The sequence below is a fragment of the Acipenser ruthenus genome, chromosome 55, assembly GCF_902713425.1.
Source record: "Acipenser ruthenus chromosome 55, fAciRut3.2 maternal haplotype, whole genome shotgun sequence".
NCBI lineage: Eukaryota > Metazoa > Chordata > Actinopteri > Acipenseriformes > Acipenseridae > Acipenser > Acipenser ruthenus.
In genome coordinates, this window is record NC_081243.1 from 5,240,580 (window position 1) to 5,312,668 (window position 72,089).

General features: G+C 41.4%; 1 protein-coding gene across 1 annotated transcript; it reads left to right on the forward strand.

The window, feature by feature from the left end:
• The first annotated feature begins 29,489 nt into the window (after positions 1–29,489).
• Positions 29,490–40,042, forward strand: LOC117401742 (uncharacterized). Its single transcript, XM_059017114.1, has 6 exons — positions 29,490–29,784; positions 32,009–32,201; positions 32,932–33,088; positions 34,627–34,735; positions 38,165–38,212; positions 39,981–40,042. Exons 1-6 carry the CDS (start codon positions 29,751–29,753, stop codon positions 40,040–40,042), a joined length of 603 nt encoding a protein of 200 aa, XP_058873097.1. The 5' UTR covers positions 29,490–29,750.
• Positions 40,043–72,089: the final 32,047 nt, after the last annotated feature.

The window sequence follows — 72,089 nt, forward strand, 5'->3', positions numbered from 1 at the left end:
GCACTTTAGTAGCCCCATTATAACAGGCAAGTATAGCACAGCACCATTGTCTTTTTAGACCAAGACACTGTACTAGCACTTGGCGTCTCTGCTCTGCGTGTCAGCTGACGCTTCTGCGTCTAGTGCATAGTGCGTCTAGTGGGACCAGAGCACGCCACGTCTGCCTTGGCAGACAGATCGTTTTGCGCATTGTGCGCTAATTTTCAGCCGCGCACTCTTCGCCAGAGGGTGAGGAAAGCAGTTGGGAGCCACTCCCTCTCCTCGGGCCGTCTTACATCCTGTCTGTCCTGCCGTCATCTACAACGACTCCGCCCGTCAAACTGCGGAAATCCAGGAGCCCCTCCCAGCTTACAGCTGGCCAGAGATCCCCAGACCATAGACGTGCCCGGGAACGCTCTCGTAGCCCGTCTATCTGACCCCGAGGCCCCTCCCCTCGCAGGGAACGCCCTCGCTGGTCATGGTCTCGCTCTGTGTCATGGGACGCTCCCGTTCCCCTCGTCGGGACAGGCGTTATAGGGACAAGTCAGACATGGCTGAGCTCATGTCAAAGATGTCCCAGTTTATGGACGTGATGATGGGTCAGCAATCGCTGCTCATGTCTCTGACAAACATGGCACCACGAGTTACTGACGCACAGGTCGGGCCGACTGCCAATCAGCCGGCGTTTCCGCCACAGCCTCTGGCTGCCCCGGTCGTCCAACAACCCCAAGGGTTGTGGGACGTAGATGCCATCTCAAGGGATGCTTCAGAAGGGGAGCCTCTCCTTGAGGAGGACAGTGTGGAAGCTGAACTGACCTCCCAGCACTCAGAGCAGCAGCTACAGAGGCAGTTAGGTTGTCCAACGTAGCCAGCCTCCTTTCGGTTTACCAGGCGTCGCTGGTGAAGGATCTCCCGGAGCACCCATCAGTGTCTCTGAGGGCGGAATTGGCATTGGTCGCTCAACTCCTAGTCAAGATTGCCCAGCTGAATGCATGGGCTCAAGGCAGGAGTATTGCATCCCTGGTAGTCGCCAGAAGGCAGATCTGGCTCTTGCAGGCGAGAGTTCAAGAGCCTGACAAGGCCTCATTATTAGATGCTCCATTATACCGGGGCACATGTTTGGCCCAGCGGTTGACTAGATGCTACAACGCTCTGCTAAAGCCCGGGAGGCATCTCAGCAGATGGCGAAGATGTGGCCGCATAAGCCCTTCCAGCCTAAGCACCAACAGGAGCACCAGTGGCGTAGAACACTTCTGCAGCACCAGCCGCGGCCAGGGGGTACTAAGACCTCTACCTCAAGTACAGCAGCGCGCGGTCAACCTCCATTACAAGACCGCAGCGCGGAGGCTGAATGTGGAAATACAGGCATTGCTCAGTAAGCGTGCCATTCAACTAGTAGACCCTGCTCTGACCGACTACGGGTTCTACTCCAAGTACTTCCTAGTGCCCAAAAAGGTACTAAACAAATACCTACGGGTGTTGTCGTTCAAGATGCTTACGCACAGGCACATTGTCCAGTCTGTCCGGCAAGGCGACTGGTTTACCACTGTGGACCTGACAGATGCGTACTTTCACGTTCCCATCTGCCCAGGTCACAGGAAGTATCTACGATTCGCATTTCAGAGCAGGGTCTACGAGCTTTGTGTCCTGCAATTCGGCCTGTCTCTAGCTCCTCGAACCTTTTTGAAGTGTATGAATGCCATTTTAGCTCCCTTGCGGGCTCAAGGCGTCCGACTGTTGAACTATCTGGATGACTGGCTCGTCTGCGTGCAGTCAAAGGAGCAGTTGGCACAGCACACAGTGATGGTTACAGACCATCTTCAGCGGCTAGGTCTGAAGGTCAATTCAGAGAAGAGCCGACTCGTGCCGAGCCAACAGACCGAGTTCCTGGGTCTGCATCTAGACTCAGTGTCTATGGAGGCGACCTTATCGACACAAAGAGTTGCCTCGTTGGAGCGATGTCTCTCCCTATTTAGGTTGAGAGAAACAGTCAGCATGGAGCTGTGTCAGCGCATGATGGGGTTGATGGCTGCCGTCTCGCAAGCCCTTCCTTTGGGCTTACTACACCAGAGACCTCTGCAGGCCTGGTTCAATGCCTTCACGTTGCACCCGCGGAGAGACAAACACCACAGGTTGAGGGTATCCCGAACCTGCTGGGAAGCACTGCGCTGGTGGAAAGTTCAGTCGAACATCCGCCAGGGCGTACGCTTGGGTCCCATCTTCCGAAGGGAAGTCCTCATATCCAACGCTTCCAACCAGGGTTGGGGAGCAGTCTGGAACGGGACAGGGACACGTGGAGTGTGGTCAGGACCCTGGAGGTCAGCCCACATCAATGCTCTGGAACTCAGAGCGGTGGACCTCACCCTTCGGCGCTTCTTGCCAGTGTTGTCTGACCGCACGTGTTAGTGCGGTCAGACAACACCATAGTTGTGGCGTATATCAACCGCCAGGGTGGCTTGTGGTCCCCCGGTCTTCACCAGATGGTAACACGGTTGTTGCTTTGGGCACAACCACATTTAGCCTCTCTGCGCGCGGTTCACCTACCGGGCAGAGTCAATTACGCAGCGGATCTCCTGTCCAGAGGAGGTCCTCTTGCAGGCGGATGGCGTCTTCACCCTTGGGTGATAGAGCGCATTTGGGAATGGTTCGGCACAGCGCAAGTAGATCTATTCGCTTCGCGAGAGACCACGCACTGTCCCCTATGGTTCTCGGTGAAGGACCTCGACAGCCCCCTAGGAGTCAATGCACTGGCTCACGAATGGCAGCCAGGGCTCCTATATGCATTTCCTCCGATTCCAATGCTTCCCGCCTTCTTGGAGAAGGTCAGGGTAGAGCAAGCGACAGTGATTCTGATCGCTCCTCGGTGGCCTCAGAGAATATGGTTCCCGAGTCTGGTGCAGTTGTTGCACGGTCGCCCGAGAGAGCTCCCTCTGCGAGCGGACCTGTTGTTCCAAGCCCAAGGAGGGCTATGGTACCCGAACCCCAAGCTCATGCAGCTATGGGCCTGGCCCCTGATCAGGAGCGACTGTCAGCCTTAGGGCTTTTGACGGCGGTTATGTCGACCATTCAGAGTGCGAGAGCGCCCTCTACTAGGTCACAGTATAAGTATAAGTGGCAATTGTTTCAAAGTTGGTGTCTGGCTGAGGGCCATGACCCAATATCCTGCCCTCAATTACTTCATTGAACCCTTATTTGAACTAATCATTTGCTTAATTTGACTTTTTAAATTGTTTAGCTTAGAAAAAGTTGGGGAATTCCAGTCCCTTATATAATTTTGTATTTAATTTGAAATCTGTTTAAAATAATTAAAAAGCTCTGATAAGGCATATGAGTTCCATTAAGGCTGCAATAAAGTAATCGAGAGCTCGGTTGGAATAAAAACCAGCAGGACAGTGGGTCCCCAGGACCAGGGTTGAGAACAGCATAAAGTGGCTAATTAGGAAAATTATTTGTTCAATTAAGAGTTATATTAAGTAATTGAGAGCAGCATAAAGAAAGAATGGCTAATTCCTGGACCTCATGGTCGAGCCCCATTAGTGCAATCAGCTGTGCTGCGCTTGCTGATTGGCTGGGGTGGGGCAGCGTCCTGATTGCTGGGATGGGGCTCAGCGCTATTTAGGCTGCAGGGTTCTGTCATTCAGTCTCCCTATTCTTGACTAATACGGTCGTGAGACGTACTGCATATCCATTGTGTGTTTGTTTGCTGATCTCTTTGTTTGTAAACCAGACTGAGGACCTCCAGGCCGACGGCCTACAAGCCCAGACTAAAGGCTGGTTAATACTCCACCGCCCAACGGTCACTCGACTGAAAACACAGCGACAGCAGGCATCTTGATTATCACCCGATCTATCCCTTTTAAATCCTGTTATCGTCCATCGCCGAACTGTACATGCACAGCGACACTGTGTAGTTCAGGGGGATTGAAGTCTTTTGAAGCAGCCCGTCATCTGTTTCAGCGTTCTATTTTCATAGCAAAGAGGTCAACGATGGGATCAAAGTTCAGTTGATTTGAACTCTCAGCAAAGCTGCCAGCAACTGTAGTTTAAACCTAATATTGCCGGTCGTTTTGTTCTTCAACGACGGTCAAGCGACAGAGTATAAACCAGCCTTTATTCTGTGAGCCTCTGCAACTCCAGGAACCTTTGAAACCTGCTTGGGAAGGGAGTTCTGAGTGGAGTACCATGTGGACAGTGTTTTTGTCTACAGTTTGGTGGACAGTGTTCTGTTTTGTTTATATTAAGCCTCTGCTTACCCTTGATGGTAACAGGGGCGGTTGTTCTTGGACACGGCTGCTGTACCCTTGAGCGAGCGAGCAACCATGCACTTTACTGAGATCGCTCCAGTACAGTAATTTCAAACATGAATCATTTAAAATTTACTTTCAAACATTCATTTTATTGGCTCTGAAATGTTTTAATAATTTTATATTTACTTTGAAATGTTGTTAATTGTATATATACTTTGAAACAATGTTCAGCTTCATATTGCCTCTGATATGTTTTAAAGGCCACCTTTGTATTTTGATGCAATCTGAGTGTCTTTCCTTGAACTTCTCTAGAGTGACTAATCAGAAATGTTTAAATGAGGGAGATATTCCAGGCAAACAAGGCAATTTGCAATAATTCAGGCCCTGGATAATGGTGTTTGCAAAGATAATACTACAATAAAAAAAACATGGCACAAAGTAACCACATTCTTCTGTTGTTGGATTCCAGGGAATCGGATTTTGCAATTGGAATTGGAGTTCACATGGCAAAAGATAAGCTTGTTTTGTAATTGTATTGTATTTTTTTATATTATTGCCTTGTTTGACAGCTACTTCTACAATGGTTGCAGGTATCCATTTAGGGCTAGCCACATAATTGTGCATGTACTGAGTCTTCAGGGCTAAACGTGCGAGTCGTGCTCTGGCTCTCCTGAGCAGTTCTCTCTTGCTTCTGGTGCATGTCAGCCTGGAAGTCAGGATGTAGCCGATCCAGGGCTGTCCTTAATCTCTGGTTCAGCAGGGCTTTTCCCCGTTGTCGAGTTTGGCGTTGTGTGTTGAGCAAGCAAGAATCTGGCCAAGCGAGTAGGCCAATCTCCCATTGTAATCCTCTTCAGCGATGCCTTGGTTGTCTGCACCATACGTTCAGCCAATCCATTGGGGGAGGGGTGATATGGGGCAACAGTCACATGCCTGATGGAATTACGCTGTACGAATAGTTGGAATTGATGTGAATGCAGTTCCGTTGTCTGACACAATTTCATCTGGTAATCCATGTGTTGCCAAGAGTTGTCATAAGCTGGAGACCACGACATGGAACTCATGATAGATGCTTCAAGCGAATTTAGAGTAAGTCAACCACAATAAGAGAGATCTTTCCTTGAAAAGGTGCAGTCATGACCACGGCTTGGTGGTCCACTCCCAGGGATGCACTGGGGCTTTTGGTGGAGAATGACATGTCCCTTGACAGGATGAACAACTCTTGACAACCTGTTCCACCTGTGCATCCATCTCTGGCCACCACATGTACCTTCATATGCACAATTCCAGGGTATGCAGCGTGCAGCATAGCGAGGACCTCCTCCCTTGCCAGTTCAGGGATAACTACACGGCTACCACACAGAACACAATTTTTGTGCGCTGATAGTTCACCTTGAGGACTGATGAAAGGTGTGAAACAACTGTCCTGGCTGTCTTTGGGCCAACCATGCAAAATCCAGCGCAGGACATGTGACAAGACAGGGTCTTTTAAAGGTAACGCTGCTATTTCTTCCAACATAGGACTTCGAGAGGCAGTGATGCTTCTGAGACAGGGACTTGCAATGGCAGCTGGCTCAGTGCATCAGCATTTGCTAACTGTTTTCCCAACCTGTTAGGGGTGGGAGCGGTCGGAATAAAAGGGGATGGTTTTCCCCTTGTTGGGAGGTAGCTGAGGAAGCAAGTGTGTTTTTGTATTGCTTGCTGGTATTTTTGTTTGATTTTGTCACCAGTGAAGGCATGGCCCAGCCTGAAAGCTTTATTTGTAAAAAAATTTATTTGTGTTTGTAAACCTTTTGTTTGGCCCTTGTGCCGTTTCTTTTATTCCGACTGCCTCACCCCTAATTACCCGCAAAGGTCTCTGGGGCTTGTAGTCTTTGCAGCCCTTCGGCCATTCCTTAAAGGGCCAGCACCTTTTTCTTTCACAGTATATATTCTAATAATGTTGGAAAATAATTGTTGGGAAACGCAGGGAGAGGCTGTTTGTTGTGTAAATAAACTGTTAGGCATTATGACAAAGCACTGTGACTTAATAGCCTACTGTAGTCTACTTAGCAAATGTAGGCTAAATGTATATATTTCTTATGTGGTACAAAGACACAGCATTTTTGTGTGTAGTAGGATATCAGCGAGCATCAGAACGTGACTCAGCTTTTTTTTTGTTTTGTACATTTTAACGGTTTTTCTTTTTACGTTTGTGTCACTGTGTCTGTATAGCCTACCAGCTAAATGTTTTTAGGTCTGATTGTACTGCAGACTTTTTCATTTTAATTTTAATTTTTAAAGAAGGAGTTATAGTTGTGTGTTTGTGTGTAACAACAGTGTATTAATGCATTAAAGAAAATAAAACAAACGGTTATATAAATAAAAAACCTTTTGTTGAAAAACATGTGTGTGCCTCTATATAGCCTTTATATACACCGCTGTAAAATTCCATGCACTCTAAACGATGTTGAGCTTGAGGGGTATAATGCCCAATATATGCACGTTGTCGTGTTATTGCTTACATTTACCAGGCTATATATAAATTCTAATAATGAAGAGTTTCATAAATGTAATTAGTGTTTATTTACAAGTTATCTAAATAATAATAATAATAATAATAATAATATTAATAATAATAATAATAATAAACTTTATTTTATATACTGTCTTTAAAGCAACATCTCCACCTTCTTATAAAAATAAGTCTTTAAGCTAGATTTAACAGTATTTAAATTGGCTGAATCCCTGATTGTGAATTTGGGAATAGTGTTCCAGAGTTTTGGGTCATAGCAAGAAAAATCTCTGTCGCCCATAGAGCACAGTCGAGCAGAGGGAGCACACGGCAATCCAGAATCAACTGAACGAAGGTTGCATGGAGGGGTATTGAATCAGACAGATACTGAGCCAAACCATGTAGAGCCTTAAAAGTAAGTAATAATATTTTAACATCAACACAAAACCTGACAGGCAACTAGTGCAGGGAACTCAAGAATCAGTGTTATATGATCCCTTGCAGTGACCTAGCCAGGATACATGCTGCTGAGTTCTGAAGATCTTGTAATCTGGATAGTGTGCCTTTGGAGACGCCTGCAAGCAGAGCGTTACAATAGTCAGTCCTCGAAAAAACAAATGCATGAACCAACTTTTTAGCAACGGAAACAGAGAGCATAGGTTGCACCTTTGTGATGCTTCTTAGGTGGAAAAATGATGCTTTAACAGTGTTCTGCACATGAGGTTCAAAAGTTAATCCAGGATCAAAAACAACTCCCAAATTCCTTATTTGGATCTAAACTCAAGCACAGTACCATCGACTGACAAGTTTACAGCATTAGTTTTACATAGCTGGTGGGCAGTACCTAGTAACATAACCTTGGTCTTATCACAGTTGAGATGCAAAAAAGTTTGTGACATCCAATCCAAGTTAAAGAGGGATACTTTTATAACTGGATCAGCTACTTAAAAAAACAGACTATAAATTAAATATTTTTGTTGGAAAACCAGGATCTGTCAAGCTGTAAAACATAAGACACTATTTGACATGTATCCAGCTCTGTGTTTCAAATGGAACAGGATGCCAGAGACACCCGCCCAAGGAAAACATACCCCTAGAGCAGTGGTCCTCAAAGTAATTTGAGCACGGGCATAAATTGATCTTACTTGGCTGTTTGCGGGCACGCTGACTATTGCATAGGTGCTTATCTTAAACACTGTCTTCCCACGACATATACAGTATAGTGTAGCGTGCACGGGGGAAGGCTGCAGCAGTAGGGCTGGTAGGTGACGTAATCACACACAGAGACATAAGCCTGATATACACTCCTTGTAATGGAGCTGGCTCTTTTGTGCAGCGGTATCGGCGCCATGCTTTAGTGTGAGAGGTCCCGGGTTCGCACCCACCCTCCGCCTGTGTGTGGATTGCCTCGCCCTGTGTGATGCGCCTACCTGCGGCAACCCGAGATCGCTACAATATATATGTGGGTATATATATATATATATATATATATATATATATATATATATATATATATATATTCAAATCACAGAGAGTATAACATTATATATAGGGTTTTAGTGGGAGTTATTCTTGGTTCACTCTGATAAGGCCAAGTCTCAGGCAGTAATTGTGAGTGCTGCGCTTATTCTTTAAATAATTTATATAAAATACGCAATGGAAACATTTTTAAATAGCATGTTTACACAGATAACCGTGAATAAAATAAAATAAAAGAGGATAGATAGCGTCTCGCTTTGTGTCAATTTGGCAAATTTAGCAACACTACTCTGTTTTAAAGATTGCTTATCTCCAGTACAATTATTCAGAGAAAGTGGATTTGTAACTAAATCTACTATGGTGTTTCCCTTGTCTGGTGAAATTAAAACATACATATAGAGAAAATTCAATTCTAAATACTGAAATGTATTATTTTTCTCAATAACAGTCGCGAAATTCAGTGCTTACCCGGCATATTAACACCCCGCCTCTGCTCACGAATGATTGGACAGCTGTCAGATCTTTCACTTTCCCATTGGCTACTCACTCCCCTTCAATTTTCATGCAGAATACCGTGAACGGCCTCTGTTTACTTATGATTGGAAACTGAGTAAAAGTTGGCAGATATTTGACTCTCCCATTGGTTAAACTTACTGTCAGTACCTGCAACTGAAACAGACACAGTTTATGTCCCACCCAGCTAACTTATGATTGGGCTACCACAGAGAAAATGCAGATATTCAGTTGATTGATCATATCACAGAGGCCCTTCCAGAAAACAAAACATGTCAAGTATGTACAAGCACAGCATAAGCGAGCAGCGCTGTCAACAGACTGCTGTGATGCTTTTGTTGGAAAACGTGTTTAAAGCTTTATTTATTTTCCCACGCTATGATCCACCAGAAATGTGTTCACGACCCATCATTTAAGAACAGCTGCCACGGGCACGATGCCCTGGCTTCGCGGCCACGAATTTGCCCATGGGCACCACTTTGAGGACCACTGCCCTAGAGTCTGTGAGAGCATGGGCGGAAGATGACTCAATGGTAGATAACACGGTTAATGACTTAGGAAAGGAAATGGATATGAGAATGGAGATTACTTCACAAAGGACTAGCTCAAGATCTGCAGTTAACAAGGACATGGAACTCCAGGTTTGTGTCTGCAGCTGGAGCAAAATGACAACGGTCAAGGGGTGGAAGATTCATCAAGGGAGAAAGAAATACTTGAGGGAGAAGGGACAAGGGTCTGCATTGACCAGTACTTCTTACGAAGTCAATCAAGTCAGTCGAATGAAATCCAGCGACGGGAAGCAAACCACAGTTCGCAGGATATCAGCACCCCTGTCATAGACGAGAGGAGCACTCGCATGGATACAACTAGTGATGAACCTAACTATCCAGAGAAATCGGTGTAAAAGAGAAAAGAACCTCAACGGGCACAAGCCTGGAGTTAAATGGTCAAGAGCTAGGGAGAAAACTGCATGGGACACATTAAACACAGATCTCTGTTAAGCACAGGAAAAGTTAAGTGTAACAGTTGAAAAGAAGTTGGATAAATTTGGGGATGCTATCAGCATTGGATAGGTTTGGAGTTGAGAAAAAGAAGGAAAAAGTACAAACTATTCCTGGAAAGTCTAGACGGCAGCAGGAGATTGAACGCTTAGTTCGAGAAAGGAGACAGCTGAGGAAGCAATGGAGAAGAGCAGAACAAAGTCAGAAGGAGGGACTCAATCTGTTACAAAAGGATAGCAACATCTGAGAACTAACTTTTATAAATACCCATTTACATTTGTAAAGAAGCTGTTCACCAGCAAGAAAAATAGCACACTAAAGGCATCAAAGTGTGAGCTGGAGAGATATTTGGAGGAAACACACACTGATTCAAAAAGGCAGGAGCCTATGGTTATTCCTTCAGACATCCCACCTATCAATCCACCAGAAGTTGTGCAAGAGTGAAATAAAACAAGGGCGTCATCATCTCCATTCTGTACAGAGCGCTTCTGCTTCTACGACTCTTGTGGAAATTGATGAAAGTAGCATGGGGAAAAACAGGTTGTACCAAGAGCATGGTGCAGAGCAGGTGGAGTCAGGTGGAGTGAAAGAAAAAGATTCATCAAGCATCAGTCAGTTTTGCCCTATTTCCCTATTAAATATGGAAGTCAAAATTCCTTCAGCATTATTTCTCAGAGTTTGTCAAGTTACTTATTAAAGATGTGCTTCATTGACACTTCAGTAAAGAAAGCTGGGATCCCAGGTTTTCCAGGATGTTTGGAACATATCACTGTTATTTGGCAACAAATTCAAGCAGCTAAAATGGAGAGGAAGGAGCTCCATGTGACATTCCTGGATTTGGCTAATGCATATGGTTCAGTGTCACATGAACTTCTTTGGGCAGCATTTAATTTTTTCAGTGTCCCGTTGACAATAACAAATCTAGTTAAAGCCTACTTTGGAGACTTGCCATTCTGTTTTTTAACTTCAGAATTCAGCACTACATGGCAGTGCCTAGAAGTTGGAATAATGGCAGGATGCACCATTTCTCCACTGGCTTTTACCATGGCAATGGAAGTAATCATTAGGGCATCAAAGTGGGTAGTGGGAGGAGAACTCTTGGCTTCTGAAATGCGACTACCACCAATTCAAGCATATATGGATGACATGACAACCATGACTACAACAGTAGCCTGCACTAATCGATTATTGGGAAAATTAACCAAGAACATAGAATGGTCATGAATGAAATTCAAGCCTGTTAAATCAAGGAGTATCTCTATAGTCAAAGGTAAAATAGTGGATAAAAGGTTCTACATTAATGACGAGGCAATACCAACTGTGTCTGAGAAGCCAGTGAAAAGTCTTGGGAGATGGTACAACGGGGACCTAAAGGACACAGTTTGTGTGGGAGAAGTGAGACAACAAGCAGTGGAAGGGCTGAAGAGCATAGACAGCAGTGCTTTACCAAACTAAAACTCTGGTGCTTTCAGTTTGGTCTACTACCGAGGTTGCTGTGGCCACTGACTGTGTACGAGGTTCCCTTGACAACAGTAGAGAAGCTGGAAGCTTTAATCAGTTCATAAGTCGGAAAATGGTTGGGAGTTCAACACTGTCTCTAAGAGTGGGGATTTATGGTAAAGAAATTCTACAGCTACCAATTTCCTCTCTAACCGAGGAGTTTAAGTGCGCCAAGGTCTGTCTGGAAATGACATTAGTAGAGTCACGAGACAAATATGTAAGGGAGACAGCACCCATGTTGAAAACTGGAAGAAAATGGGCAGCAAAGGAAGCTGTGGAGGATGCAAAAGCTGCCCTCTGAACCGGTGATATCATGGGGCAAGTTCAGCATATAAGAAGAGGTCTTGGTCTCAGTTCAGCTCCTCCTACATGGCACAAGGCAGCCCCAGCTCAACGGAGGAAACTGGTAGTCAACGAAGTGCAAAAGCAGGAGGAAATAATGAGGTGTGTAAAGGCAGTGTCCCAGGCCAAGCAGGGACAATGGATGACATGGGACAGTGTGGAACAATGCAAGATTGGCTGACAAGACCTATGGTCAATGGAACAGAGAAACAGTATTAGTTTCCTCATAAGGTCAACATATGATATGCTCACATCACCACAGAACCTAAACTTCTGGGTAGGAGAGGATCCCTCGAGTCCTCTGTGTTCATCACCAGCACATTCTGACAGGATGTAAGGTGGGTCTTAGCCAAGGATGGGTTACTTGGCGTCATGACCAAGTACTGCGATGCATGGCTTTAGCATTGGAAGACAAGCGGAACTTGATCAATAAGTTGCCACCAGTTCCATCAAAGCATTACACACAAAAGACAACATTCCTCCGACCAGGGGAGCAACCACCAAGGAAAGATATTAAAACCAAGCCTCGTCTAGGAAAACTGGAAGTTGCTAGAGACTGGAAAATGCTGGCAGATGTTGGTCAATGGCTTATTTTTCCAGCTAAAATTACCACCACTAAATTTCAACCAGATATTGTCTTGTGGTCTGGATCAGCACATCTCTTTCACCTGGTAGAATTAACAGTGCACATGGGAAGATGCTGTTGATGTGTACGAGAGGAAGAGACTTCGGTATGCTCAACTAGCTACTGAAGCGGAACAACGAGGATGGAGAGTCCGGGTTTACCCAATGGAAGTGGGCTGTCGAGGATTTGTGGCACACTCTACAAACCGGTTTCAGAGACGAGCAGCAACTGGCTGTGGTTGAGACGAAAAGATTCTCATTGGGGTCCTCAAGCACAATAGAAAAAACATAAAGCTGATGCACAGGTAAATAGGGCTTAGCTGAGCAGGGGACGGAGGGGGGGTGGTTTTGGGATGGCAGAATCATAGTGGAGCCCTCTTGAGGTGTCGGGCTAGTAGACAAAACACTGAGGATGGAAGATGCCCACTTGAAGACCCAAGAGATGTACCCTACTTAGCTCAATCCAGACGGTTGTCATGCTGAGGCGCAGGGGAGACCACACTGTGGTTGATCCCCGGAGCCAGTATCGCAGCTGTTGTGTGTGCTGATGCGCCAGGGAGGCAAAATAAGCTGATCCCTGGAGCCAGCATTACACTTCTGTCATCAGCACCAGACAGAAGGATATCTACATCTTCATACGGAAGGAAACGTAAATGGATGGAGACACATATGGATCACATTAGTTTACTGTAAAGCTACGTCTCAGTTGGTGCTTACCTTGGCAAGAGCCCAGTTCAAGTCAGCATGAAGTTTTACCATCTACTCACGTCAGTGGTGTCATGCCCATAGGGCAGGGGGGGGGGGGGGGGCACGTGCCCCCCCCCCCAAATATATTCTCAAGCAATGTTTTAATAATCCAAAAATCATGTATAAACTTTGTAATAAACATGTTAACTGACAGGAGAGTCAAATATCAGCCAGTTAAGTGAGCAGAGTTGGGACATGAACCAGTCAACGGTAAAAATTGACCAATAGGAAAGTCACAGATCTTATAACTGTCCAATCATTACCGAGTTGAGGCGGGGAATGACAAATACAGGATGATGATGCAGGATCATTTTATTTCCTAACACGTTGTCACAGGGTGGCTTTGTGATGACGTCAGACCAGAAAGAGTACAATACGCCAACATTTACACGCTACATACAACATAATACAACAGAACTGCACACAGGGGCAAGGGAACTTTGCCACATATCCCATCCCTTGTGCGCAGCACACATGGCCTCAATGGCCACCTCCCCCCTTAAAAGCCCAAAAGTCCAGCACAAAGTCCTGAGCCAGAACCGGAGGCTTCAAGGGGCCCACAGGTCGTAAGGCTGTCAACAGCAGTGCTGACAGCGGGGTGGTATACTCCTGCCACTCTTCTGCTGCTGGTGGCAATGCTGTCAGCAGAGCCATGAATAGCTCTCAGTCTGGCTCCTCCAGCTGGAGTAGTACTGGCAGTGGAAAGGCTGCTTGTGGGGTGGTCTCCTGACCTCCCCCACGATCTCCGGCAGCGAAAGTGCTGCAGTGGGAGCAGGTCTCCGGACCTCCTCCCCCTTCTTCGTGGCCAGAAGCTCCCCTTGGTGGGGTTCCTGCCGCAGTACTTCCTGCTGCCCTGCAGGGCTGGCAGTGACCACAGGCGATGAGGAGCAACAGGCAGCCCCAGGCGATGCGGAGCAACAGGCAGCCCCAGGTGATGCGGAACCACAGGCAGCCCCAGGCGATGCGGAGCAACAGGCAACCCCAGGCGATGCGAAGCAGGCATCCTTGGGCGAAGCAAGACATGCATCCTTGGGCGAAGCGAGGCAGGCATCCGCGGACGGTGACGAGAAGGCATACCCGAGCAGTGGCAAACTCAGCTGCAGCTCTTCTTGTGGTGGAGGTGGGAGCGGCAAGCAGTCCTCCCATGTTGGGGAAAGTGGAACCAGCAGGTATTTACCCTCTGGTGGTGAAGGTGGTAGAAGCAGAGGCAGCTCCTAATGCTCTGCTCCTGCTGGTGGAGGTGGTGGAGGCAGAGGCAGCTCCTGCTGCTCTGCTGTGGCGGAAGCGGTGGAGGTGGGAGCAGCGTATAGTCACCTGGCGACGGAGGTGGGAGCAGCGTGTAGTCTCCCTCTCTTGCAGGGGACTGGTGCGGCTCTGCCTCACTTGCAGGGGACTGGTGCGGCTCTCCCCCTCTTGCAGGGGACTGGTGCGGCTCTGCCTCACTTGCAGGGGACTGGTGCAGCTCTGCCTCACTTGCAGGGGACTGGTGCGGCTTTACCTCACTTGCAGGGGACTGGTGCAACTCTCCCTCTCTTGCAGGGGACTGGTGTGACTTTCCCTCACTTGCGGTTCTCCCTCAGTCTCGGAAGGGGAAACCAGCAGGCATTCTTCCTCTGCTGGTTGTGATGGGGACAGCAGGCATTCTTCCTCTGCTGGTTGTGATGGGGACAGCAGGCATTCTCCCTCTGCTGGTAGAGCTGGGGACAGCAGGCATGTTTCCTCTGCTGGTGGAAATGGGGACAGCAGGCATACTCCCTCTGCTGGTGGAGATGGGAACAGCTGCCTCTCAGGCTTTGGATTCCCGCGGTCCCCCCATCTGGACACTGGACGTTCGCGGTCCCCCTGTCTGGGCGCTGGATGCTCGCGGTCCTCCCACTCAGGCGTAGGACGACTGGGATTCTCATCCTTCTCATAACTGCGGAAGGGACAGGAGGCAAAGTAATGCTTACTCTCGCAGAGGGGGCACAATGGCGATGGCAGCTGGTCGGGTACTAGCTTCCTAGCCTTCCGGCCGAACCACTCCTCCGTGTCTTCCCCCCATCCCATCTTTCGGGACAGTGCCTGAAGAGCCACATGGACTGAGCAGTGCATGGTGGTGTGACAGGATTTGCCACAGGCGAAACACCACAGCCCTGCTTCCTCCTTTTCCCCTTTGCACTGCTGTTGCTGCTTCCAGCTGCATTTTCCATATATATATATATATATATATATATATATATATATATATATATATATATATATATATATATAAAATGTTTAAACAGATAACAGGACAAGGCACTTGCGGCCAAAATAAATAGACAAACAAAACAGACTAACACTTAGACAGTGGACGGGCAGACAAACAAACATGGTGAAAACAAATAATTATTTTTCTTTACTTTAATTTCCTTTATCTCCACTCACCGAAAACACAACCCAGAGTGTGTGAATCGTGCATCTATATACAGTATATATATATATATATATATATATATATATATATATATATATATATATATATATATATATATATACAATTGTGCTGGGATTCAATTACCAATTAACTATTCATGTGAATCCCAGCACGTGAATTAAATCTGTGCAACCCCGTGCTCACATATTAAATACTTCAAATGCATGTGAAGTGAAGTGCAATCCCTGTGCACATACAATTATACATTTTAAACACTCGTGATCATTACCCACATTATATCCCGTGTACCAACTACAATACACCAACATTAACACATGCAACATACAACATAAAACACAAAAATACACACAGGGGCGAGGGAACTTTGCCACACACGTAAACATAGCAGGCTCTCACAGGAATGCAGAGACTGTTCATTTCAAAATATAATACAACATTTCAGTATTTAGAATTGCGTTGTATATGTTTTTTAAAATGTCATCAGATAAGTGAAATTTGGTTACGAATAAAAAGAAATTCTGAAAAATAATACCACTGATATCTAACAAAGTCAGAACGAAAAGATGACACAAAACTTTTCAGACAAACCCGGATAACGTTTTGAGTGATTAGCATGCCATGGACACTACATGCTACACTGCTACACGAATTGCAGAAATCAAAGAAACGCTTAAGCTATTATTTCTTAAAAATAACCTAGGTGGCTATTTTTTTTAGTTATTTTTATTTTTGTGGCATTGTTCCTGCTCGGACCGGGACCCTGTTTTATTATTTGAATAACAATGAAATGATTACGTGCGCCAACACCATCTCCATGTATCTTGCTTTAGAAACCAGCCAGGGTCGCTGCAATCTCATTCATTTACTATCAGAACATAATTTGTGTTGTTGCTTCTGAAGTTAGTTACTGCTGGAGACTGACTGCATCTGACAAAATGCAGGATATTTATATTAATAACCCAAAATAATGATTTCCATGTATTTAAGGAACAATAGTATTGAGTATGTATGTAGAGCAGTGAATTAAACCATCTGTACATTTTAAAATCACTTCACATACCCTGCACAGTTAAGAGCACTAAATACCCACCACTGATAACAAAAGATTTTTACTTTTTTCTTACTGTGCCCCCCCCAAAAAAAACTGGCTGCATGACGCTCCTGAGAGCAAGATACAAAATACAAGAACTTCAGTACTAATAAGATCAAGTACAAAACACAGTGTGATTCGAGATCAGTGAAGTTCAAGTTAGAGCAGATAACAGTGTCAGTGAAATTACAAAATACTGCAGCTAGAGTTAACAGTTCTGGCAAATTAAATACAGTAAAAAAGGGATCAGATAAGTGCAAGTTAAACTGCATTTATATTTACTTTCAAACGTAAATTTTATATTGACTTTGAAAATTGGCCAATTTTTGGAACAATGTGGAGGTGTTTATTCTTGGTAACCCGAGAATCACATGACATATTGACTGTGAAATGTGTTAATATCTTTGTGTTTTCATCTGAGTGCCCCTTCCTTGAACTTCTCATTTTGAAGTGACTAATCAGAAGTTTGTAATTGAGGCACCTAGCATGGACGAGCAAGGCAACACCCCCTGTTCCTTGGAATTCAACTTGGTGTTTGATTAGTTTTATTTGCAGTAGTTAAGGCTGTAGATAATAAGGTCTTTGTACTGCTTCTAAGAAGTCAGAAACTGCACTCGAAAACTGTGCTCTTCAATTCTTGTCCTGGAGGCCCAGTGGTGTCCCTCCTGGCTTTTGTTCTACCTGAACTCTAAATGACTTCAGTGGATTGATTATTGGTCCAATTAAGTCATTTAGGCACACAGAACAAAAACCAGGAGGGACACCACCAGCCCTCCAGGGCCAGGATTAGAGATCCCTGCTCTAAAAAGTGCCGGTTGTTGTTTGAGGGTTCCTCCTCCTCCTCCTCCTCCTCCTCCTCCTCCTCAAGAAACCTGCTTAGGGTTCTATGGCTGATTTATACTGTATAATTATTTTTTTCTTTCTCAGTTTAAGGGTTCGTTTTGGGAACCTCTTGTTCCTCCTCGCACTCCGCGGTCTAGTAAAATATTGCAAACATTTCAGAACCCTTCTGCAGATCAAGTCAGTTTGTAAATTGTAGATTTACAATATTTTGCAAACTGCAATTTTCAAAGCTTACATCAGGACAAATAAGAAAGTCTGCAATAGAGAATATAGAACCCCTGTAAAAAGGTTCTTCAAAACAGCTTAAAGGGTTCCTCCACAGTGGCAAACAGCCCAGGAACCCTAAAAAGTTCTTACTTGAGCCTTTACTTTTTAAAGTGCAGGATAAAGTCGCTAATTAGGCAAATTATTTGTTCAATTAAGAGTTTTATTAAGTAATTGAGAGCAGCTTAAAGAAAGATTGGCCAAACCCAGTCCTTACACCTCTTTCCAGCTGGTTTTATAACTAACCTTTAATCATTAATTTCTAAAGACATGGAACAATTTCATTGTGATCAATTAAACAGCTTGTGATTTGTTAAATGAAGTCATTTAAAGTTAATTTGGAACATAAAAAATTAACTCTCTTTAGCCCTCAATGACCAGAGTGAGAGTTCCCCTGCTTAATTGAATTTGATAAATTGATCAATAACTTCCATGTGTTCTCTGTCTTTAGAAACTGGTGATTTAGGGTGACCTAGTAAACTGGAAAGGTCACTCCAGGACTGGGGTTTGTCCACTCCTGTTTTAAAGGGTGACTTGTGGGTTGTGATTATCACCAGTGGTTTTTAAACTTCTTGGACACGGCTGCTGTACCCTTGAACAAGGCGCGAGCGAGCACTTTATTGCGATCGCTCCAGTACAGTCCTTTCAAACATTAATATTTTATATTTACTTTCAAATGTTAATTTTATATTGACTCTGAAATGTTTTAACAATTTGATATTTATTCCTAAATGTTTTAACAATTCTATATTGACTGTGAAATGTGTTAATGCCTTTGTGTTTTGATGCAATCTGAGTGCCTTCCTTGAACTTCTCATTTTGAAGTGACTAATCAGAAATTTGCAATAGTTCAGGCTCTGGATAATTTCCACATTGAGATTGCCACAATGTTAGATAAGTATTTCAGTATAGAAAAGTTCAGCTCCACGATGATGCAGAGAGTAGTTAGAAGCCATACTCACTCATCATTCTAGCTAAAAGCCAACCAGAATGCAGCTCCTTTTAGACCAATCATATTGGTTTATATGTCATTAAGTCCCGTCCCTTTTGCTCTTTTAGGCCAAACATGTTGGTTTATTTCACCCTTAGTCCAACCCACTATATTTTTTATATTAAACAAATAATTTTAGGCCATTTTTGCAAGGCTAATACAAAGAAAAATTCAACTGCTAAAACTGCAGTCTGTACCATTACAGTGTGTGTGTGTGTGTGTGTGTGTGTGTGTGTGTGTGTGTGTGTGTGTGTGTGTGTGTGTGTGTGTGTGTGTGTGTGTGTGTGTGTGTGTGTGTGTGTGTGTGTGTGTGTGTGTGTGTGTGTGTGTGTGTGTGTGTGTGTTTAAACTAGCAGCATGTTAAAGCATCTTGCCACCTTCTGTTACAATGACAAAATGGTGTGCTTAGAGAATAAGTTTGTTCAACTGCGGCACTGCGTAGGTGACTCCCCAGGGCAGGATATTCTAGTCAATGGTGTGCATTCAGGGCGGTCTGTCTGGCTAAGCGGGGTGTGCGGCCATTTGCAACATGAGTGTTTTATGCAGCATAATAGCAAAAAGGAATATTAAACAGAATAAAGAAATTAAGAAAATAAATGTCTTGATTTCTGCCATTCCTCTAAAGTGTAATTAATTAAATACAAAAAAATATGTTTTAAGAGTGACAGTAAGAGCTGACAAAGCCGAAAAAGACAGGAAATTGCCCGGTAAGATCTCCACTTCACTCTGACCAGGCTTCCCAGCACACACTGCTGAACTGCTACAGAGGAGGGTTCAATTCACACAACATAGGCAGTCACCACCACTGGGCAGGTCCGTGGGTTGCTGCGGATTCAAATGTTCTCTGAAACAGCCTAATATATGTCTTAGAGCAGTGGTTCTCAATCCTGGTCCTGGTTGATTAACTGAGAGCCCAGTTAGAACAAAAACCAGCAAACACAAGGGGTCCCCAAGACCAGGGCTGTGAGCCACTGCTTTAGACGTCACTGTCCTTTGTGTCTTTTTTGCTTTTATCAGCTTTTACTTTCACTTAAAACATCATTTTTATTATTCAATAGTATATCTAATTGACTTATTAATTATTCTAGGCCAATTTCATTCACTAAATTATATTTCTTGGCAAAAAAAACTAATTTTAATATTTTTTAATTTGGAATTTAAAAATGACATTACCAATTGAATTGGAATTACAAATAAAATGCAATCGAAACACGATCATTATTGACATCTTTTCATTTTATATGAGAAAGGCAACCCATGATTTGTTTATCATTTTTTTCTGTTCATTATTTGAATTTGTTATTAAAGAAAGGAAACTTGTACTTGTTTATTTTTTCATTTGAAAAAAAAGACAATTGTCATTGTACTTGTTTTGCTTTTCATGTTGTTCTTTTGTATTATACCTGTTTCTTTAAAAAAAAATTAAATATTTTCTTTTAAAAAAAACAGTACTGTATTTATAACCAAAAAAAAGTTTTAAATACAAAACACAACCTGTACCCAGCAAACTCAGAGGGTAGATTAGTTAAGTTCTCATTTAAAAGCAAACTGAACCTTCCTTACCCAAAATAGTTCTATTTAGTTGAAAAAACTAAACAAAATATTTGTTGGTTAAAATAATTAAACAGCTGACCACCCATTTTAAAGTGTGACTTGTGGACTGTGATTATCACCAATGCTTTTTAACCTCCTTGGACGCGGTTGCAGGACCCTTGAGTGAGCAAGTGAATACTTTACTGAAATCACTCCAATATAGTACTTTCAAACATTCATTTTATATTGGCTCTGAAATGTTTTAATAGTTTCATATTTACTTTCAAACAACATTAACTTCATATTTCCTCTGACATGTTTTAAAGGCTACCTTTGTATTTTGATGCAATCCTCTAGAGTGGCTAATCAGAAACGTTTATATGATGCAGATAGGCAACACCCCCCTGCTCCTTGGAATTTAGTTTAATTTGCAAAGATAAAACTACAATAAAAAACATGGCACAAAGTAATCAGCTTCTGCTGGATTCCAGGGAAACGGATTTCGCAATTGGAATACTGAGTTCACTTGGCACAAGATAAGCTTGTATTGTATTTTTATTGAATTTGTATTGTTTTTTTTTATTATTATTATTGCCTTGTTTGACAGCAGCTGTTTAAGCAAGAGCCAGTATCTTATCTTCAACTTTCAATTTCTCACACGACAGATGTATACAAAAACTATGTGTTAATTTGCAATAGTTCAGGCCATGGATAATGGTGTTTGCAAAGATAATACTACAATAAAACACAACAAGGCTCTATTCATTCACGGATATTTCCTCAATTTCCACATTGAGGTAGACAGGTATGTCAGACAGGTATTCCAGTATAGAAAAGTTCAGCTCCATAATGCTTTTGTATTTGTAATGCAGTTTTATAAGACCCATATATAGAGAATTATAGATACTGTACATACCGGTACATCTTCAATGTAGTTTTTATACAATACTATAGCCAACTAACTCCAAAGTCAGTGGACATCATTCCGGTAACAATAGAACACAAATGTGGCAAAATTGTGTTCTTGTTTAAACAAGATGGCCGCCAGACCTACATTTTCTTCTTCAATTTAAAACCGCTACAGTTAAAAAAAAAGTTCAGTTGATTGACTTTTAACTTGACAAGCATTATCTCTGTCTCAATGCAATTTACGTTTTTTTTTTCAAAATGGTGTTATGTAAAACAAAGATGGCCACCTCAAGATGCAGCCTCAAACTTCAAACTGATTTTGTTCAAAAACTGTTCAGCACCTTTTTGCATATGGTTTGGGAGTGTCCGGATGTGGCTTCCATTCTGTCCACAATTTTGGAAAAGGATATTCCTTGTTCTTCTCTCAGCAGATACAGTTTTTTTGTATTGTTTTGTGTGTTTGATTTAAAAAAAAAAACATCTGCTCACAAAAAAGAAAACTTCAGCAAATTAACTCCAATTCACATATCTAATAATGACTTTCCTACCCTATTTACTAAAGTATTTGGTACTGGGACTGGGCTTGGAAGCCATAAACTGCCTGGCAGTTCTAGTTATATTTTCTATTTGCTTTTAATTGTACTGTGATTCATGAAATGTTTATTTGTGATTGACTCCCTGTGGCAATGAGCCCCACCCCTTTGTGTATGTATGTGTTTTATGTTGTATGTAGCGTGTTAATGTTTGTGTATTGTAGTTGGTACACGGTATATAATGTGGGTAATGAGCACGAGTGTTTAAAATGTATAATTGTATTTAGGCACAGGGATTGCACTTCACTTCACGTGCATTTAAAGTATTTAATATGTGAGCACGGGGTTGCACAGAATTAATTCACGTGCTGGGATTCACGTGAATAATTAATTGGTAATTGAATCCCAGCACAATTGTATATACAGATGCACGTTTCATTCACTCGGGGTTGTGTGTTACTGTCTGTTTTGTTTGTCTATTTATTTTGGCTGCAAGTGCCGTGTCCTGTTTTCTGTTTAAACCTTTTTGTTTTATAATAAACTTACCTAGCGCGACCATTGCATTTCAGGTTTCATCAGCACTGCATGTCTGCGTGTTCTTTCTGGCCTGAAGTCAGCCACTAGAGCTAGCCTGTGACATTCCCACACACCCACACAGTTTACAATTACAAGGTCCAAAAAATAAGTTTGTATTATAATTATATTTTATTTTACAGAGCAGCTGTTTAATATTTGCCAAGCAAGAGCCAATATCTCATCCTCAACTTTCAATTTTAAACAACTGAACTGAGCCGCCGCCTGCCCCCTACCCCTCAGCATTTCAGGGATAAATACTGCAGAGACCCCGCGGAGCTGGAGCAGACTGCAGGACCAGCTGAAGTTTCATTGCTGTTTGCTTGTGTGACTGGATACTGGTAAGTAATTGCTATTTTTTTAATTATTATTAATAAAAAGGACCGTGGGAAATATTTGATTGTTATTAGATAAACAAAATGAATTGATTTAAAACAAAAAAATGTGTACAGACTGTGTACTGGCATATGCGCAGTGAAGCGACTAATTTGCTTTGAAAGTGCCTGTGGCAATGTGCCCCGCCCTTGTGTGCATTTCTGTGTTGTATGTTACGTGTGCTGTGTTAATGTTGGTGTATAGAAATGGCTGCACAGGATATAAATGGGTGTGTGCAGCACAAGTTATTTAAAATGTAATTGTATTTAGGCACGGGATTGCACATCACTTCACGTGCATTTAAAGTATTTAATATGTGAGCACGAGGTTGCACATAATTAATTCACGTGCTGGGATTCAAGTGAATAATTAATTAGTAATTGAATCCCGGCACAACAGTATAAATAGATGCACGTTTCATTCACTCGGGGTTGGGTGTTCGAGAGTGAAGAACGGGTGAGAGAGAAGGAGAACGTAAAGTGAAGGGAAATAATAATAATAAGTGTTTGTTCTCACCGTGTTTGTTTGTCTCCGTGCACCGTTTGTTAAGTGTTAGTTCGTTTTGTTTGTCTGTTTATTGTGGCTACAAGTGCCATGTCCTGTTTTCTATTCTGTCTGTTTAAACCTTTTATTTCGTTTAATAAACGCTGAGTGCCACCATTGCACTCAGCATTACTCATCATCACCGTCTGTCTGTGTATTCCTTTCTGGTCTGAGTTCCTCCCTGCAGCCAGCCTGTCACAGTGCCGTATGGAAACATTCCTCTTTGTAAGTGGTAGCGGGGGGAAAAAAAAGATGCAGTAAAATTGTTCCCAGCTAATGAAGACCAGGGGCAGTGTCTGCCACGTTGAGGGGTGAAGACAGTATTTTTTCCCCCAAATGATAGTCTTTTATCTGGGCCAATGGTCTCCAACCCTGGTTGTGAAGAGCCCCCTATCCATCTCACCTGATTCTATTTGAACCTGGAAATTTTACTTGTCAAATATAGAATTTAATGACTTGACAACCATTAAGGTTTAAAACTAGGAGAGAGCTGGATACGGTTGGCCAAAAGTGCAAAACACAAGCAAAGTTTAAAAAAAGTTTAAGTGTGCCATGGGGCTCCCGAGTGGCGCATCCAGTAAAAGCACTCACTAGAGTGCAGGATGCGCTCTATAGCCTGGATGTCGCGAGTTCGAATCCAGGCTATTCCACAGCCAACCGTGGACGGGAGCTCCCAGGGGGTGGCGCTCAATTGGCCGAGCGTCGCCCGGGGGGAGGGAGGGTTAGGTCGGCCAGGGTGTTCTCGGCTCACCGCGCACCAGCGACCCCTGTAGTCTGGCCGGGCGCCTGTGGGCTTGCCTGTAAGCTGCCCAGAGCTGTGTTGTCCTCCAATGCTGTTGCTCTGAGGCAGCTGCACGGTGAGTCTGCAGAGTGTAAAGAAGCGGGCGGCTGACGGCACACGCTTCGGAGGACAGCCTAAAGCTGAGCCTAAAAATAATTGGGCATGTCAAATTGGGGAGAAAATAATAAAAACTAATTGGCAACGACTAAATTATATATAAAAAAAAAAAGTTTGTGTGCCTGCAAATAAATAATGTGCCTCCAAGTTAAAATGTGTCTGCAAGTTAAAAAAAAAAATGCATGCAAACAAATCCCAAAATGGAAATTACATAGTTAAGTAGGCGGGTATTAGCAGTCGTGGAAAGTAGCAGATCAGAGCTCTGATTGGATTAACATTTCTTTACAGTAGTTGCTGTGATCCTAGACTGCGGAAGCTATATAACCTTTGTAGTTTATATAAAAATAATATAAAATTTGGCACACAAGCTGGTCTGAAGTACAGCGTTGTATTCATGATTGTATTACCATAGTAAAGGTGTGGCTAAAGAAAGGAGCATGCGAAATAGTACTGCATTATAAAGCTGTAAAATTGAGCTCTGAGCTTCTACACTGTTATTTATGATGTGAGGTTTTACATGATGGTGTAACTTTATGTGAATCCTGTCTGAAATCTCCTAAAACCCAAGTAGAACTGTTCTGATTTACATGGCATTTGTCAGCGGTTTTAAACGAGAGAAGGCGACTGACCTTGCCTTTAAAGGCACACTTCCCGAGGGACGTGTTTTTTGCTCATGACAAATATGTGTGTTCCACGTCACCAAGTCATGACTGTGGACGCAATTTTCAAGTGCATGTAACCCATCCAATGAAATCTTTTCAGAGTTTATTGAACACTGGTTCAGCCTAGAAAGAAATGTTATAGTTGATTGAGCTGAGTTAACTAAGATAGGGGGTGCCAATACTCATGTCAGCCGCTGCATAGATAGACTGGCTAGCTATAAGTATTCGGTCTGAACTCAGATAGTTTTCCTGCAGCTAATACTCATTAAGATGAATGAGTGTTCAGTAAACTTCAAAAACATATAATTGTTAAAAAAAAACAGTTAAATACAAAATATATTTACACTGTCAGCAGGTAAAGTTGATCAAATGAAGCGGCAAATAACCTATCACTGATCATATCGGCACCAAGTGCGGCGAGAGGCAACGTTTCCTGTACTTATGCTTTCGCTAACTGATGTTGGATGGCAAACCTTAAAATGTAATCTGTAATTTATAGAACGTCACATTTAAAACAATTGAGAATAAGAATATTAACTATGTCATATACAGGTCCCTCCAGAATTATTCACACCCTTGATTCAATGTTACAAAAAGTTGGTTTTAGCAACAATAAAAAGTGTACACATTTTTTTTTTCATAACTCCATGCAAACATGAAACATTGTCAGACTCTCGTTGTTACATATCGCAAAAACATTTCTGTTCAAAGTTATTGCATTTTAATGTTTAGGGGTGTGAATAATTTTTAACCTTCAGTTTTTGAAATAACATGCAACTATGTTAGACAAATATATGTTTGTGAAGTCCAATACTGAATGTCTGAAAATATTAATGTTTTCATTCATTTATGCAACAAATACTGAATGTACACTGGAATTTATTTTGCTAAAACCAATTCTAGTCTATGAAGGGTGTGAATAATACTGGAGGCAGCTGTATATATATATATATATATATATAAAACCCATTCTAGTCTATGAAGGGTATGAATAATACTGGAGGCAGCTGTATATATATATATATATATATATATATATATATATATATATATATATATAAAACCAATTCTAGTCTATGAAGGGTGTGAATAATACTGGAGGCAGCTGTATATATATATATATATAAAACCAATTCTAGTCTATGAAGGGTGTGAATAATACTGGAGGCAGCTGTATATTGCTAAAACCCATTCTAGTCTATGAAGGGTGTGAATAATACTGGAGGCAGCTGTATGTTATATATTAGGTGGGCCTATATAAACAAATGATAAGTTGAGCATTTTTTTCCCGTAGCTGTAGCTGAGAGACTCTGGGGCTCCGGCAGCATGTGTGCATAAACTAGGACTACAAACTCTGAGTGTGATTTTGTGCAAACAGCAGATCCCCTCCAAGAAAATTGTTTGAACACTAAGTTGAAGAAAGTATAATAATGTGTGTCTTTATTGAATTCACACCTCTTTGATGCAGTGGTTCCATTTGCTCTGTAGTTTTACTGTACTTTATACATTCTGTGATGTAAATAGAATACATTTCAATTGAAGCTTTGTATTTGGCTTCTTATTTGACCAGCTTCTTATTCGCATTTTTATTATTCAGTCAAGTGTGTAAATGTATTTATTTATGCTGGATAATTAACTTAGAATTTAACAGGTTAAATCAAACATGCCAATATGCCAATCACTCAGCTTCTTATTCGCAAGCTTATTCTGTGCATGAATGTATTGATCTAAGTAGAATAACACTATGTAACACAATTTTTGTTCCTGGGTAGTAAGTGTTATTTCCTAATTGCTTATGCCTCAAAAGTATAGAAAATGGCTGTTATTCCCCACAAACTTTGCTTTTGTGACCAGGACAGTGATATTTTGAAATTTACCTATTTCCAATGAGAAAACGGGCGAATTTGTGTCTTTTCGTTCACATAAAGTCAGAAAAAAACAACATATGAATCCAAATTAACATGTATTTATACTAAAGTATACAGGGCAGCAGTGTGGAGTAGTGGTTAGGGCTCTGGACTCTTAACCAGAGGGTTGTGGGTTCAATCCCCAGTGGGGGACACTGCTGCTGTACCCTTGAGCAAGGTACTTTACCTAGATTGCTCCAGTAAAAAACCCTACTGTATAAATGGGTAATGTAAAAATAAATGTGATATCTTGTAACAATTGTAAGTCGCCCTGGATAAGGGCGTCTGCTAAGAAATAAATAATAATAATAATAATAATAATAAAGTAATACAAAAATGACTACAAAAGATTTAGAAGTGAGTAGTTTTTCGAGATTTACGATTATACTGTAAATCACTTTCACGAATCAGCCCCCAAATGTAGTCTCCCATCATGTTCTCGTTATACTGTCCTTGGTAGCGGCGTTCAAAGTCCAGTATATCCTGGTGGAAGCGCTCGCCTTGCTCCTCCGAGTATGCTCCCATGTTCTCCTTGAATTTATCAAGATGAGCATCAAGGATATGGACTTTGAGGGACATCCTACAGCCCATTGTGCCGTAGTTCTTCACCAGAGTCTCAACCAGCTCCACATAGTTTTCGGCCTTGTGATTGCCCAGGAAGCCCCGAACCACTGCGACAAAGCTGTTCCAAGCCGCTTTCTCCTTACTAGTGAGCTTCTTGGGGAATTCATTGCACTCCAGGATCTTCTTTATCTGTGGTCCGACGAAGACACCGGCTTTGACCTTTGCCTCAGACAGCTTAGGGAAGAAGTCTTGAAGGTACTTGAAGGCTGCCGACTCCTTATCTAGAGCTCTGACAAATTGTTTCATAAGGCCCAATTTGATGTGCAGTGGTGGCATCAGCACCTTCCGGGGGTCCACCAGTGGCTCCCACTTGACGTTGTTCCTCCCCACAGAGAACTCGGTCCGCTGTGGCCAGTCCCGCCTGTGGTAGTGCGCCTTGGTGTCCCTGCTGTCCCAAAGGCAAAGATAGCAGGGAAACTTGGTAAAACTGCCTTGGAGACCCATCAGGAATGCCACCATTTTGAAGTCTCCTATGACCTTGATGCCATCTCAGAAAAATGCAGATATGTATCCACTTAGGCAGCTGGAACTAAACTGAACTGGTGGGCTTAAGGCCCCTTTATTTATACTACTATTTATATTACTGGAAAGCTCTAGAAAGTTCTAGAAGTTACTCCAAGTTTACTCAGCACTGAATCTATCTGGAATGTTCTGGAAAATAGGTAAATTTCAAAATATCACTGTCCTGGTCACAAAAGCAAAGTTTATGGGGAATAATAGCCATTTTCTATACTTTTGAGGCATAAGCAATTAGGAAATAACACTTACTACCCAGGAACCAAAAAAAAAAAAAAAATTGTTACACGGTGTAATTAGCCTTGAATTTAATGGGTTAAATAGTGTCGGCCTGCCTATTTCTCTGCAAAGGGTATCAAGATTTTCTGGGGTAAAACAGTGGGCAAACATGTCGCATGTGCCACTCAGCTTCTATAATGTCTTATCCATATGACTGGTGATTGAGACGTCCCTCAGCTGCATTTCTGCTCCCTGTGACAGCTTTGGTATACTTTCTCAAAAGGACTTTGGTGGTCTTCAACTTGAAAGGGAACTGGTGTAAGTTTTAACTAAGAACACGAATATCACTTCTATCCGCTGGTATTGTTAAAGAAGTTGGCTTCAGACTTGTCTCAGGGCACAGAATAAAAAATAAATAAATATACCTGTTTGCATTTGCCCTTTTAGCACTCTGGTGAAACTTTGAAGAGGCAGGCAACAATGAGGTAAGGGCAGTTTTGGTTTTCTCAATAAAAGTAAATGAGGATGCTCCCAAGTGGTACATCCAGTAAAGACATTAGTCTGAGTGCAGGATGTGCCCTATAGCCTGGAGATTGTTGGTTGGAATCTGGGCTATTCTGATTATGTCAATTATGGCCGGGTGTTACCAGAGGGCTGCGCACAATTGACCCAGCGCCGGCCGGGTGGGGAAGGTTTAAGTCGACTGGGTAATCCTTGTCTCATCACTGCACACCAGCGACTCCTGCGGGCTGGCTGAGTAATAACCAGAACTGAGTTTCTTCTGAAGCAACAGGTCTGGTTGGCTTCACTGTCTGCTTGCAGAGTGAAGCGAGCAGCCTGACAGCGCACCTTTTGGAGGATGATTTGAGTGTGCTGGTCTTTCTCTCTCCTGAATCACTGTGTGGGTCTTAAAAACAATTGGATGTTCCAAATTTATATATACTGAATATAAACAGGTCCCTCCAGAATTATTCACACCCTTGATTCAATGTTACAAAAAGTTGGTTTTAGCAACAAAAAGTGTACACTTTTTTTTCATAAATCCATGCAAACATGATACATTGTCAGACTCTCATTATTATATATCGCAAAAACATTTCTGTCCAAAGTTATTGCATTTTAATGTTTAGGGGTTTGAATAATTTTGAACCTTCAGTGTTTGAAATAACATGCAGATATGTTATACAAATATATGTTTGCAAAGTCCAATACTGAATGTCTGAAAATATTAATGTTTTCATTCATTTTTGCAACAAATACTGAATGTACACTTGCATTTATTTTGCTAAAACCCATTCTTGTCTATATATTAGCTTATTCCAGAAATGTTAATGTGAATATAGCCTGTATAACTCCAGTGGCACAGACTACTTTAGGGTACTAACTGTTAATAGTGCTGCTGGAAGAAAATCCTTTTCAATTGCTGCTGTTGCCGACTGGAACAATCTAGCTGTAGAAATGAGATCTGAGACCTTCCCTTGTAATTTCAAGAAAAGGTTTTATTATTGAAATGTGTTTACTTATTTAATTATTATTATTTCTGTATTTTGTGCAAACGAGCTGGTTGTAGCTCAAATGGCTTTCCTAAATGAAAATTTTAAATAAATACATTTTAATTAAAAAAATATTGAGTGACACAAATAAATAACTAATACAGGCATAATAAGTGACGTGTAAAATAAATTTGAAGTTAATTTCAAAACAATAGACACATGAAAGCGTAACTAAAAGTATTTCTATTTGTCTGCAGTTCATTCTCTAAGGTTGCCCAGTGTTATGCGCAGGAGCTGGATTCCACAGGACAGTTGTTGCCAGTCTCAGGGCCTCTGGACTCCCCAAAGTTCCTCCCCCTTCATCTGGTGCAGAGGGTTGAAAAGGGCTGGTTTAAATTTAAAAAAGTACAATACTACCCGACCTCAGTGGACCTGGGCATGGTGCTAGTGGACGGAGACACCTCAGACATTGGTATGCTTTGATATTTCCCTTTCTTTTCAAATAAATTAGCTGTATACAGTACACGTGGGTCTTTCAATTTTGCCTCCAAGTGCAAAACAATTGTTTCTTACCTAGTAGATGAATTCCACACACCGAGGGAACTCCCAGTTTCCATGTTGCTGGGATTGGGAGAAAAACAAAAAAAAGTTGTTTTTGCCTGTGCTTCCCGATCCCTGCTGCCACAGACCTGGCAGTGTTCCGATGCTCACTAGAACTACTAGATCTGTGTCGGTGTACCCAACATGTCAATGCAAGTCCACCTTATGTAGCCCTACTAATACTAAACACTAACTCTGCCTGTAATAAGAACATATTTCAATACAGTACTATACCAGGAACAGCAAAGCTCCTAGTATAACATTCAGACCCTAACAGTATTTTAGATAGTGACTTTGTGGTGTGTTATTTTCTTATTTCTTAATTTAGTTTTAAAATAAATAGAATTCAACAATTAGATTTTGTGGTTGATCAATCACAGTTCTATCGTCTTTCTTTTGTTCATGGAGTCACATCCAGTCAGTCATCCAGTCTTCATAACAGAAAACAAAAACATTGCCTTTATGCAACAGGTAAATAATATATATATATATATATATATATATATATATATATATATATATATATATATATATATATATATATGTGTGTGTTTAAAAGAGATCTTCCAAAATAATATACAAATGCCCACTATTCTTATCTAACCATAAATCATAGATACCTCCATACACCAACCACTGCATCACAACCCAAGTATTTATTTTTAAAAGATTATTTTTTAAACATAAGCTAACATGTTGTGGCAACCAATATAAGTCAAAAGAGGTTCAACAAAGACTTATTAGTCAATATCAAGTAATAACAACAACGGTGGCAATTTAAAAGTAAGATTTGAACATAGATAACAAGGGAGAATAATTCCATGTGTCTTACCTTCATAACAGAAAACTAAAACATTGATCAATATCATGTGTGAGGTCACAATAGAACAGAGGGTACAGTAAGACTTTCCCCCAAGGAGGTTTTAATTAAACCAGCTCCCCCTGGTGGTAATAAACAGAGACTGTATTATAGGCTTCATCAACACACATAAAGCATAACTCTCTAACACAGGATGGTGAAAGAGGTGAACCTGTACTGTTTTTTAAAAAAAAAACAAACAAAAAAAATGCGGTAGTATTATTATTTATTATTATTTGTTTATTTAGCAGATGCCTTTATCCAAGGCGACTTACAGAGACTAGGGTGTGTAATCTATGCATCAGCTGCAGAGTCACTTACAATTACGTCTCACCCGAAAGATGGAGCACAAGGAGGTTAAGAGACTTGCTCAGTGTCACACAATGAGTCAGTGGCTGAGGTGGGATTTGATCCAGGGACTTTCTGGTTACAAGCCCTTTTCTTTAACCACTGGACCACACAGCCTCCTATAGAGTACTATACTCAAGTCCGTACCCAAACATATGCAGGAGAAATTTGGACAATGATACCGAGAGGAGGGGGAGTTTTATGGAGGAGGGTCACTACTTGGCGCCAAAATGGATTATATCTAGGATCTCTGAGAAAGAGATCGGTTTCTTTCTCTCCTGACCCAAGCAACATGGAGACTGGGAGTTCACTCGGTGTGTGAACTACGAAGAAACCATATTACAGGTAATCTTCGTCTTTTGTTCTATAGCGCCTTTCACAACAGGTTGTCACAAAAGCACTGAACAATTATGAATAGGCTGGTAGATTCCAATGATGGAAGAAAATTAGATTTTAAAAGCCTGGCATGGGGGGCTACCGAGTGGCACATCCAGCTAAGCCACTTCACTGGAAGTGCAGGATGCACCCTATAGCCTATAGCTGGCAGATTGCTGGTTCGAGCCCAGGCTATGTGCACCAGCGACTTCTGTAGTGGCCAGGCACCTGAGAACTAGTTACTTTGCAATTAGATCTGCGTTTCCTTGGACGCTACAGGTCTGGTCACTGTCGGTTTGCAGAGTGAAAGAAAATGGGCGTCCTGACAGCGCACGTTTCTCAGGACCCTTGAGTACACTTTCACCTCTCCTGAAGCCGGGTTGCAGCGGTGAAACAGGGTCTTCAGAAATAACTGTAGATTCCAAATTGAGAGAAAAATGGGGGAAAATAATTGGCAATTCCATTTATATATAAAAGAAAGTTTCTCTTTCTCTCTATTGTCTTCTACCTGCAGTTCAAAAAGTCAGTCCAGTGGGAACTGGTGAGCTGTCTTCATGTACTGCTGTGGCTGTGAACACTGATTTGAAGATCCCTGTTGTGGATGCTGGGGCTGAAGCTAGCCACACCCGGACTAGGTCTGTGGAGTCCACAGACTTGGAGAAAGTGGAGGTCTGCCCAGACAGCCTGGTGAAAAAGCTAGAAAACAGGTGATGGGAATAGTACAGCATATAGCATCACATGACCCTTGGTAAAAGAGGTGCTTTCTATGCCCTCCCCTGTGGGAACTGAAGTTCTGGTCGGATGTTTTGTTTTACATTTAGTAGTTTCACACATTTGATAAGAGGAACAAATGATAAAGAAGATTCAATCTATAAGGCGCATCCAGTAAACGTGCTTGCAAGGATGTGCCCTATAACCTGGAGAGCACTGATTTAAAATCCGCGGCTATTCCACTGCTAGCTGTGGTTGGGAATATTATTATTATTTATTTGTTAGCAGACACCCTTATCCAGAGTGACTTACAATTATTAGAAGATATCACATTATTTTTATATACAATTACCCATTTATACAGTTGGGTTTTTACTGGAGCAATCTAGGTAAAGTACCTTGCTCAAGGGTACAGCAGCAGTGTCCCCCACCTGGGATTGAACCCACGACCCTCCGGTCAGGAGTCCAGAGCCTTAACTCCACACTGCTGCTATCCAGAGGGAACACTAGCTGAACAATAGTTTTGTCTCTCTGAGTCATTACATGAGTTGCAGCAGTACTGAGATAAGGTTTTAAAAGCATTTGGATGTTCCAAATTGGGAGAAAATGGCGGTAAAATAATTGCCGTTTTTTTAATTCAGATAAACAAAATGAAGGAAAACAAATTGTATTCAAATTTGAAAAGCAAGAAAAAGCTTTCTAATGATCTGTATTGTGTCATTGTAGCAAGTTCAACATGAATCACTGGAAGATGAAAGCTCTGAGAAACGCTAGCAGGGTGTGTGTGGTCGTTGAGGCTGTCCGAATTCGGAACAAAATGAAGCTAATGAAGGACTCATCATCAAAGTTGTCCCTGATGGTCAAGCCATCAAAATTAACTGAGGTACTGGCTCTCATTGTCTATCAGTTTACGTCATTTTTACCTTTCTTTCTGCTTCCCAGTCACTCAGCTCTTAACTGTAGAGTCACACTGTCTCCCATGGCCGTAGCTAGAGTGATCATTTACCCAAGGTCCGAACACTGACAAGCACATAGGGCTCAGACTAACATTTTGTCATTTAAAGTTTTTTAAACACCATCAGTAGTTCATTTTGTTTTGTTGCTCAGGAGTTTATAGAATGCAAGAAGGAATAAAGAAGCTGTACTCTGAGGTTGCACAGCAAAATAAAAAATAAAAAAGTCACTCCTGTAAGGCCAGTGGGCCATTACAAAGAGACCGTGTCATACTTTACAGTATATGGGCTCTGGAGTTTATTTATTAATTTGCCTTCACTGTCACCCCATCCACTTTAAATATATTTCTTGCTTGGATTTTATGTTTTACTTCAGTACGCCACTCTAATTTACAGCAGTGTAGGACTGCCTTTCCGTACAATAAGTTCAGATCAAATGATCTTCTTTTCCACTTCAAATTGTTCATGCATCCAGCCTGTTTATAAATGCAATTAATACATTTTTTATAAATTCAGTGCAGGATCTTTGATACAAGAAATTTGGATGTTTCCCCAGTTAATGATAGAAATCGTTGTTGAAAATCTCAGAGATAAAACTATATGAACTTCTAGGTTCTCTAAAAAAAGTCAAAGGATGTTTATGGTTTAGATACTGCTTTTCTAAAGGAACAGAGCGATATATTGAGTAGTCCTGTAACTCATCTGTGTAATTGATCTATAAAACGGAATATTCCCTAGTGCTTGGAAGTCCGCAGTAATTATTCAGTGTTCAAGTCTGGTGACTGTGAAGAGATCAGTAATTACAGACCTATTCGTCTACTTCCAGTCCTCTCAAAAGTAGTAGAGAAGGTGGTAGTAGAACAGATCAATACATCTGGACACCAGATGTTCTTTCTTACACCCTATGCAGTTTGGATGTAGAGCAAAATACTCCACAGAAACACCTAATTGTTATTTTCTAGAAAGGATTAAATCTGAGCTTGATAAAGGTAGAGTTGTTGGAGCTGTATTTCTTGATCTGAAGAAAGCTTCTGACACAGTCAATCATACTGTTTAACTCTCTAAGTTGTCTAAATGTAACCTTTCTGACAAGGCACTGAAATGGATGGAATCTTATTTGTCAGATAGAAAACAAAGTGTTAAGAGTCAGCAATAGTCAATCAACACTGAGGAACGGTACATTGGGGTTCCCACAGGGATCTGTATTAGGATCTTTTATATTAATGATCTACCTCTATAAGTCAATATCCAGATGTATGCTGATGATACAGTGTTTTTGTAAGTACGAAAACTTGTCAAGAAGCCACTATAAAATGATAAAGCTAAAATTTTAAACAAGGACCAAACCTTGGTGACCTCATAGCTTTGCTACTGCCATGCTGTCTCCCAGTGCCTGCCCCAGCCCCTCCCTCCTTCCCTGCAGACTGATGGGAAGGACTGCCCATGTCCATGTGTGTTTTGTTTTAAGGTGGGGGCAAAGGTGGAGGGACAGAGAAATCTGAAGTTTGTGTATGAAGAGGGCACTGTCCTGGCATGTAAAGCCTATGAACTCAACATTTCGCCCAAAGGAGAGTTTCGTGAGTACGGTCCTTTATTGAATTACTAAAAGATTCAATCAGAAAGTCTAGCAGTTGGTACTCTTCTTTGCTCTTTGGTTATTGTCTTTCTTCCGCTATTTTTTTACAGGCAGGTTATCACTTTTGTTTTCTTCAGTATCAGTTTCTACTAAAGCAATAAGGTGAGAGTGAGCACGGGTTACCGTGGATGTTGTCACTGTTTGTGTGTGTTACGAGGCATAGCTGAGTGCTTGCAACTAACCAAGCAGTGGCAATATACACAGTAACCTATACCCTCAAGGGCCTTATTGCTTTTATAAAACATATAATAAGCAAAAAAAGATTTATTAAGAAATTTGAAGGATAACTTACCGTAACAGAAAATAGTTCCTAATGGACTAATCGCATAAGATTTTCATTTGAACTTTTTATTTAGTTGCAATTTCAAATGTATTTTATTGTAATTATACGCGTGCGTGTGTGCGTATGTCTGTGTGTGTGGTGAGTGCAGCTGTGTGTCTGTGTGTGTGTGGTGAGTGCAGCTGTGTGTCTGTGTGTGTGGTGAGTGCAGCTGTGTCTGTGTGTGTGGTGAGTGCAGCTGTGTGTCTGTGTGTGTGTGGTGAGTGCAGCTGTGTTTGTGTGTGTGGTGAGTGCAGCTGTGTGTCTGTGTGTGGTGAGTGCAGCTGTGTGTTTGTGTGTGGGGTGAGTGCAGCTGTGTGTCTGTGTGTGGGGTGAGTGCAGCTGTGTGTGTGTGTGGTGAGTGCAGCTGTGTTTGTGTGTGTGGTGAGTGCAGCTGTGTTTGTGTGTGTGGTGATTGCAGCTGTGTGTCTGTGTGTGGTGAGTGCAGCTGTGTGTGTGTGGTGAGTGCAGCTGTATGTCTGTGTGTGGTGAGTGTAGCTGTGTGTTTGTGTGTGTGGTGAGTGCAGCTGTGTGTGGTGAGTGCAGCTGTGTGTCTGTGTGTGGTAAGTTTAGCTGTGTGTCTGTGTGTGTGGTGAGTTTAGCTGTGTGTCTGTGTGTGTGGTGAGTTTAGCTGTGTTTGTGTGTGTGGTGAGTGCAGCTGTGTGTCTGTGTGTGTGGTGAGTGCAGCTGTGTGTGTGTGGTGAGTGCAGCTGTGTGTTTGTGTGTGTGGTGAGTGCAGCTGTGTGTCTGTGTGTGTGGTGAGTGCAGCTGTGTGTCTGTGTGTGTGGGTGAGTTTATCTGTGTGTCTGTGTCTGTGGTGAGTGCAGCTGTGTGTTTGTGTGTGTGTGGTGAGTGCAGCTGTGTGTCTGTGTGTGGTGAGTGCAGCTGTGTGTCTGTGTGTGTGGTGAGTTTATCTGTGTGTCTGTGTCTGTGGTGAGTTTAGCTGTGTGTCTGTGTGTGGGGTGAGTGCAGCTGTGTGTGTGTGGTGAGTGCAGCTGTGTGTGTGTGGTGAGTGCAGCTGTGTGTGTGTTTGTGTGTGTGGTGAGTGCAGCTGTGTGTGTGTTTGTGTGTGTGGTGAGTGCAGCTGTGTGTGTGTTTGTGTGTGTGGTGAGTGCAGCTGTGTGTGTGTCTGTGTGTGTGGTGAGTGCAGCTGTGTGTCTGTGTGTGTGGGTGAGTTTATCTGTGTGTCTGTGTCTGTGGTGAGTTTAGCTGTGTGTCTGTGTGTGGGGTGAGTGCAGCTGTGTGTGTGTGGTGAGTGCAGCTGTGTGTGTGTGGTGAGTGCAGCTGTGTGTGTGTCTGTGTGTGTGGTGAGTGCAGCTGTGTGTGTGTTTGTGTGTGTGGTGAGTGCAGCTGTGTGTGTGTTTGTGTGTGTGGTGAGTGCAGCTGTGTGTGTGTTTGTGTGTGTGGTGAGTGCAGCTGTGTGTGTGTTTGTGTGTGTGGTGAGTGCAGCTGTGTGTCTGTGTGTGGTGAGTGCAGCTGTGTGTTTGTGTGTGTGGTGAGTGCAGCTGTGTGTGTGTTTGTGTGTGTGGTGAGTGCAGCTGTGTGTTTGTGTGTGTGGTGAGTGCAGCTGTGTGTTTGTGTGTGGTGAGTGCAGCTGTGTGTCTGTGTGTGTGGGTGAGTTTAGCTGTGTGTCTGTGTCTGGGGTGAGTTTAGCTGTGTTTGTGTGTGTGGTGAGTGCAGCTGTGTGTCTGTGTGTGTGGTGAGTGCAGCTGTGTGTCTGTGTGTGTGGGTGAGTTTAGCTGTGTGTCTGTGTCTGGGGTGAGTTTAGCTGTGTGTCTGTGTCTGGGGTGAGTTTAGCTGTGTGTCTGTGTCTGGGGTGAGTTTAGCTGTGTGTCTGTGTCTGGGGTGAGTTTAGCTGTGTGTCTGTGTGTGGGGTGAGTTTAGCTGTGTGTTTGTGTGTGGGTGAGTTTAGCTGTGTGTCTGTGTGTGGGGTGAGTTTAGCTGTGTGTTTGTGTGTGTGGTGAGTGCAGCTGTGTGTTTGTGTGTGTGGTGAGTGCAGCTGTGTGTTTGTGTGTGTGGTGAGTGCAGCTGTGTGTTTGTGTGTGTGGTGAGTGCAGCTGTGTGTTTGTGTGTGTGGTGAGTTTAGCTGTGTGTTTGTGTGTGTGGTGAGTGCAGCTGTGTGTTTGTGTGTGTGGTGAGTGCAGCTGTGTGTTTGTGTGTGTGGTGAGTTTAGCTGTGTGTTTGTGTGTGTGGTGAGTTTAGCTGTGTGTTTGTGTGTGTGGTGAGTTTAGCTGTGTGTTTGTGTGTGTGGTGAGTTTAGCTGTGTGTTTGTGTGTGTGGTGAGTTTAGCTGTGTGTTTGTGTGTGTGGTTAGTGTAGCTGTGTGTTTGTGTGTGTGGTGAGTTTAGCTGTGTGTTTGTGTGTGGGGTGAGTTTAGCTGTGTGTTTGTGTGTGTGGTGAGTTTAGCTGTGTGTTTGTGTGTGTGGTGAGTGCAGCTGTGTGTTTGTGTGTGTGGTGAGTTTAGCTGTGTGTTTGTGTGTGTGGTGAGTTTAGCTGTGTGTTTGTGTGTGTGGTGAGTTTAGCTGTGTGTTTGTGTGTGTGGTGAGTTTAGCTGTGTGTTTGCTCTCTCTCCATAACTCCAGTTTGACTGTTGAGGTTGGAAAGTGGGTCTGGCGGGAATGACAGCTGTTGAATGCTGAGGGGAGCAAGAAAGATTCTTCAGTTTATGGTAGTTTCGTCTTGATGTTTGAAATAAACAGTAATTAGCACTTTGAAAACCGCTTTCAAATAAGCTCTGGTGTCCTGTCTTTTTTTTTAATTTGCTGAAAGTGGCACAGTGCCACGTGTCTAGTGATTTGCCTTTGAACAAAGTAGTTTGTAACTGTTACTATACTGTGGATATTGTCATGGCTTAGAACCTTGATTGACCAGTCAGCATACAGCATTCTCACAATCTGTTTTATAACATGTGGATACTTTGATTTTTTTTCTTACAATTCAAAACTGGTGAACACAGTGTGGGTAAAACATGCAGTACTGTATCGTGATATGTAAACAACACACATTGCAGTAAAATGTTTAAAACATGCTCTTTTATTTTTTTTAATGGTAGGTTGTGCTTCACCTCCAAGTGAAAGATACCCTTTTCCTTTTATTACAGGTATGGTGTCTGACTTCTTTATCAATTTCCTTTAGCGTCAAGAAGCATTGAATTTACACCTGACATGCGTTTGCCCAGTAATGGTGTTCTTCATAAACTGTGTGCCTCTGCTTTGTCCAAGCCAAGCTTCCAGTCACTTATTACTATAGACAGGATTTAAATGCACAGACAAGCACTTGAATGTAAGAAGTCATTCTTAAATGAACACTGCACCTATCAGATAAGCAGATGCTTTGAAAATACATTTGAAATTGGTGATCTGAACTTTGGTTAACCAGAAGCAGTTCCTCTGTCTCCAGGTGTTTACAGTGAGCTGATAGATTCCTTTAACCCTGTTTAATATCGTTTCCAGCCATGTTTCTCATGCCATTTTAGTGTCCCATAAAGTCCTGGCACTCCCATGTGCAGGGAGGGAATGCTTGAGGGAAGTGCTTCTTATTACTCTGCAGTGACCCCTGCTGGCTGGCCGCTCAATGAAAACAGGGCAGACACCTCAGTCCTCATAGGCTGACAGCCTGCTGGCATCCACTCTTAAGATCTTGAGTGAAAACAGAAAGCTGGTTTAGTTGCGGAATAGGAGGACGTCCACTGATCCTTCCAGTTTCCTGAACTGTGTGTGCAAAACTTCCATCGTGAGGAGAAATTACTGGATACTAAATTAGGGGAAAAAAAATTAGTGATAAAAATAATTGGACAGTCTAAATGAATGAATAACAATAATACAATTCTTCTCCCTTCCCAAACACTCCCTACGCTTCTACAGTCTTGTATATAAGCCAGGACAGGGTGTTGGTTGTGTTGTAATAGCCGTACGCCCAAGGCGAAGTAAGACCCAGGAGTGTCTGATTGCACTTATAAAATGGGTTACTCGTTTTTAGAAATAAAGATATAGACATTTTTTTATTTTTTTATTTTAAAATGAATACATATTTTTTTATTAAATATATCACTAAGCTAGGAAAAATAGTTCCAATTAATGTATTAGTTCTAATGAATTTCAAAGATTAAGTATTTTTTAATAATAGCAGGCCCGTTAGTATTATTTTTTTAATAATAATACAAATCGTGTTATGTGTATGTGAACTAGTTACTGTCCCAGTGAACTAGAGTTGAGTTGCTTGACGAGTTCAGCTGCTTGTACGTGTCTCTCTCTCGTGGGTTGTGCGTTAGGAAAGTAGACGCTGCGAGAATGGCAGCTCTTGAATGCTAAGGGAAGTGATTCTTTTTCCGTTTAGTTTTAGTTTTTTTTTAAATGGAGAAAATACAGTGGTTAGCAATTTGACTACCATTTTAAATCAAACTTGGTTGTCCACCTTTTATTATTTTTCTTGTTCCTTTATCGCCGCAGCCGAACTCAATACACCCGCCTCTCTTTGTGAAGTCCAATACTGAATGTCTGAAAATATTAATGTTTTCATTAATTTATGCAACAAATACTGAATGTACACTGGAATTTATTTTGCTAAAACCCATTCTAGTCTGTGAACGGTGTGAAAAATTCTGGAGGGCACTGTATATGTTGTTAGCTGCTGGAACTTTTTCCTGTTTATTATTGTTTTAATAATTCAATGACTTGGAATGCCTATCAGCCAATCAGCTCCCAACCCATTTTATAAATATATTTGTATGTACTGTATGGATTCAGTCCCACTTTGCATCCTGTGTGTGTCTGCCGGGTTAGACTCTCTATAGTATTAAGTGACTATTGATAATTTCTATGTATGGATGGATTCATGTTGTATTTTTTGTTTTTGTCTTTTCTTGGCAGAGGATGAGGTCACATTCAATCGCTCAGGTAGTAATCTGTTCCTTCTGAGGTTTTGCTCTTGAATTCCTAAGTGGTAAATGAAGCTGGCTTGGCCCGTGGCATCAGTTGACACCCACTGAACCGTCAGGTCTTCTTGTGTGTGGAGAATCGCCGTGGTGGGGATTATGGAGAGACATCAGAGATAAGAAAATTGTGACTCTTTGAGTTTACCAAGATTTCTTTCTTTCAATGAAATAATACAAATGTAAACCTATGGCTTGATTAAATATTGCCACAAAACAAGAAACGTTAATGCAGAGCTAATTAAAACCCTGGTTGGGAAGCATTGCACTTCGTGGAGCCCAGATCAGCTTCCCCATCTCATTTCCTCTTTTTGTTTTTTCTTAATGTAGCATATGCCGAAATTAACCAGAGCGTGGTCGGCTACATGCAGAGTGCGTTTAGTGAGTTCATTAACCTGGAGCAGCCAGCTCGTGCTGAGCTCTGGACCCTCCTGTCAGAACTGCTGCTGGACAGAGAGGCCCTAACTGCGCTGGACAGCTTTGTAAGTGTCCTCCATTAAAACAGACAGGACCAGGGGCCGGTTGCAATAAACAATTAAGTGTCTGCCAAGTCAGAATTGAAATACAGGTCAGACTGCAGTAGTTGAAACTGGGCTTGAGAAACAATACTCAAGCATACTTGCTTTTCAAGCCTGGGTAGGTGGCTTAAAACTGGACTAGTCATTTCAAAACAAGTGTTAAAATGAAGAACATGTTTATTTTTTTTAAAGTACAGTACAATGTGGATTGTTAGACACAGCAATTTAAAAAGAAACTTTGCTGAATATTTTTTTGTTGGTTTTTGTTCCCCCTTAACTAATTTAGTAAAAGACTACCTTGGAGCATATGCTTGAAAATCTTTTTTTAGCATTTATTTTACTGCAATTATTTTACCCCCATTTTCTCTTCAATTAGGAATGGCCAGTTGCTTATAAGACACTGTCTCACTGCTGTAACCCCTGCAGTGACTAGGGAGAGGCGAAGGCAAGAGCAAGCATCCTCTGAAATGTGCATTGTCAAGCCGCCCGCTTTCTTTCACGTTGCAATGCAGGACTGCAACCGGCCATCCACAGGAGTCTCTGGTATGAGGCGAGACTGATTGCCTAGCTGACTTGAGCCCTCCCTGTCTGGGCGGCGCTCAGCCAATTGTGCTCCGCCCCCTGGGATCTCTCGGCCACAGCAGTCAATGGCATAGCCTGGATTCGAACCAACGATCTCCGGGCTTAGGGTGCATCCTGCACCTTTACTGGATGTGCCACTTGATCAAGCTAAAAATAAAAAAAAATGATGTAATGGATGGAATGTTCTAAATCTGTCTACAAAAATTGTCTGTGTAAATCTAATTTAAAGTCCAACTAGGTTAAGTCTTAAATATTGCAACCATTTCTCCAGCCAGACTTATCCTAGTCAGACTTCACACAAAGTCAGATGTGTAAGTCCAGCTTTAAGTCAGACTTCAAGACTGACTTTATTGCAACTGGCTCCATGGCAGGGTGGAGGGTGGGGGGGAATCATAATTAGCAGTCCAGTATCCAGTTACATGAGACACCTTCACCTTCTTAGATTCCCTGAGTGGAGGGAGTATCCTAAAGTTAAAATACTTGTGACTATTGTGTTATTTTCAGTAAGGTAATCCCTGAATATAATGATACCAGCCAAAGGTGTTGAATGTGAGCTCCCCTGTGCTCTGTGGTGTCTCTGTTGTCAGGTGGATGATGCATTGCGGGGTGATGCTGAGAAGCTGTCTCTGGACAGGGTGGATGAGAAGCTGAGGCATCCCGTTCAGGATCTGCTGGACTACTTGGGGTTCCTTCCCGATGGCAACTACAAACGCAAGCTCTTCTGACCGGTCATGACCCTCATCCATGTCCTGGATGGTAAAAGCACTCTGTTAATGCTTGACAATATTCTCTTCCTCTTAAAGGAGTATTTACACCTGTCGACCATGTTCACAATGTTTCAGTTTTCTCTCACAGCAAGCCATGAATTTCAAACGTTTGTTATCGGCTCCTCTGATCCATGTGATAAATTAGGTTAAGCTATTACTGATATTTGCCAAATTCCCTCAGAATCTGGGACACTATTTATTCATGCTGTATACAAGATCTATACTGCAAAGTTGTCATACAGTCAACTCAGTGCTGCAATGCCTCGTCAACAAAGAAAGGAAACTGAATGTATACATCAATAAATGGCACTCCCTTAATTATTAATTACTTTTTATATATTACTGATTTTAATATGAACAGATCCAGAATAGGTTGGTATGTAGGTTCCTCGTGCTCATAAAAGTCCTTCATTTTTTATAATTATTATTATATAAATATTTATTTATTTTATAGCACTTTTATGCCATGGCATCTCAAAGCGCTTCACAGAAAGTATCATCACAATACATACAGTGCCCTCCAGCATTATTCACACCCTTCATAGACTAGAATGGGTTTTAGCAAAATAAATGCAAGTGTACGGTCAGTATTTGTTGCACAAATGAATGAAAACATTAATATTTTCAGACATTCAGTATTGGACTTCACAAAAATATATTTGTCTTACATATTTGCATGTTATTTCAAAAACTGAAGGTTCAAAATTATTCACACCCCTAAACATTAAAATGCACTGTATATAAAAAAAAAATCTACCACATTTCTTCATTAAATAAATTTACCCGATTTGTTTGCTAAAAAACATTCGCCCGAATTTAAAAAAAAAAGATTTCACCCGTAAATCAGAACCCCGTAAATGTAAGGCACTCTCACCTCTTTATGTTGCAGAGCTGAGTGACAGAGCTCTGAGTCTGATCTCCGGACTTGACAAAGAGGCCTACAGACAGCAGATTGAACTGGTGAGTGCCAGGGGAGAACTGTAAAAGTGTATTTTTTGTCCCCTTCGTATAAACCAGGGATGTCCAATTCTGGTCTGAGAGGGTCGGTGTCCCTCCTGGTGTTTGTTGCAACTGTGCCCCAAATTACTTAACTGAACCAATAATTTGTCCACTTAAGTAATTTAGGGTACAGGTAGAACAATAGACAGGAGGGACACCGGCCCTCCAGGACCAGGATTGGACACCACTTCCATAAACAGGTATGTGGTACAGACAGTAAATCAGATACATGCATTAGTGTGGGGATGAATCCAAATGATTAAATAAAATGTAGACCACATTGGCTGTTACTTTAAGAATCGTGTTTTACAAGTCCTGCAACAGGCAGACGGGAGCCTGAGTTTGAATAACCCTGACTGGACGGCTCGGTATTCCAAGGAGAGCCTGTGCTTGGTTCGGGAGCTGCTCTCTGACTGTGGGTTGAACATGTGTGACGAGCAGCCGAGCCTCAAGTTTAAAATCTCCAGCGAACAGGAACCTGTGCTGTATGCGATGTACGTGGTGATGACCGTGATCAAGTTCCTGAAGACAGAGTGAAAAGCAAACCCAGCTATGACCTACCTGAACTCATTACTGCCTTCCAGAAATAATTAAATCCATTAATTTGAGTGCGTTGGTTTCAAAACAAGAATATCTGTCATTCTCTCACCTTTACAATTAATGGAGTGATTTTTAAAAGTCTCAGATAAGAGTGATCTCAGAGTGGCTCACCTGGCAACAGTACTGCTGCTGTGTGGTGTGCAGAGTGAGTCATGCAGTAGACATTCCAATCCAGGCTATGTGAAGAAGTAATCTGTTCTTTGCTAGTAAGAAGCAGTGTGGGCAGGGAGGAAAAGTCAGAGGGACCGCCTCCTTCTCCTCATCGCTTTGTCGGTCAGGCACTCAATGAGGAGCTCAGGGTGACAAGGTCATTACACCTGGTCAGTGGGATTGGAGGACGCCCACTGAGCATGTGGGTATCCTGAATCAGTGAGAAGACAAAACATATAACTGGAAAACAAATTGTGAATAAAAGAAGTGAATACTCTTAATTAAAAAAAACAAAAACTTTGAAATTTGATGAAATAGATTGCTGTTGATGGGGACTTCATTGTAAAGGTGAGGGAAGGTCATTGTTTTGAAATTAAGAAATGAATGAATGGGACTCCAAGACTACCAATACATTTTGTTCTAGGCACTCGTGAGTTCAGGTATCAGCATAGCCCTAGTGATAAAATGAGCAGATTGAACTAAATGTTTTTCAACAAAACAGGTCCGTCTTCTCCAGTGGCATGCCATGACTTATTTAGCAAGGCAACTACTTTTACAGGATGTAAACAAAAAAATAAATCTACTGATTGTGTGTGTGTGTATAAATCTACACAATTTTTATTATTGCAGAGACATTTAGCAGGCGCCTCTATCCAACTCGACTTAAAACGCATCCTTTTTTTACTATTTTAGATTACACAAGGTGGCAGTAAAGTATCATGAACACGGGAGATTAATTTCTGCAGTTGCATGCCTTCATAGTAAAGTATCATGAACACGGGAGATTAATTTCTGCAGTTGCATGCCTTCACAGTAAAGTATCATGCGTTGCCAAGGTAACGGTATGCAATTCGGGGCATTGCGTACGGTGAACAGAAAGGACACGGGCGATACGATTTCTTACATCGAGGCTGACACATACTCAATCATGTAGTTATATGATGTTAAAAAATAATGCTAGTATTAATATTATGATATTACTGTTTAGTTTTTTTTTCTTCTTTGATGTGACTTTAAAGGGCATGCAATGCAACGTTGTATATATAGATGGCATGCCACTGGTCTTCTCTATATATTTGGGTTGCAGGACTGTTAAAATCTGAATAAACGTATCTGAAGTTAAGAGCTCTGGGTTTTTGTTTTCTTTCTTTATATTTACAGCCTTGATATGTTATAATGTTTATGCGGATGTAACACTCTCCAGCAAGCTGCAGGAATTCAGGTTTAATAATAAAGAATGAATTACACTGCCTGAAAAAACCCAACATAGAACAAAGTAAACAAACAAAGCTGAACTACAAAAAACAGGTTTGTGTTAATTAATCACATACCCTGCTGCGCAGGCATTGTTATAATAGATTCAATATCATTCACATTTTGTCTTTTTTTCCAAAGTGACTTATAATTAGTTATTTAACATACAAATTCAAGTATCCATATGCAGTTGGGTTTCTAATGGTTAGTGGTTAGAATGCTGGGCTGCAGTGTGGAAGGCAGTGGGTTTGAGTAGCTCAGTGGGTAGGGTATGGGATGCAGTGTGGAAGGCAGTGGGTTTGAGTAGCTCAGTGGGTAGGGTATGGGCTGCAGTGTGGAAGGCAGTGGGTTTGAGTAGCTCAGTGGGTAGGGTATGGGATGCAGTGTGGAAGGCAGTGGGTTTGAGTAGCTCAGTGGGTAGGGTATGGGCTGCAGTGTGGAAGGGAGTGGGTTTGAGTAGCTCAGTGGGTAGGGTATGGGCTGCAGTGTGGAAGGCAGTGGGTTTGAGTAGCTCAGTGGGTAGGGTATGGGCTGCAGTGTGGAAGGCAGTGGGTTTGAGTAGCTCAGTGGGTAGGGTATGGGATGCAGTGTGGAAGGCAGTGGGTTTGAGTAGCTCAGTGGGTAGTGTATGGGCTGCAGTGTGGAAGGCAGTGGGTTTGAGTAGCTCAGTGGGTAGGGTATGGGCTGCAGTGTGGAAGGCAGTGGGTTTGAGTAGCTCAGTGGGTAGGGTATGGGCTGCAGTGTGGAAGGCAGTGGGTTTGAGTAGCTCAGTGGGTAGGGTATGGGCTGCAGTGTGGAAGGCAGTGGGTTTGAGTAGCTCAGTGGGTAGGGTATGGGCTGCAGTGTGGAAGGCAGTGGGTTTGAGTAGCTCAGTGGGTAGGGTATGGGCTGCAGTGTGGAAGGCAGTGGGTTTGAGTAGCTCAGTGGGTAGGGTATGGGCTGCAGTGTGGAAGGCAGTGGGTTTGAGTAGCTCAGTGGGTAGGGTATGGGCTGCAGTGTGGAAGGCAGTGGGTTTGAGTAGCTCAGTGGGTAGGGTATGGGATGCAGTGTGGAAGGCAGTGGGTTTGAGTAGCTCAGTGGGTAGGGTATGGGCTGCAGTGTGGAAGGGAGTGGGTTTGAGTAGCTCAGTGGGTAGGGTATGGGCTGCAGTGTGGAAGGCAGTGGGTTTGAGTAGCTCAGTGGGTAGGGTATGGGCTGCAGTGTGGAAGGCAGTGGGTTTGAGTAGCTCAGTGGGTAGGGTATGGGATGCAGTGTGGAAGGCAGTGGGTTTGAGTAGCTCAGTGGGTAGTGTATGGGCTGCAGTGTGGAAGGCAGTGGGTTTGAGTAGCTCAGTGGGTAGGGTATGGGCTGCAGTGTGGAAGGCAGTGGGTTTGAGTAGCTCAGTGGGTAGGGTATGGGCTGCAGTGTGGAAGGCAGTGGGTTTGAGTAGCTCAGTGGGTAGGGTATGGGCTGCAGTGTGGAAGGCAGTGGGTTTGAGTAGCTCAGTGGGTAGGGTATGGGCTGCAGTGTGGAAGGCAGTGGGTTTGAGTAGCTCAGTGGGTAGGGTATGGGATGCAGTGTGGAAGGCAGTGGGTTTGAGTAGCTCAGTGGGTAGGGTATGGGATGCAGTGTGGAAGGCAGTGGGTTTGAGTAGCTCAGTGGGTAGGGTATGGTCTGCAGTGTGGAAGGCAGTGGGTTTGAGTAGCTCAGTGGGTAGGGTATGGGCTGCAGTGTGGAAGGCAGTGGGTTTGAGTAGCTCAGTGGGTAGGGTATGGGCTGCAGTGTGGAAGGCAGTGGGTTTGAGTAGCTCAGTGGGTAGGGTATGGGCTGCAGTGTGGAAGGCAGTGGGTTTGAGTAGCTCAGTGGGCAGGGTATGGGCTGCAGTGTGGAAGGCAGTGGGTTTGAGTAGCTCATAAATGTTCTGCATCTGCTTAGGTCGGCAGGGTAATCCTTGTCTCACCGCGCACCAGCGACTCCTGTGGCAGCCGGGCGTCTGCGAGTTGGCTCCAAGTTGCTGGCGAGACTGCGTTTCCTCCGACGCGACAGGTCTGGTAGGCTTCGCTGTCGGCTTGCAGTGTGAAAAGAAGAGGTCGGCTGAAAACATGTATTTCGGAGGACGCGCATGCGCATGTATTAGTCTCTCCCAAGTCAATATGGGAGTTGAGACAAGGTCTTAAAAAAAAAAAAAAAAATTGGATATTCCAAATTGGGAGAAAAATGGAGTAAAAATAATTGCCGATTCCAAATATTTAAAAAGGCAGCAGCAGAACAGCAGTACCGACACACAGATTTTGCATAGACTGCACGTAATTAAAAAATAAATTAAGCAAGTTTATTAAGCAACACTTATTTAACAATTACTTATTGATGTCACTTCAAAACTTGTAACAAAATAGTTGATTGCACAATATAATTTATATAATTATAATATGGATAGATTTCCTTAATCCACGCAGCATGTTTGATTAAGGAAACTTCATTCTTGTACACACCCTCTGAATGCTGTCTGTCAATCTTGTGTCGTCTTCCTTCCTCTCCTATGTTCAATTGATCTATTTAACACTAGAACGACCACGTTTATAGACATACCTAGAACGACCAAGTTTTAATTAGGCTTCCAAGCCATAGGCTGGGGAAGCCTATTGTTTCTGTAAGGATTATTATTAGGCTTCCAAGCCATAGGCTGGGGAAGCCTATTGTTTCTGTTAGGATTATTATTATTATTATTATTCTTCTTATTATTATTATTATTATTATTATTATTATTATTATTTTTCTTTCTGCCGAAACCTCATCGCAGAAAGAAAAAATCGGGTTTGTAGGTAGGTGGCTATGTGCAGATAACAGGTTAGGCGTCCAATCTTGCGCAAGTCACATGATTTGGCAGCCATATTGGATTTTGCGAAATTTTTTAAAACGCCTATGCTTCGGAAACCGCTTACTCTAGAGTTCTCAAAATTGCTATACATGTTGAGGGATAGTCCTTGATGAACTTTTGTTACTATGAAGCTGATTGGTTATGTGGTTTGGCAACCACATCGATTAATGTCATAAAAATGTCGAATTCTCAAAATTCAAACATCTTCTTCTCTGAAATCTCTTATCCGATTGAAACAAAAAATTGGAATAAAACATCTCAGTATGGTCCTCTATTCCGCTTGTTCAAAGGAAGTTGCTACTGTGAAAATCGTGGCGTCCACGCTGCATGACATCATCAACACACGCAACTGGCTATAAAACCGCCTATGCTGCACCAAAATGCACGAAATTTCACACAGATGTAGAGGACTATGGGATGTTGTGCCATGGTCAATATGACGGCCTTAGGTCACATGGTGTGGCAGCCATCTTAGATGTAATGATATTTTTTGTGCAATATTCAAATGTCTTGTTCTCATCAACGGTAAACATTACAGCTGTGAAAAAAAATTGTACATAGTGCGCTCATGTCCACGATTGATTCTACTAAAGGAAAAATTGATCGGTCACATGGTGTGGCAGCTATGTTGGATTTTGCATAAAACACTTAAACAACAATTCCTAATGAGCCTTTTGGCTTATTGACTTGAATCATGAGTATACGTTATCTTTGTACTGTCCTCTAAAAAAGTTACTCAGCAAAAGTTCCTACATCAACAAACATGACCGCCATGAGCAAATCAATACGGGCACTGATGCCAATTTACCACCTTGGTACCCTGAAATGACACATTCCCACCACTGGGGACAGCTTACCATGGCAATTGAGCAAAAAAAAAATATTACAGGCAGCCATGTTTTTGGGTGGTGTCTGTCAAGAACCGTTTCACTAAGTGATGTACCTTAAAACACAGTAATTACACTGGAAAGGCTGGCGTTACAAAACTGTACACACTGTCTCTCACACACACTAAGTATTACAAAAAATTACTGAGCTCGTGTAGTAGTTAACTGATTTTTTTTTTTTAAACACGACTACACAGAAGGTACTCGGGGGTGGGGGGGGGGGGACATCTTAAAGCACAACACACTCGAAACAATTACATGTTTACTACAGTTTGCTTAAAAATCGTCATTTAATTATTTTTATGACTGAACTGTGGTGAAACACAGTCACAAAACCCGAATCTGTTGAAACGAAACCGTGTCTGTAATCCATTTAAAAGAGGCTTGTGAGAAAGGGGGCGCGACTTTGGAGACCTCGTTTACATTTAAATATGTATTTTTGCTAAACAAACACTTAGACAAAACGTTTCACAATCGCTTGCTCTATAAAATACCGCTGGAACTGTAAAGATCGCTTACTTATTCCCTCACACACAGTAAAACTTACAAAAAAACAGAGTTCGGGCAGTACAAGACTGTGTTGTTTTAATCTATAAAACGCGACTTCACAGAAGGTACTTGAAAACAAAACATCTTAACACAGAGAGACACACACACACAGACAGACACAGACACACACACACAGACACACAAACAGACACACACACAGACACACACCGACACGCACACACACACAGAGACACACACACAAACACACAGATACACAGAGACACAGACACACACAGACACAGACACACAGAGACACACAGACACACACACACAGACACACACAGTCACACACAAACTCCATTGCAGCCATCTTAGATTTAATGTAATTTATTGTGTAATATTCAAACGTATTGTTCTCATGAACAGTAAATAGTACAGCTGTGAAAAAATTAAACATAGTGCCTCATGCCCACGATTGATTCTACTTAAGGAATAATAGATCGGTCACATGGTGTGGCAGCTATGTTGGATTTTGCGTAAAACGCTTAAACAACAACTCCTCATGAGCCTAGGAGCACTTTTTTTACACAGAGAATTGTGAGGGTCTGGAACCAACTCCCCAGTAATGTTGTTGAAGCTGACACCCTGGGATCCTTCAAGGAGCTGCTTGATGAGATTCTGGGATCAATAAGCTACAAACAACCAAACGAGCAAGATGGGCTGAATGGGGCCTCCTCTCGTTTGTAAACTTTCTTATGTTCTTATGAAATTTCACACAGATGTAGAGGACTATGGGATGTTGTGCCATGGTCAATATGGCAGCCATTGGTCACATGGTGTGCCAGCCATCTTAGATTTAATGAAAATTTTGCCCAATTTGCAAAAATGCTCTTATCATGAACGGTAAATAGCACAGCCGTGAAAAAATGTCTACATAGGCCAGCAGTGTGGAGTAGTAGTTAGGGCTCTGGACTCTTGACCGGAGGGTCGTGGGTTCAATCCCAGGTGGGGGACACTGCTGCTGTACCCTTGAGCAAGGTACTTTACCTAGATTGCTCCAGTAAAAACCCAACTGTATAAATGGGTAATTGTATGTAAAAATAATGTGATATCTTGTAACAATTGTAAGTCGCCCTGGATAAGGGCGTCTGCTAAGAAATAAATAATAATAAATAATAATAATAAAATTTACGATGACTGCTTGGAAGCCGTAAAGTTGCTCTCAACTCTAGTTTGATTTGTATTGTAACATAACTATAATAATGAAAGGTCAAACATCTTATACAAGTCCTAGGTTTTATTCAGGCATGTCATATAAAACGTCTCCACAACTGAAACGATGTAAAAAAACGGATATTTGAACATAAATGAGTTCATATGCAGACATACTGCATAAGCGCAACCTCAAAAAAATGAACAAACATTTGAAAAGAAGAGTGTACAGACAGGTATATTATGTATATTCTAAACTGTACAAATGAAACTATGTAAATAAGTACCAAAATATGTAAAATGAATGGGTGTATATTGTCTATATATAGTACATTGCATACAGTATCCAAAGAATATATAAAAATATCAAACACATCAAAACAAAAATAACCTGCGTATGTATATATGCATTTCTACAGACATGCAGGCAAAATGACAAATAAATACACATTTGATAGAATGGTGAATTTTGACCTTTACTCATTTACACAGACATACTAGTTCAGTCTTACAACACTCTCTGGCAGGCATGAATCCGTCCTAAGTTAAAGTTCAACCTTATCACACAGTAAATAACATGAAAATGACAAGATGTGTTACTCGCCCTTCTTGTAGTTTCCCTTTGCAGTTATTCTTTGCAGGAAAGGTGCGCTTTATTAAATAATTTTCATTAAAAGATTTTTAATAGAATATATACGTTTTTATTTAATCCTTAAATGCATATACAGTACAATACTATTGGGCTAATCCGTTTGGTTAGTTTCAAGATAGTAAAGAAATATAGAATAATTTCATTCGTTTAAGAATTAATATAAAAGATTATAGAAGAGGTTATATTAAACGAATAACAAAATAATGTTAAAATTAAAAGACAATATAAATGTTAAATTACTAAAGATCAAAAAGAATAAAATCATGCAAGTATAATTTTGAGTATATAGAATACTATGTAATAATTCGATAAAATAAGTTTTTTGATCAGGTTACTTTTTAGGTAAGATTGACTTCTGAAATAGTTTAGTTTATCAGACTTTGGTAAACTTCCAGCTCATGCCTCGTATCAAACAGAGGGTGAGAAGGAGCTCACAAAAATCTAACCTATAAACTTTCGACTAGAATCTTTTGGAACCTTACTGAAACCCACGTTCGCTTCTCCGGCAGGAGAATGCATACCAGACTTTAGCTACTTCTGATTCTTAATCGGTTCTAAGTTAGATAATGATACGTTTAATCATCAGTCACTGCGTGGAAGGCGGGGTCTGCAGGAAGCTGTGGTGATGTTATCAGTAACTGTGTGGAGGGTGGAAGGGGTATGTCAGTAGGCGGTGTGGAAGTTTTAGTAATTTCGAGGTCCCGACAGAACAAGACCGACTCCTTACCCATGCTCTCCTCAACCTCTGTATTATTATTATTATTATTATTATTATTATTATTATTATTATTATTATTATTATTATTATTTATTTCTTAGCAGACACTCTTATCCAGGGCGACTTACAGTCATAAACAATTACATTTCAAGAATCACAGTACAAATAATAATACAATTAAGAGCAAGATAAATACAATGACTTTGGTTCAAGCAAGTACAAGTGTGACAAAATACAATTCAATAATACAGCAGATAACATTGTCAGTGATAGTTACATTAGGATATAATTAAATACAAAATACTTCGGATTAAATAACACTTGACAAATTACAGTACTCTAAAGTACAAGATTAAATGCAGTAAAATAGGGGGCAGATAAGAGCAAGTAAAACACATTTAAGGAAGGGTGATAAGTGTCCCGGGGGAAAAACAGAGATCAACAGGTGCTTTCTGAAGAGGTGAGTCTTGAGGAGGCGCCGGAATGTGGTCAGGGACTGGGCAGTCCTGACATCTATAGGAAGGTCATTCCACCACTGCGGGGCGAGGGTGGAGAAGGAGCGGGCTCTGGGGGCAGGAGCGTAAAGGAAGTAGAGCCAGTCTTCTAGTGCAGGCGGAGTGGAGAGGTCGAGTGGGGGTGTAGGGAGAGATGAGGGTCTGGAGGTAGCTGGGTGCAGTCTGGTCAAGGCATCTGTAGGCTAGTACAAGAGTCTTGAACTGGATGCCACAGGTGATCGGACGGACAAGCCACCGGGCAGGAAGTTGATCACATAAGAACATAAGAAGAACATAAGAAATTTTACAAATGAGAGGAGGCCATTCAGCCCATCTTGCTCATTTGGTAGTTAGTAGCTTATTGATCCCAGAATCTCATCAAGCAGCTTCTTGAAGGATCCCAGGGTGTCGGCTTCAACAACATTACTGGGGAGTTGGTTCCATACCCTCACAATTCTCTGTGTATAAAAAGTGCCTCCTATTTTCTGTTCTGAATGCCCCTTTATCTAATCTCCATTTGTGATCCCTGGTCCTTGTTTCTTCTTTCAGATCAAAAAAGTCCCCTGGGTCAACACTGTCTATACCTTTTAGGATTTTGAATGTTTGAATCAGATCACCACGTAGTCTTCTTTGTTCAAGACTGAATAGATTCATTTCTTTTAGCCTGTCTGCATACGACATGCCTTTTAAACCCGGGATAATTCTGGTTGCTCTTCTTTGCACTCTTTCTACAGCAGCAATATACTTTTTGTAACGAGGTGACCAGAACTGAACACAATATTCTAGGTGAGGTCTTACTAATGCATTATATAGTTTTAACATTACTTCCCTTGATTTAAATTCAACACTTCTCACAATATATCCGAGCATATTGTTGGCCTTTTTTATAGCTTCCCCACATTGTCTAGATGAAGACATTTCTGAGTCAACATAAACTCCTAGGTCTTTTTCATTGATTCCTTCTGCAATTTCACTATCTCCCAGATGATATTTATAATGCACATTTTTATTGCCTGCATGCAGTACTTTACACTTTTCTCTATTAAATGTCATTTGCTGGTCGTGTTGCTCTTTGGTATGAAGGACGCTGTTGAAAAGCACAGGTTTTATTGATTTTCTCGCGTCGCTTGTCGTGTCTCTCTTTGGTGTGAAGGGCTCTATTGAAAAGCACAGGTTTTATTGATTTTCTCTCGTCGCTTGTCGTGTCTCTCTTTGGTGTGAAGGGCTCTGTTTGAAAAGCACAGGTTTTATTGATTTTCTCTCGTCGCTTGTCGTGTCGCTCTTTGGTGTGAAGGGCTCTATTGAAAAGCACAGGTTTTATTGATTTTCTCTCGTCGCTTGTCGTGTCTCTCTTTGGTGTGAAGGGCTCTATTGAAAAGCACAGGTTTTATTGATTTTCTCTCGTCGCTTGTCGTGTCTCTCTTTGGTGTGAAGGCCTCTGTTGAAAAGCACAGGTTTTATTGATTTTCTCTCGTCGCTTGTCGTGTCTCTCTTTGGTGTGAAGGGCTCTATTGAAAAGCACAGGTTTTATTGATTTTCTCTCGTCGCTTGTCGTGTCTCTCTTTGGTGTGAAGGGCGCTGTTGAAAAGCACAGGTTTTATTGATTTTCTCTCGTCGCTTGTCGTGTCTCTCTTTGGTGTGAAGGGCTCTATTGAAAAGCACAGGTTTTATTGATTTTCTCACGTCGCTTGTCATGTCTCTCTTTGGTGTGAAGGGCTCTATTGAAAAGCACAGGTTTTATTGATTTTCTCGCGTCGCTTGTCGTGTTGCTCTTTGGTGTGAAGGACTCTGTTGAAAAGCACAGGTTTTATTGATTTTCTCGCGTCGCTTGTCGTGTCTCTCTTTGGTGTGAAGGGCTCTATTGAAAAGCACAGGTTTTATTGATTTTCTCTCGTCGCTTGTCGTGTCGCTCTTTGGTGTGAAGGGCTCTGTTGAAAAGCACAGGTTTTATTGATTTTCTCTAGTCGCTTGTCGTGTTGCTCTTTGGTGTGAAGGGCTCTATTGAAAAGCACAGGTTTTATTGATTTTCTCTCGTCGCTTGTCGTGTTGCTCTTTGGTGTGAAGGGCTCTATTGAAAAGCACAGGTTTTATTGATTTTCTCTCGTCGCTTGTCGTGTCGCTCTTTGGTGTGAAGGGCTCTATTGAAAAGCACAGGTTTTATTGATTTTCTCGCGTCGCTTGTCGTGTCTCTCTTTGGTGTGAAGGGCTCTATTGAAAAGCACAGGTTTTATTGATTTTCTGTCGTCGCTTGTCGTGTCTCTCTTTGGTGTGAAGGGCTCTGTTGAAAAGATGATATTTATAATGCACATTTTTATTGCCTGCATGCAGTACTTTACACTTTTCTCTATTAAATGTCATTTGCTGGTCGTGTTGCTCTTTGGTATGAAGGACGCTGTTGAAAAGCACAGGTTTTATTGATTTTCTCGCGTCGCTTGTCGTGTCGCTCTTTGGTGTGAAGGGCTCTGTTGAAAAGCACAGGTTTTATTGATTTTCTCGCGTCGCTTGTCGTGTCTCTCTTTGGTGTGAAGGGCTCTATTGAAAAGCACAGGTTTTATTGATTTTCTCACGTCGCTTGTCGTGTCTCTCTTTGGTGTGAAGGGCTCTATTGAAAAGCACAGGTTTTATTGATTTTCTCACGTCGCTTGTCGTGTCTCTCTTTGGTGTGAAGGGCTCTATTGAAAAGCACAGGTTTTATTGATTTTCTCTCATCGCTTGTCGTGTTGCTCTTTGGTGTGAAGGGCTCTATTGAAAAGCACAGGTTTTATTGATTTTCTCTCATCGCTTGTCGTGTCTCTCTTTGGTGTGAAGGGCTCTATTGTAAAGCACAGGTTTTATTGATTTTCTCTCGTCGCTTGTCGTGTTGCTCTTTGGTGTGAAGGGCTCTATTGAAAAGCACAGGTTTTATTGATTTTCTCGCGTCGCTTGTCGTGTCGCTCTTTGGTGTGAAGGGCTCTGTTGAAAAGCACAGGTTTTATTGATTTTCTCGCGTCGCTTGTCGTGTCTCTCTTTGGTGTGAAGGGCTCTATTGAAAAGCACAGGTTTTATTGATTTTCTCTCGTCGCTTGTCGTGTCGCTCTTTGGTGTGAAGGGCTCTATTGAAAAGCACAGGTTTTATTGATTTTCTCGCGTCGCTTGTCGTGTCTCTCTTTGGTGTGAAGGGCTCTATTGAAAAGCACAGGTTTTATTGATTTTCTCTCGTCGCTTGTCGTGTCTCTCTTTGGTGTGAAGGGCTCTGTTGAAAAGCACAGGTTTTATTGATTTTCTCTCGTCGCTTGTCGTGTCTCTCTGTGGTGTGAAGGGCTCTATTGAAAAGCACAGGTTTTATTGATTTTCTCTCGTCGCTTGTCGTGTCTCTCTTTGGTGTGAAGGCCTCTGTTGAAAAGCACAGGTTTTATTGATTTTCTCTCGTCGCTTGTCGTGTCGCTCTTTGGTGTGAAGGGCTCTATTGAAAAGCACAGGTTTTATTGATTTTCTCGCGTCGCTTGTCGTGTCTCTCTTTGGTGTGAAGGGCTCTATTGAAAAGCACAGGTTTTATTGATTTTCTCGCGTCGCTTGTCGTGTCGCTCTTTGGTGTGAAGGGCTCTGTTGAAAAGCACAGGTTTTATTGATTTTCTCGCGTCGCTTGTCGTGTCTCTCTTTGGTGTGAAGGGCTCTATTGAAAAGCACAGGTTTTATTGATTTTCTCACGTCGCTTGTCGTGTCTCTCTTTGGTGTGAAGGGCTCTATTGAAAAGCACAGGTTTTATTGATTTTCTCACGTCGCTTGTCGTGTCTCTCTTTGGTGTGAAGGGCTCTATTGAAAAGCACAGGTTTTATTGATTTTCTCGCGTCGCTTGTCGTGTTGCTCTTTGGTGTGAAGGGCTCTATTGAAAAGCACAGGTTTTATTGATTTTCTCTCGTCGCTTGTCGTGTCGCTCTTTGGTGTGAAGGGCTCTATTGAAAAGCACAGGTTTTATTGATTTTCTCGCGTCGCTTGTCGTGTCTCTCTTTGGTGTGAAGGGCTCTATTGAAAAGCACAGGTTTTATTGATTTTCTGTCGTCGCTTGTCGTGTCTCTCTTTTTTGTGAAGGGCTCTGTTGAAAAGATGATATTTATAATGCACATTTTTATTGCCTGCATGCAGTACTTTACACTTTTCTCTATTAAATGTCATTTGCTGGTCGTGTTGCTCTTTGGTATGAAGGACGCTGTTGAAAAGCACAGGTTTTATTGATTTTCTCGCGTCGCTTGTCGTGTCGCTCTTTGGTGTGAAGGGCTCTGTTGAAAAGCACAGGTTTTATTGATTTTCTCGCGTCGCTTGTCGTGTCTCTCTTTGGTGTGAAGGGCTCTATTGAAAAGCACAGGTTTTATTGATTTTCTCACGTCGCTTGTCGTGTCTCTCTTTGGTGTGAAGGGCTCTATTGAAAAGCACAGGTTTTATTGATTTTCTCACGTCGCTTGTCGTGTCTCTCTTTGGTGTGAAGGGCTCTATTGAAAAGCACAGGTTTTATTGATTTTCTCTCATCGCTTGTCGTGTTGCTCTTTGGTGTGAAGGGCTCTATTGAAAAGCACAGGTTTTATTGATTTTCTCTCATCGCTTGTCGTGTCTCTCTTTGGTGTGAAGGGCTCTATTGTAAAGCACAGGTTTTATTGATTTTCTCTCGTCGCTTGTCGTGTCTCTCTTTGGTGTGAAGGGCTCTATTGAAAAGCACAGGTTTTATTGATTTTCTCGCGTCGCTTGTCGTGTCGCTCTTTGGTGTGAAGGGCTCTGTTGAAAAGCACAGGTTTTATTGATTTTCTCGCGTCGCTTGTCGTGTCTCTCTTTGGTGTGAAGGGCTCTATTGAAAAGCACAGGTTTTATTGATTTTCTCTCGTCGCTTGTCGTGTCGCTCTTTGGTGTGAAGGGCTCTATTGAAAAGCACAGGTTTTATTGATTTTCTCGCGTCGCTTGTCGTGTCTCTCTTTGGTGTGAAGGGCTCTATTGAAAAGCACAGGTTTTATTGATTTTCTCTCGTCGCTTGTCGTGTCTCTCTTTGGTGTGAAGGGCTCTGTTGAAAAGCACAGGTTTTATTGATTTTCTCTCGTCGCTTGTCGTGTCTCTCTGTGGTGTGAAGGGCTCTATTGAAAAGCACAGGTTTTATTGATTTTCTCTCGTCGCTTGTCGTGTCTCTCTTTGGTGTGAAGGCCTCTGTTGAAAAGCACAGGTTTTATTGATTTTCTCTCGTCGCTTGTCGTGTCGCTCTTTGGTGTGAAGGGCTCTATTGAAAAGCACAGGTTTTATTGATTTTCTCACGTCGCTTGTCGTGTCTCTCTTTGGTGTGAAGGGCTCTATTGAAAAGCACAGGTTTTATTGATTTTCTCGCGTCGCTTGTCGTGTCGCTCTTTGGTGTGAAGGGCTCTGTTGAAAAGCACAGGTTTTATTGATTTTCTCGCGTCGCTTGTCGTGTCTCTCTTTGGTGTGAAGGGCTCTATTGAAAAGCACAGGTTTTATTGATTTTCTCACGTCGCTTGTCGTGTCTCTCTTTGGTGTGAAGGGCTCTATTGAAAAGCACAGGTTTTATTGATTTTCTCACGTCGCTTGTCGTGTCTCTCTTTGGTGTGAAGGGCTCTATTGAAAAGCACAGGTTTTATTGATTTTCTCTCATCGCTTGTCGTGTCTCTCTTTGGTGTGAAGGGCTCTATTGTAAAGCACAGGTTTTATTGATTTTCTCTCATCGCTTGTCGTGTCTCTCTTTGGTGTGAAGGGCTCTATTGTAAAGCACAGGTTTTATTGATTTTCTCTCGTCGCTTGTCGTGTTGCTCTTTGGTGTGAAGGGCTCTATTGAAAAGCACAGGTTTTATTGATTTTCTCGCGTCGCTTGTCGTGTCGCTCTTTGGTGTGAAGGGCTCTGTTGAAAAGCACAGGTTTTATTGATTTTATCGCGTCGCTTGTCGTGTCTCTCTTTGGTGTGAAGGGCTCTATTGAAAAGCACAGGTTTTATTGATTTTCTCTCGTCGCTTGTCGTGTCGCTCTTTGGTGTGAAGGGCTCTATTGAAAAGCACAGGTTTTATTGATTTTCTCGCGTCGCTTGTCGTGTCTCTCTTTGGTGTGAAGGGCTCTATTGAAAAGCACAGGTTTTATTGATTTTCTCGCGTCGCTTGTCGTGTCGCTCTTTGATGTGAAGGGCTCTGTTGAAAAGCACAGGTTTTATTGATTTTCTCTCGTCGCTTGTCGTGTCTCTCTGTGGTGTGAAGGGCTCTATTGAAAAGCACAGGTTTTATTGATTTTCTCTCGTCGCTTGTCGTGTCTCTCTTTGGTGTGAAGGCCTCTGTTGAAAAGCACAGGTTTTATTGATTTTCTCTTGTCGCTTGTCGTGTCGCTCTTTGGTGTGAAGGGCTCTATTGAAAAGCACAGGTTTTATTGATTTTCTCGCGTCGCTTGTCGTGTCTCTCTTTGGTGTGAAGGGCTCTATTGAAAAGCACAGGTTTTATTGATTTTCTCGCGTCGCTTGTCGTGTCGCTCTTTGGTGTGAAGGGCTCTGTTGAAAAGCACAGGTTTTATTGATTTTCTCGCGTCGCTTGTCGTGTCTCTCTTTGGTGTGAAGGGCTCTATTGAAAAGCACAGGTTTTATTGATTTTCTCACGTCGCTTGTCGTGTCTCTCTTTGGTGTGAAGGGCTCTATTGAAAAGCACAGGTTTTATTGATTTTCTCGCGTCGCTTGTCGTGTCTCTCTTTGGTGTGAAGGGCTCTATTGAAAAGCACAGGTTTTATTGATTTTCTCTCATCGCTTGTCGTGTCTCTCTTTGGTGTGAAGGGCTCTATTGTAAAGGACAGGTTTTATTGATTTTCTCTCGTCGCTTGTCGTGTCTCTCTTTGGTGTGAAGGGCTCTATTGTAAAGCACAGGTTTTATTGATTTTCTCTCGTCGCTTGTCGTGTTGCTCTTTGGTGTGAAGGGCTCTATTTAAAAGCACAGGTTTTATTGATTTTCTCGCGTCGCTTGTCGTGTCGCTCTTTGGTGTGAAGGGCTCTGTTGAAAAGCACAGGTTTTATTGATTTTCTCGCGTCGCTTGTCGTGTCTCTCTTTGGTGTGAAGGGCTCTATTGAAAAGCACAGGTTTTATTGATTTTCTCTCGTCGCTTGTCGTGTCGCTCTTTGGTGTGAAGGGCTCTATTGAAAAGCACAGGTTTTATTGATTTTCTCGCGTCGCTTGTCGTGTCTCTCTTTGGTGTGAAGGGCTCTATTGAAAAGCACAGGTTTTATTGATTTTCTCGCGTCGCTTGTCGTGTCGCTCTTTGATGTGAAGGGCTCTGTTGAAAAGCACAGGTTTTATTGATTTTCTCGCGTCACTCTTCATGTTGCTTCTGGTGTGTATTTTTTATTTTTTTTGCAGAGAAAGGGGTAAAGTCAACAAACTAACCATTGCCAGTGTTTTTTTCCGGTGTTTATTGGTTATACACTGATTTCATTGTGTTTGTATCGGGTTGTTTTATTGTTTTTTTATTGGTTAAAACCGGAAATCTGAAGCCCTACCTATGTTATACAGCTCTGGGTATTTTTCTACTGAAGTAATTCACCTTTCGTCCGCCATTGCTTCCTGATAAAATGTGCACAAGGGAAGCTGTTTCTCATTGGTCAGTTCCATGGCTGCCTCACGACAAAACCGCAAAAATAGACCCCAGTCCTGTTATTTTCATGTGAAATAATTATGACAGCCCCACAATAGCAGGGCAGTGTAAATATATATTTTATATTTGATCTCATTGTATTTTTATAGAGGGCACGGGCAGGATTTACTCTAAATAGGCAGTTAATTAAAACGTGGAGACTGTACGTTACCGTTTGTGCCACTAATGAGAAATATGGTTTCTAATAATGTTTAATAAAAAATATGCATGTAGTTACAACATGATGTATACTATACTATTATTGATATATATCTATTTGAGTTGTTTTATTAATGTGAATCTAATAAAACCAAATCAAATGAAATTTGTAAAATAAAACAAAAAATTATAAAAAAAAATACAAATCATTTCATGGGGCTCTAATTATAAGTATGTCCAGATTCAACTAAATCTATGTAATACAAACACTGTATATACAGTTATTGCTAACCCCAGCTCTTCTGCCAGCTTTTCAAATGGCCCACAATGCCTTCAGAGTTGAGTAGCCCTGTTCTAGCCTCTGCTGATTCTACTTTATGTATAGTGCTGTTTATAATGTGACTTCTCTTTTATAATGCTGTTTATAATGTGACTTCTCTTTTATAATGCTGTTTATAACGTGGCTTCTCTTTTATAATGCTGTTTATAATGTGACTTCTCTTTTATAATGCTGTTTATAATGTGACTTCTCTTTTATAATGCTGTTTATAATGTTGCTTCTCTTTTATAATGCTGTTTATAACGTGGCTTCTCTTTTATAATGCTGTTTATAATGTGACTTCTCTTTTATAATGCTGTTTATAATGTGGCTTCTCTTTTATACTGCTGTTTATAATGTGGCTTCTCTTTTATAATGCTGTTTATAACGTGGCTTCTCTTTTATAATGCTGTTTATAATGTGGCTTCTCTTTTATAATGCTGTTTATAATGTGACTTCTCTTTTATAATGCTGTTTATAATGTGGCTTCTCTTTTATAATGCTGTTTATAATGTGGCTTCTCTTTTATAATGCTGTTTATAATGTGGCTTCTCTTTGGTTACACCTGGAAACACTGTTCAGATTCACCTCCCTGTTTGTTTCTGATTGGTTGCTGTCAGTAACTTGACATACAGTGTGAGACTGTCAAGTAGCTTCTCAAGCCAGATCAGGAAGGAAGGCAGCAGAATATTCCTGAATGGCTCACGTTTCCTGCACATCTGTGATCTATTAAGAATTATTCAGCTTCGACATGTGATTGTTTCTTTTCATTCATTTAGTTGTGCCATCAAGGTCATTCAAGTGTCAGAACTGACCCAAGAGATGCTGGATGAACAATGCACAATGACACGGTAGGCACATTTTTTGTTTGTTTGTTTTGTTTTGTTAACCCTGCACTGCAATTAACCAAGATTAGTTCTACTTGTATTGGTGACTTCAATGTTAATACAGTTTTGTGTCTGTTCGTTAATTGGCTCCTGCTAAGGTCCCATTTACTCCTTTCAGTGACTTTCTTCATTCCCACTACCTAGGAAACTGTGACACATCCTCGTTTCTTCTTTGAAACAAACTATTGCAGTAGAGTTAACACAGGAAAGCCCCATTCTTTGCTATCATGGAAGTGAATTATCTTTGGGATTGGTAACTCTGCAGTGCTCTTGAATAAATACAAAAGCTTTGTTTGGAAACAGGACTGGATAAATCCACTTACTGTGCATCTAGTCTTGTCTTTTAAATCGGTGATAGATTAAGGTAGCTGTTTAAGTGAGGTTCCATGCAGTCATTGATAATTTCAGTGAGAGCCCAAAAAGTTCTGAAAGAGAAAAAAAAAACTTGGAAGCAAATAAAACACCCAATTAAAATGACAATGATGTTTTTATAATTAAGACCGGAGCTAACGGCTTGGATACCTCGATAACTAAAGACCTCATCAAGCCCTGTGCTGGATGAAAAGCATGCCCCAGTTTCATTTTTCAAGCCTTGGAGACTCTCATACCATTTGCATTGAGGGACAAACTCCTGGCAGTTTGACCTGTCCAGTATTACACTTTATGAAGAAGTCTTTTGTGGCCAAGGAACTGAGAACTGCAAGTGGTCATGCATTTCCATGTAGTTTAGGATTTTAACTCCTGCCAGCAATAATAATGATGTAGGATGGGCAAATCAGGGGCCAGAAATAAACCTCTTTGCTAGATTTTCTTTTCAAGCGATCATATCTTCTTCAGACCAGCTCTGAGGGTGAGCTGCTCTGAGGGGATCAGAGACTGGCATCAATAACTTACTGAACTGATCAAATACTTTCTAAAGACTTTGATGATACAGTTTAATATTTAAAAATCAGGGATTTAAAAAACAAAGAGGCCAGTACCATACTGAGCGTCACTGTTTTAAACATGATCTGAACCTAATGCCTATGAAGCAGAGTGAATGGATACTTGTGAGTGAATGTTTTGCTCCTATGGTAAGAATATAAAACTAGTCAAAGTCAAAGCTGTAATGACCAGGGTGCTGTGAACACAATGTCTATGCCTGTCCTCACTGTCAGAGGAGGATATAGAGAATGGCAACAATTGGGATGTGGGTGTGGTCATTAGGTTTTGAAACCTTTACTACATTTTTCTACAGATTGATATACAGAGACTCCTAAACTGGTCTAGGAACCCAGTTGAAACACGTCAAGCATAGAACTGATTGTAAGTCATTCATACAGTAATGATAATAAACACAAATGACAAATCTTAGACATCAAGAAAAAAAATCATCAAAAAGCTGCAATTACATTTTCTAGAAAACTGCTTTTCCAATTGTTAGGAAAATTAGACGTGGACATTATTAGCAGTCTAAGTAATTATGAGTATCACAATCTGGGGTTATATGGAATTGGCCTGTTTGCCTGTCTGTATCATGGACCGTGTTTGAAAGTGGTTTTATGTATGTGTAGAGAAAAGCTTTTTCAACTATGATGAAGCTTGGTCTGGATAATTTACATAATGTATTGACAGTAATATAATCTGGGGTTATATGAAGACCACCGGTCTGCATGTCACACTCACATTGCTATATAATCCGGGGTTATATGAAGACCACCGGTCTGCATGTCAGACTCGCATTGCTATATAATCTGGGGTTATGTGAAGACCACCGGTCTGCATGTCAGACTCACATTGCTATATAATCTGGGGTTATGTGAAGACCACCGGTCTGCATGTCAGACTCACATTGCTATATAATATGGGGTTATATGAAGACCACCGGTCTGCATGTCAGACTCACATTGCTATATAATCTGGGGTTATATGAAGACCACCGGTCTGCATGTCACACTCACATTGCTATATAATCTGGGGTTATGTGAAGACCACCGGTCTGCATGTCAGACTCACATTGCTATATAATATGGGGTTATATGAAGACCACCGGTCTGCATGTCAGACTCACATTGCTATATAATATGGGGTTATATGAAGACCACCGGTCTGCATGTCACACTCACATTGCTATATAATCTGGGGTTATATGAAGACCACCGGTCTGCATGTCACACTCACATTGTTACATGTGTCTACAGTGCTTGGTCCTGGTGCTCTATTTTTGGATGTCATTGTTTAATGTTGAATGGCAGGGATGCTTGTCACTGACGTGTTTGTTCTGGTTTGTTTTAAAGACGGAAGAAGAATACGATGAATTAATGCAGGATGAAGAAGTAAAGAAAATGAAAGAGGAGACCAGGGAATTCATCAAAAGCAACGAAGCCGAATTTCTGAGCATACTGGCCCGCATTGAAGAAAAAGAGAATGCAGAAAAGGTTGCGTCCAATGCAGTTGTGCCTTCTGACCACCACCGCCCCAAGAATGTTGTAGTTCAGTTGTGGAAGCATGCAGATGAATCGTTCATATTTCATTTAAATGATGCCTATTATGAGATGTGGTGCAAGATCTTCCAGCTGCTAGGGCTGACACGTGAAGAGCTGAAAAGTAATGGGACTTGTAGAAAGTTGAGGCGCCGTTTCAGAGCTCTTCCATGTGCCACATAAACTCTCCTCTTGAGTACATCCTGATTTTTAAAGTCTGTGTCTTTGGTCCTGAAAAGAGAATTGTCCGACAACTGCAATGGCACCCAAACAGTTACATGTTAACTGCCAATGCAGGATGAGTATTTTGAAGAGTGCTCAATAAATTATCAAAGGGCTTGCTCAACTCCAAAGAAAACTTGAATCTTAATTCACAACATTCACTTTGGGTGCTTTGGTCAAAGAGAAATATTACATTTTACCGTAAGACCAGCACTCACTTCAAATTTACAAAAAGATTATTTATTTAAGACATTTTTTTCTTTTTTTAAATGGCAGCTACGCAAGCACAGACAGACACGTTGTGGCTAGATGCCTTCCTCAGAGTGCATTCAAACAAACTTCATTACATTTTTATACAATTGATTGGTGATTATTATAATTTGTTAATTAATTTGCTCTTAAAGGGAAAGTCAACATTACAATAAAACAATACACAAAAGAAAAACAAGCTATTTTTATTTCTGTAGTTTTATTGTAGTGTTGGCTTTCCTTTTTTAAGAGCAAATTAATTAATTATAATAATCACCAATCAATTACTGTGAAGCCGTAAATATTTGCGAGCCTTTTATGGTGCATTTTTCACGTATGAAAAAAAAAACTCAAACATTGTTGGCACTAATATCAAACTCCACTAACAATACATACTTCATATGTTGCAACAGGTAGCCAACATTTCTGGAGCAAAATAGGTTTTATGGGTGTGATCTGCCAAATATTTTGGTTGCAGATATTTATGGCTTTACAGTATATAAAAAAATAATTCATTTAGCTTGACACACCGAGGAAGGCACCTAGCTGCAACGCATCTGTGCTTGCTTGTCTCCCGTTTTTTAAAGAGTCTAAAATGAATAAATAAATAATTTCATGTATTATTGAAGAGAGGACAGTAATCTATTCAGCAAACCAAGATATAGCATCATCCGTACCTTGGAAACAATAATCAGGATTCTGAAGTAAAACTTAAAAGAAACTAAGTCAGGTGAACAGTTGTTTGGCTTAAGCCGAACGTTTATTAACTTTGTTTCTTGTGTAAGTTTTACCCAAGGTGTTAAACAGAGATATGAGTGGGATTGTCTGCAGTTCCGTGCTGCTACTGTTCTAAAGACATATGAAGGCAAAGTTGACATGCCACCTAAAGCAGCGAGAGGGAAGGGTGTGCAACACTGCAATTCAGAAATGGGCAGAGCCAAAAGTGGGCTGGGCCAGTCCCAAAAGCTGGAATTTTATATTGGGTTTTGTCACTCATTTCCGAATCCGAGTCCTGCACTACCCCATTCAAAACCAAGGCATTCAAATCAATACATACATTAAGCACTGGTCCCCTTGTTGAAGGGATTAAGAACGTTTTATTCTTTGCTTACTTTTTTTTTTCTTTAATTTGAAGACACCCAGAGTTTTTCAAGAACAAAAAGATATGAATCGATTAGGGGACCAGTGATATTGTTGGCAATGCTAGAAGCTTAGATATATTTAAAAGCCAAGGTTAGCACTCTGAAATATACAGTTGTGTTCAAAAGTTTGGAAACAGCAAGATTAGGGCTGGGGATTGTATTGAAGGTTTTCCTCACTCAGTTCCCTTTCTTAATATCTTGGTACCCCTGAGTGGATGATCCTCATTTGCTGTTTCCAACCTTTTGAACACTCCAGTTTATAGTTATGCACTGACACTCATCATGGGATATTGAATTCATCTATTAGGCAACTTTTTGTTGACCTGCTGCTAAATGTTTAACTGTCAGTGTTATTTGGTAAAATAATTAATTGATTTAATATAAAAATGTACACATTCTATTCCCATTTATTTGAATATACTTGTGGTATCAACAGAATACTGAATGATCGGTGGTGGTATCAGAAAGCTGGCGTGTCAGCATTGCATGTGATTTTATTTCATTTAATGTAGAAATAAAAAAAAATGATTCATTTTGTTTAGAAATAAAAAAAATGACTCGTATTTTAAGTGATGTATTTAACATGTATTCATAATGTGATTTCATTCTCTTTTTTTCATTTAGAAACAAAAAAGTGTGACTAAGGTCGTCTCAAATGCCTCTCGTTTAATTGGGACAGCCACTTACTCAGGATATTTTAAGCATCCCGATAAACAGGGCAGACTGTACAGTGCTTAAAGGGATGCAATCATGTATATCTACCTTGTAAAGAAGCTCAAAAGGTGAAACTCTCTTATACTGTGGTGTTTGGTGAGCCAAATAAGAGTATACATTTGTATAGTGCTTAAAGGGATACATACAGCTATATCATGTGTATCTACGTTGTGTATACAGCCAGATTTTCTGATTATCCCTGTGTTTTCAATTTTAAGAATATAGATTTTTCACTGGAAATCTAAAAATAGAAATCTGAAAAGTGCTGCACTGACATTACTGATTATTTCTGTATCAATAAAGAAAATTTGATGAAGAATTTCTCTCTCTGTCATCAGTCTGCCTAGCTATTTCTATCGTACTATTTGAAGAAAGCTAATTCTCTTTAGATAAAAAGCTGTTTGCTGTTTTTAAATTCTCTCTTAAATTGTTCAAGGCTACACAGTACATAATCAATAATTACATACAGTACATTGAACATAGCAATTTGTAATATGGAAATAATTAATAAAAATTAACTCATTAAGTACTAAGTAACTTTACAGAAAGATTATAACACAAATAATTTACATGTCTTCTACTGGAAAAATAAGTACAAATTGACATAGCTATATATACACAGTATATTAGGTTAGTTCTGCTGTGCTGAGTTGTCTTTCTTATACTGTGCTACCAATAACGCTACTACCAGAACCAAAATGTGTCCAAAATGAATACCTCTCATCTATGACCCCTAAACATTACACACACAAACTGTGTTCTGTATATTTTAAGGATACCAAAACCAGCCTACAAAAAAAGGAAACTTTTTTATTATTATTAAAATGTATTCGTGACACGGCGTTTTGTAGAGGGCGCGGGTTTATTTCTATGGTAGTTTTTTTTATTATTATTATTATATAAAATGTATTCGTGACACGGCGTTTTGTAGAGGGCGCGGGTTTATTTCTATGGTAGTTTTTTTTATTATTATTATTATATAAAATGTATTCGTGACACGGCGTTTTGTAGAGGGCGCGGGTTTATTTCTATGGTAGTTTTTATTATTATTATTATTTAAAATGTATTCGTGACACGGCGTTTTGTAGAGGGCGCGGGTTTATTTCTATGGTAGTTTTATTATTATTATTATTTAAAATGTATTCGTGACACGGCGTTTTGTAGAGGGCGCGGGTTTATTTCTATGGTAGTTTTTTTATTATTATTATTGTTTAAAATGTATTCGTGACACGGCGTTTTGTAGAGGGCGCGGGTTTATTTCTATGGTAGTTTTTTTATTATTATTATTGTTTAAAATGTATTCGTGACACGGCGTTTTGTAGAGGGCGCGGGTTTATTTCTATGGTAGTTTTTTTTTTTTAGTTACTGACAGCTGATTGGCCAGGTTTCATTCTGAGGAGATTTCCTTTGGCATGCGTCACAAATCTCCACCTATTTAACTTAGTGTTAGTGTGATATGAAAACAGCGGTATTGTTTTCTTTAGTGCGGAGAAACTATCTGAATATTCTTACAAACATTGCTGCACTTTAATTCGAAGGCAAAAATCCACGTCTGTGTGTAAAATGGCATGTGATGTGCGGTATTAACACAACATCAACAAAGTGATGCTTCAGATTTGGCAAGCGAGTCAGAATCGGGGGATAGATGCAGGTAATGCACATCACTCGAAAATGCTTCACACTTTCCAGACACTGGCCAAACTAGCAAAGTAAACGTTACCTATAGTGATCAACGTTTTTGTTTTGTTTAGTTTTTTTTTGTGATCCTATTTTCTGTTATGAGGAGAGTCGGCTAATACACGAAAACCAAAACGGTGTTTTATTCTTCGTGCAGCGCCCCCTTTTCCACATTTATTTCTTGAAGAGTTTATTTAAGCTAAATTCGACAGTTTTCACGAGTGTGCACAGCTTAAAAGAAACGCTATTACTTTAGGAAAATGTGTAATTTGCCATTTTGTTTATTGCGAAGAAACTAATGGCAGGGGTACGTTAGCTTAGGTGTTGTATTAAGTTATGTGATTGATTAACGTATTACGTTTGACCTGGTGTCAGAGCATTTTTTTTTTAATCTTGTAAAACACCAGATTTGTGTCTCCAGTTTATTATAGAAAGGCTTGGTTGAGAGGGGCTGCTGTAAGTGTGGCTTTATTACAGAAATACATGAAAAACTGAAGTGCATATGTCTATATTTTCTTTATTTTTTATATGATAAACTAAGTAATTTTTTAGGAAAAAATAGCACTGCGACACAGGCACAGGAAATTGGCCGAGGAAACGGAGCCTGTCAAAGATCTTTTATTTGGTCTTAAAAAAACCTGCTTGGCAACAGTAAGAAATGCACCTGCGGCACGCCTCTCAAAGACGACACGTGGATATGCGCTGAAGTTTATTTTCCCTCTGTTTACTGTCATGCTATGCATTTAATTTAGAAACTTTTCATTTACATTTAAACACACTGCAGTTAGAACATGCATATTTAAACACCGTGCTACACGTTTAACCAGGCGATTAATAAGATGCTTATACAACACAAATAAAGCGATCACTAATTGACGCGCTTTCATTCGTCAACTTGAATGCTTGCTGCGCAGTCATTTTCAGAATGTTTTCTGGTTTTAATAAAATTAAAATGAATAACATGCTGTTTTAATAGCATTACAGTGGGATTTGTATAATTATTTGTTTGCAAGATGTCGTTTGAATATTGTGAGAAAAATATCAGGAAAAATATATTTGCTTTCTATTTTTATTATTAAATGACGATCAGACATTGTATCATTGGAAGTAGTTATTTCTGACATGTATTAGTTGATTGGTGTAGTGTAGTGTTGCAAAGGTTTGGACATTGCCTAACCTATCTGTCCTGCTAGAGAATGTAATCGAGTACCCCTGCCTACAGTAAAGAAGCAACACTGTACTTTTATTAGTCTCTTGCGCCCCCTGGTGCCTATGCATTGCACAACTCGTGTATGAGGTGGGGTCGAAAGCAAAACATATACGGAAGTTTACAGCGTAGATTGTTGTCTATTGGCAATTTGTGACACCTGTACGATGCTAGTTTCTTTCTTCTTTAAGTGCAGGTAACCATTGTTTTGAATGTCGTGTTCATTTATTTTGTACAACATTAGTCCTCCAGTATAAGGTTTCTGTTGCAGAATGTATGTGCCATTGATAAACATTAATCTCTGCTGCCCTTTAGTGGCGCATGTTTTAAATGTTAGCCTTTAGGCGTAATTCGGGGGATGCCGTAGAGGGCGCTCTCCCGCTTTGCGCCCCCTTTTTTCTTCTTATCCTATTTCCTTTTCTTTAGCCTGTCTTACCTTCCCTCCGTGGCATCCTGCCCGGTAGCGTCCGCGATCTCTTCCGGGTGGAAGCTGATCCCAGTTCAGCCTCATTTAGTATTTCCAGCCAATCGCACAATGCAGCGCTCGCCACGTCAATTATTAGGGCATGGCCAGCACTGCTCCACGTATGTGTTATTGGCTGCCCCTCCTGTCTATCTCGCTCTCTTTTTCTACTTTAACCCAGCACTATTTCCGCTTCCTTGTCTGTGTTTGTTTTTTGTTCCTGGTCTGTGTTTGTTTTGTTGTTCGTTTCTTTCACTGCAAGCCGTTTCTCTGTCTGCGCTCGCAAGATAGTATCAGCTATTTTCCTACCTGCTCAGTCTGCGCCGTTCAAAACGCAGCGTCATTCTCAACTTGGTCTGCATTTTCATCAGAAAGACTGTTTCAATGTCACCGCTGCACTGCAACTGTTTTACACCGGCGCCTCACAGACCATGGTTACCACGGCAACGCCTCAGCGAGTGACTACTGGGAGTGGTAAGTTGCTACGGCGACCAGGCAGCTTTAACAGGCAATGAGAGCCTGTGCCTCACGACTGCAATTTTCTGGCTCCTGCTGCAGCGCTTTTGCAACATGAGAGCTTCAACTCGCCGAATTGTGACATCTAAATACTGCAGGCTCCTCTTCTAGACCTACATTAACTTACTTATATCATCACTAACTGTTCTAAAGCAAATGCTTAATACATAGACAAGGATTGTAATCGCAATAACCAAATATATGCTACCCTGCTTCACTGAAGCCAATAGTTTCAATTCCAATCAAAACCTCTAGATGGCAGCATAACACCACAAGCTCTACATAATTTAACCTGATTTGCTATCGCTGCGAATCTGGCACTCTCCAAACCTTCTATCAATTCCTGCAGTTCATTGTCACTCCGAGGGATTCTCAGTACCCTCCTGCCTCAACCTCTTTTTCTACATATATTAACTGGAATTTTTCAAATCCAAACTCCTCCCCTTGAGAACCTTGTCATGAAGCCATGCTTATCAGCTTTCTGAGATGTTAAGAATCCACCGTCACATTAATTTACAGCTTCCCTGCATCAGGCCATTCCTGCAACCTTCTTGTTCCTGGATTTGCACTTCCTTATTTGCCCCCAACTTCATCAAGGCACTTAATATAACTTTCAAAGTCCATTTCATTCAATTTGAGCTACCAGTCACATTCGGAAACTATGTGCTACGATTATCAACATTTCAGTCAAGCGTCCTCGTATCCCGAAATGGACAATACACTCTTAGACTGCTCCTGATCTAATCAATAGGTTTTGCAGCAGCCTCCGAGCAACGCATTCCTATCCTCTCAGGTTCTGCAGCGGCCTTAGATCTATGCATTCTTCATTTCTGCCCAAAGGCAGCCCCATCACCGACATCATCTAAAAACGCCTTAACTCTCAAATACCAATTTTCACCGCATTCAGCAGCTCTCTGCTCTCTACAGCAGGCCACTGCAGACTACTGACAGCATTCCATCATTTACTCCCTCAGATCTCTGCCCGTTCAGCAGATCTTGCCTCTACTGTTAATATCTCCTCATTACAGCAAATCTCGGCTCCCTCTTCAGATCTGCTTCTAATGCAGCATACAAAAGTGGCTTTAGTTTACTGTTCAAATCTGCAACTGCTCTCCTCCAGAGCTTCCAACGCTCCAGCTTTCCTCCAATACCTGGATCTAAGATATATATATATACACGGAGAGCTTGACTTCCTCAGCAATTTAGTCATATGTCCGCTCATCCTCTCAGATACTACAAGCTTTAATATATGGTACGAGACTGGAAATCTGTTTGATTTATGAATTAAGGAGTTCCACTATTTGGAGAATGATTGGAGTTGTGAAACCCAAATCTCTGATTTATGAGTTCACCTTTTCCATTCCAAACAGACAAGATGGTAGCAAACCGCTGATCAATCCCGTATTAACTAACACAGGATGGTTGGCATCTCAGCTCTCTGCCTTCATTTTAAAAACATCTCGGCAGTCGATTTCATATATTTGTTCAGGTCCAGCTGCCACCTCAGCCCTCATCAAACTCTGCAACACCAACATCTGCCGTTCAACTAAATACAACACTCTCCAACCTTCTGCAATCTGCTCATCACTACATGGCCACACTCTTAGTCCCAGCGACCAAATCTTCATTTACCTCTGGATGGAAAACATTTACAACTTTCTGCACTCAAAATACATCCCATTCTGATTTAATGAGCAATGGATTCTAGCCTCCATCGCCCATGCAAGGGATTCTCTTCACTTAGCCCCCTCTACCGTTAAAGCCTACATCTCCGGAATTCAGTATTTCTGCCGCCTCATCTCCGTCCCTTCTTCAACACTCCTATCCATCCCATCAGTTTGCTTGACACTTAGAGAGATCCTCAAGAGCCCCCCCCCCCCCCCCTGCTGCTCCCTCCTGGCTCCCTATATCAATAGACATCCTTCACTCTTTAATATCTACCCTCAGAAAAAGCTGCTCTGTCTATGCAATGACCTTACCTTGGAAGTACTATGTCTAACTGCTCTTGTGAAGCACTTCCTCTGCAGGATTCCTGAAGGAACAGAGTGCACCCGTGAACTTACCGTGACAACACCTGTGATTTACCGGTTTTTAAAAAAAAAAAAAAAAAAAAAAAAGCAAGAGTACCAAGACATCAAGGGGAATACAATGGATAGACTCTGAGCGTTAAGCCATTTCAACCATGAGGTCTTGTGAACCATTCCACGCACCCAGATACTGGACTTTGG

What these genes read in the sequence shown, in the direction of transcription:
- LOC117401742 (XM_059017114.1), top strand. Translation starts at nt 29,751, where the DNA reads ATGGTGCTAGTGGACGGAGACACCTCAGACATTG. An exon ending in AGCCATCAAAATTAACTGAG is followed by an intron (nt 33,089 to 34,626) that starts GTACTGGCTCTC and finishes TTTTGTTTTAAG; the next exon opens with GTGGGGGCAAAGGTGGAGGG. An exon ending in TTCGCCCAAAGGAGAGTTTC is followed by an intron (nt 34,736 to 38,164) that starts GTGAGTACGGTC and finishes TTTTAATGGTAG; the next exon opens with GTTGTGCTTCACCTCCAAGT.